Source organism: Nicotiana tabacum, chromosome 14 (assembly GCF_000715075.1).
Source record: "Nicotiana tabacum cultivar K326 chromosome 14, ASM71507v2, whole genome shotgun sequence".
NCBI classification, from domain to species: Eukaryota; Viridiplantae; Streptophyta; class Magnoliopsida; order Solanales; family Solanaceae; genus Nicotiana; species Nicotiana tabacum.
Genome location: NC_134093.1, coordinates 54,195,252 through 54,267,340, shown reverse-complemented (window position 1 = coordinate 54,267,340; position 72,089 = coordinate 54,195,252). Strand labels below are relative to the sequence as shown.

The following is a 72,089-nucleotide window of genomic DNA, read 5'->3' as shown; positions in this document are numbered from 1 at the left end:
ATTTCCGAATATAATTCTGTCAAGTAAATATCTTTCGAATATAATTCTTTCAAGTAAATATCTTTCGAATGTAATTCTTTCAAGTAAATATCTTTCAAATATAATTCTTTCAAGTAAATACCTTTCGAATATAATTATTTCAAGTAAATATCTTTCAAATATACTTCTTTCAAGTAAATATCTTTATAATATAATTATTTCAAGTAAATATCTTTCTAATATAATTCTTTCGAATAAATATCTTTCAAATATACTTCTCTCAAGTAAATATCTTTATAATATAATTCTTTCAAATAAATAACTTTCTAATATAATTCTTTCGAATAAATATCTTTCAAATATACTTCTCTCAAGTAAATATCTTTATAATATAATTCTTTCAAATAAATATCTTTCTAATATAATTCTTTCGAATAAAAGTCACCATGTGATGCCTCATTTAACTTTTCTGGCGTGAGGAATACATTCAACATATCACATCAAATGGCACGGCAATACCTTCGTGCACTTAGCTCATTCTCACCCAATATATATATTTGACTCAAATCAATTGGCACGGCAACACCCTTCGTGCATTTATATCTTCCTCACTGTGAATACATATAATAGTACCAACTAGGTATATATATATATATATATATATTTGATTCAAATCAATTGGCACGGCAACACCCTTCGTGCATTTATATCTTCCTCATTGTGCATACATACAATAGTACCAACTAGGTGGAGAAATGCCAATAACAATAAAAGAAATAAAGTGGAGGCACACATGAAGCAAAAACGACTACAAGTCACACAGAAAACATAGGTGCACAATAACATCTCAAGATAAAGGCATGAATGTATACACAACAAAACGATATCACAATATAATGTATGTCTCTCGTTCTCGCCTGCATGGAAACACCCTACGTGCCATGAATATATGATAACATAAAAATAATTGCACGGCATCACCCTTCGTGATTTTACTCTCATTCTCACCTGATAATATAAATGAAATAGCACGGCATCACCCTTCGTGCTTTACACTCTCAATGGCAAGGCATCACCCTTCGTGCTTTACACTCTCAAATGGCATGGCATCACCCTTCGTGCTTTACACTCTCAAATGGCACGGCATCACCCTTTGTTTTTACACTCTTCCTTACCAAGCACATGTATATCATTAACAAGCAAGGTAGGAAGTATAACTAACATCAAGGAGAGTTTTTAAACCACAACACAATACAACAATTCATATCGCAATTTTCACTGACCACAACCAAATTTCAAATATGTAGCAGAATCAATAAATTTGTCAACAAATAGCCCAAGGCTCCACACAACATATAATAAACCTCAAAACAATCAACAGAGGTGAAAAATACTCAGTATAGGGCAACAACTTCATTAATCCAAATTCTTGATAATTATATTAACTCCTCAATTTAAACTAATTAATAAATATTTGTAGATAAGGGCTCCATCATGGATTTAATTCCAAGAAAATATCAAATCAATAAACACACACTATTCACGTAAAATCCAAGTGACAATAACACTAAATTTATTATATAAAATTCAAATTTGACAAACAAGGAACGAGGCGTGATAATTCAAGAATTTACTAATGCCAACAATTATCTAATTTAATACATAAGAAAGCCTAAAACTTTAAACCACGAAAATCCACACATATAAGCCCGAGTATGTACTCATCACCTCGCTTACTCGGCTTTTCACATATTACAAATGGCACATAAGACTCGATGCCTAAGGGGTAATTCCCCCACTCGAGGTTAAGCAAGACACTTACCTTTTTGAAGTTATGCCGATATTCCAAAATCGTATTCTTTCTTGAATTGACCTCCAGACCGCCCAAATCTATCCAAATTAATTGTATAACTTCATTAAAATTCATTGAAAACAATTCCGGATAATAATACGTCGACATAAAAAATTATTCCAAAAAGTTAACAAAAGTCAACGCGGGACCCGCCTCTTGGAACCCGACATAATTTTTATGAAATCCGAACACCTATTCCGATATGAGTTCAACCATACTAATTTTATCGAATTCCAACAACAAATCAACCTCCAAATCTTAACTTTAAACCAAGAGGTTTTCTAAATTTTTCAACCCAATTCACTAATTTAGTGATAAAAACAACAATAGATTCATGTAATTTAACCAAAATCAAGTTAGGAATTCTTACCCCTAATGTTTTCCTTGAAAAACTCTCAAGAAATCGCCTCACCCGAGCTTCCTTGGTCCAAAAATGGAAGAATGACACGAATTTGGACTTTATTCTGCTGCTCAGGGGTTTGTTCTTCGCGTTCGCGAGACTCCCCTCGCGTTCGCGATAAACAAATTCTTCAAAAGTCATTTTCAAACTCTTCTCAGACAGCCTTTAGTATAATGGTCATAACTATTTGTACAAAACTCCAAATGATGACTGGTTTGACTATCTGAAAAATAGACTCCAAGGACTATAACTTTCATGTATTGTTCATCTCCTAATTCCTTATAGATTACGAGATATAAGCTACTAACATCAGCCCTATGCAACAGAGATTTCCAAACTTTTTCCGGACAGCCTATAGTATATCCACCATAACTTTTTGTACATAACTCCAAATGATGAATGGTTTTCCTTTCTAAAACTAGACACAAAGAGCTACAACTTTCATTTTTGGATCATCTCCAAATTCCTTATAGGTTGCGAGATATGAGCCTCTAAAATCAGACGACGAACAGCAAAATTTCCTTCTTCGCGAACGCGAGAACCTCTTTGCGAACGCGAAGAACAAAGTCCTAACAGCAAAATCCTTCTTCGCGAATGCGAGAGGCTCCTCGCGAACGCGAAGAACAACACCAGAACCAGCAACCAGCAACATCAAAACACCCAAACCCGAGGCCCCCGGGACCCCGTCCAATCGTACCAACCAGTCCCAATACATAACACGAACCTGCTCGAGGCCTCAAATCACATCAAACAACATCAAAGCCACGAATCATACCTCAATTCAAGCCTAATGAACTTTGAAATTTCAAATTCTATATCTTGTGCCGAAACACATCAAATCAATATGGAATGACTTCAAATTTTGCACACAAATCATAATTGACATATCAAAGCTATTCCAATTTCCATAATCATATTTCGGCCCCGATATCAAAAAGTCAATCCCCTGGTCAAACTTTCCAAAAATTCGAATTTCATCATTTCAAGATTAATTCCACTATGGACCTCCAAATAATTTTTTGGACACACTCCTAAGTCCAAAATCACCCAACGGTGCTAACGGAACCGACGGAACTCCATTCCAGAGTCGTCTTACCACATTTCCGACTATGGTCAAAATCCTAAGACTTAAGCTTTCATTTTAGGGACCAAGTGTCCCAAATCACCCCGAATTATCCGGTAACTGAATTCAACCGCGCACGCAAGTCAATACACATAATACGAAGCTGCTCAAGACCTTAAGTCATTGAACGGGGCATTAATTCTTAAAATAACAAGTCGGGTCGTTACAGGTTCCTATGTTATACCGCAGACCAACATAGGTTTCCAAAAGAGAACGTCAGTACCGTCCATTGTTCTTAGTGAGTATTGACAACAGGGGACGAAACTTTAATAAAATATACATTATAAATAAAGATTCTGAATGCATGAAAAACATAAATTTTCTAAGAACAATTCCAAAATAATTGCATAATAGCATTTTATGAGTATTCTAAAAGAAATTCCTTTCTTTTTCTTTCTTATAAAAAAGATACTTCACTTTATACTTCGGGAGTTTCAACTATCCCGACTCATTTCTGCCATAGTCACCGTGTGATCGGCACGGGTTCGATCCCAACTTGATCGAATAGGCCCAATCCACGAGGTGCCACTCACTTCATGATTCTCAACGCTCATGTATCATACCTTAGCCTGGCTAAGTAAACTCTCAACAACGAGACCCTTGTGTGTGTGCTCCTTACTTTGGCACAAGTAGTTTCAGGAAGTCAACGCCCCGGTCAGGACCATCGGCATGGACGATAACCCCTTCTCAAAATAGAGGATACTCCCAAAAATCTTTTCATTCTAAAACTTCTTCTTGTGACTTTTTAATTCTAAATCTTTTCTGGAACATCCTATACATACTCATACTGGTATCCCTACATGTAAAGTATGGCATAAGAATGAAATAAACATTCAAAAGTATTTCTAAAAATTCTTGCTTCTTCTTGAATTTTCAACATGAAAATGGCATATAAGAATAATACAAAAATCTAAAATTTTATACACATATATCATAATAAATCGTCTAAACTTTAGCTAGAACAATTCTAAGATAATAAGTACTCACTCACTCCGATTAAGTACATATTAATTCTTTTAAGCAATTCATCGAACACCTTGGATGCATGCTTTTGTGAGTTAAACCACTTTAGTAAAAGGTTATATCAACTCATCTCAAAACTCCTCGATCCAATACGTAGATCCCAGCCCAATTTATACCCGTCAAATAATCGATTTTACAACAACCAATGCATTTTAATCAATTTTAAAGTTTCACACCTAAATATGGAATTTACTGTTGATACAGAGGGACAAGGGAATTAACTATTCAATTCTTACCTACTACTATTGTAGGATAATTGACAATAGGGAATTTATATACCTAATTTCAAGAATTAGTAATTTGTAAAGAAACCTAGAACTTCCCGTTGCATGCGTGAGTATTGAGCAGCAAAGCTGCCTCTGCTCTATTTTGTAGCGGTCTATTTCTCTTTTTCGTATAAGGCATGCATAAATGAACATAATTTTAAGCCTTCTGTTTTGTTCGTATAAGGCTTTTCAGCCTTCAGGATTTTTAATTCTATTTTGTTTAAGGCTTTAAAGCCTTTTGCCTTCCCACTTTATGGGCTTTAGGCTTGTCCCTTTTTTTAACTTAACTAATAATTAATAATACTCATTCTTAATAATTAGTAATATTAAAAGTAATAATATTCCTCTACTTGTATATCACATTATTTATAAATAGAGAAGTCACTCAAAAGTCAATCATAAGGGTTTAAATCCGTAATAGAAGTAAAAAGTTTATGCACTCAAGGCAAGATAAAAAAAATTAAATTCTATATTAAGTGTGTCTTGAAAATTTTATATATTTGAGGAGTGTTACATATGGGAAGCTGTGGAAGAGGATTATGAAATTCCAGTCCTATCAAATAATCCCACCATGGCTCAGATCAAAGCACACAAGGAAAAGAAGACAAAGAAATCGAAGGCCAAAGCATGTTTATTTGTTGTTGTATCGCCAACAGTTTTTACGCGTATAATGTCTCTGTAAACTGCTAAAGAAGTATGAGATTATCTTAATTAAGAGTATGCTGATGATGAGAGAATAAAAGGTATGCAAGTTTTTAAACTTAATTAGGGAGTTTGAATTGCAAAAGATGAAGGAATCTAAAACAGTTAAGGAGTACTCAGATAGACTTTTGAATATTGCAAATAAGGTGAGGCTACTAGGCTCTACACTCGCAGATTCAAGAATTGTTGAGAAGATTCTCGTAACAATGCCTGAAAGGTATGAAGCAACAATTACGACCTTAGAAAATACTAAGGATTTGTCAAAAATTAGTTTGGCAGAGTTGCTAAATTCCCTGAAAGCTCAAGAGCAAACAAGGCTCATGAGACATGATGTTACAACATAAGGGGCCCTTGCTGCTAAGCACCAGGATGATGGTAAAAACAAAATAAAGAAGAAGAAGAAGAAGAAGAAGAAGAAGAAGAATCAAGCATTGAATGAAGGAGAAACATCAACCAACATTAAAAGTAAGGGGGAAGTATGAAGAAAAACTACCCCCCTGCCACCACTGTGAAAGAAAAGGTCATCCACCATTCAAATGATGGAGGAGACCTTATGCTAAGTGCAAGAAATGCAATCAGCTCGGACATGAAGCCGTGATTTGTAAAAATAAGTCCCCACAGCAGGAAGCAAATGCTCAAGTTATTGACCAAATGCTGACGATGACGAAGGTTACCGACTTTCGATGGTGATCAATAAGAAGAGGATCAACTTTTTGTTGCAACATGTTTCTCAAGTAAGAGCTCAACGGATTCTTGGTTATTCAAGGAGCCTATTCAAGGAGTTGAAGCCCACTGAAATTTTCAAAGTTAGGATAGAAAATGGTCACCATCTTCTTGCCAAAGGAAAAAGAACCATAGCTATCAAGACAAACACGAGCACAAAGAGCATTTTAGAAGTTCTTTATGTACCTTACCTTGATCAAAACTTGCTAAGTGTAGGACAACTACTTGAAAAAGGATTCAGAATTTACTTCTAAGATCGGCACTGTCAAATTAGTGGCGCGATTGGGCATGAAATTTTCAGGGTGAAAATGAGAGTAAGGAGTTTTCCTTTCGATCCAACTGAGAAGGAGCAATTGTCTTATTCCACCGGAGAAAGTATAATTGAAATTTGGCACAAAAGACTTGGTCATTATCATCTACAAGCATTGTTGTTGAAGAAGAAGGATGGTATGACAAGAGGGCTACCAACTCTAGTTGATCATTAACCAAGTTGTCAAGCTTGTAAATTTGGTAAGCAAAACAGGAAGCAATTCCCTGAAGCATCATGGTGGGCTTCTCAACGGCTGCAACTGATTTACACAGATGTTGTAGGACCTCAAAGCACACCCTCCTTAAAAGGAATCATTTACTATATTATTTTCATTGACGATTATACAAGATTCTGCTTGATTTTCTTTATGAAATACAAATCAGAGGTGGCTGAAGTTTTCTAAAAGTTTAAGAAGATGGTGGAAAATCAAAGTTGTTGCAGAATCCAATCCCTAGTCTAACAATGGAAAAGAGTATAATTCTGAAGAATTAATCAAATTTTGGGAGGAAGCTGGTAGTGTTCATCATCTCACTGCTCCATACTCTCCGCAACAAAATGGAGTTAGTGAAAGGAGGAATAGGTATATAATGGAGATGACACAGTGCATGGTGCATGAAAAAGAGCTGCCAAAAAGCTTTTGGGCTGAGGCAACTAATACGATGGTATTTCTCCAAAACCGACTTCCCACTAAAGCATTACAGAATAAAACTCAATTTGAGACTTGGTATGGATTCAAACCTACACTAAACTTCATTAAAGTATTTGGCTGTATTTGTTTCTTTCATGTGCCACTAGTTAAAAAGGGACAAACTCGATAAAAAACATTTTCTGGAATCTTTGTGAGCTATAGCTCATTCTCCAAAGCCTACAAAGTTTATGATCCACAAATAAGAAAGATGATCATCAGCAGAGATGTGCTCTTTAATGAGTAAGAAACGTGGGATTGGGAGAATAATCAAATTCCAGTCAAAGCTTCAGAGAAGCAAGCACCTGATCAATGGGAAAATGAGTTAGTGGGTCATCCTCCAATCAGATTACTTTCTGATATCTAACAACAAAGTAATGTGGCAATTTGTGAACCTATTGGGAACGAGGAAGCACTTCAAGATAAAAATTGGAGAAATGCTATGGAATAAGAGATGTTAATGATCAAGAAGAACAAACCTGGGAGTTAGTTGGCATGCCAAAGGATATGAAGGTCATTGGAGTAAAATGGGTGTTTAGAACCAAGCTTAATTCTGATGGTTCTATCAACAAACACAAGGTTAGGCTTGTTGTCAAGGGATATGCCCAAATTTTTGGTATTGATTACTCAGACACTTTTGCTCCAGTAGCCAGGTTGGATACTATTAGACTGTTGCTAGCAATAACAACACAAAAAGCCTGGAAGGTGTTCCAGCTAGATGTCAAATTTGCCTTTTTAAATGGTATGTTGCAGGAATAAATCTATATAGAGCAGTCAGAGGGTTTCATTGAGCAAGTACAAGAAGAAAAAGTTTGTCTTCTTAAAAAGGCTCTTTATGGCTTAAAAGAAGCTCTAAGAGTCTGGTATAGCAGGTCATGTGATGATCCGATAGGTCATCTTTAAATTTAATAATTATTTATGTACTTTTAAACCTCAAATAGCACCATTCAGCTTTCCTCGACTTGCATGTGCAGTCCATAAATTTTTTGAAAAGTTTTTATGTTAAAAATTAGTAAAATGTGAAATAGTTCTTCAAAACTCATTTGAGTTGAAAATTGGAAGTTTGAAAACTTATAGATTCCAAAGTTTGACCGCAAATTGACTTATATTGATATAAGGGTCGGAATCCAGTTCTAAAAATTTTCATAGGTCGGTTATGTCATTTATGACTTATGTGCAAAGTTTGAGGTCAATCGGAATTGATTTGATAGGTTTCGGCATCGAATGTAGAAGTTCAAAATTCTTAAGTTCCTTAAGCTTAAATTGGGGTATGATTCATGATTTTAGCGTTGTTTGATGTGACTTGAGGTTTCGTCTAAGTTCGTATGATATTTTAGAACTATTTGGTGTATTTGGTTGAGGTCTCGGGGGCCTCGGATGGATTCCAGATGGTTAACGGATCAAAATTTAGACTTAAGAAAAATTTGAAATTTTGGCCTTCTCGTGTAATCGCACCTATGTATTGTTGACCGCAGGTACGAGCTCACAGAAGCGGATAGTCCACAGAGGTGGAAGGCGCGTCGCAGAAGCGACGCAATGGTCACAAATGCGGCCTGGGCTAAGAGGGCCTTGGACCGCAGAAGCGAGTCCGCAGAAGAAGACTATTGTCTGCAGAAGCGGCCAACCACCGAAGCGACCTCCACCCTCACATCTGCGAGATTGCAGATGCGGCCAAGTGCATCACAGATGCGTAAATGCTGATATTGTTAAAAATAGAGTGGTTCCAAGATTTTTTTTTATTTTGGACATTTCCAACACGGGTTGAGGCGATTTTTGAGTGAGAATTCACGGAAAAACTTGAGGTAAGTCACTTGTGATCATTGTTAGTCAATAATATTGAATTATTATCAATTATTCCGACTAGATTACGTGTTTTGTAGGTGAAATTTAAGGATTTGGGCATAGGGATTTGATAATGACATTTGGGAATTTGAAGGTCGAGTTGATGTCGGAATTTGGTAAAATTTGTATGGTTAGACTCGTGGTTGAATGGGCGTTCATATTTTGTAACTTTTGTCGGATTCTGAGACATGGTCACCACGGGCGATGTTTGAGTACAATTTTGGATTTTGTAAAAAAATTAGTATTTTCATATAGAATTGGTTCCTATAATTTGCATTGAGTATATTGAATTGTTTGTGACTAGATTTGAGGCATTCAGACACTAATTCGCGAGGCAAAGTTGTATTGGATTCTTGAGTTGGTTGCAAATTAAGATAAGTGTCGTGGTTAACCTTGACTAGAGGGAGTGGGACTTATTTGTCTATTTGCTATGTGATTTAATGTGCGGGTACAACGTATATGTGAAGTGACAAGAACCTATACGTTGTGGTTGAGTCAAAGCATGTGGGTAGAATTTGTTTATTGTGAATAATTGCCTATTTAATTAAGATATTCCTGCTTAATTTATTATTGTTTATTTGATTATTTTCATGATATTATTGCAAGTTTAATTACAGTTGAATTTTTTGGAAGGTGAAGTCGGTATTTTGGTATTGAATTGATTGTTAAGTATATATCCCCGCATCTAAATACTCTTCCGAATTTATATTATTATTTTTATGGTAAGGAAGAGTGTAAAAGCACAAAGGGTGATGACGTATCATTTATATTATTTATATTATCCTTGCCATAGTGAGAAAGAGTGTAAAAGAACAAAGGGTGATGCCATGTCAAAAGAGAGTTAAAGCACGAAGGGTGATGCCGTGCCAGAAGAGAGTTAAAGCATGAAAGGTGATGCCGTGCCAATTATTATTATTATTATTTATTTATCAATTTATGGGAAGAAAGAGAGCTAAAGCACGAAGAGTGATGCCGTGCCATTTTCATATTATCAACTGCTCATTTTATTATTGATGAATTAATTGGTTGCTACATGACACTTCTCCTGCTGAAATTATTATATCATCCCCTTCGCATGTTCCCTCCCAAATTTATAATTGTTAATTATTGTGTTATTATTGCTTCTTATTTGTATATGCTTGTACAGGTTGTTTACGTACGTGTTTTGTCATAGCCTTGTCACTACTTCATCGAGGTTATGCTCGACACTTACGAAGTACATGGTGTCGGTTGTACTCATACTACACTCTGCACTTCTTGTGCAGATTTTGGAGTTGGTCCCAGTGGCGTACCATAGACTTGCTCGGATTCAGCTACCCAGAGGACACTTGAGGTATAATTTCATAGCGTCCGCAGTTCTAAAGTCCCCTTCTATCTTATCTTAGCTGTGTATTATCTTTCAAACAACTTGAATTTTATTCAGACCTATATTTGTATTATTCTAGTAGCTCGTGCACTTGTGACACCAGATTCGGTGATGTATTTGGATGATTCAGTTGTTATGGTCTTCCGCATTTTATTTTAGTAATTAACTTTCATTTAATTTGATTAGTTTAAAACAAATTATTACGATTATTTTAACGTTGGCTTTCCTAGCGAGTGAAATGTTAGGCACCATCACGGTCCTGAAGGTGGGAATTTCAGGTCATGACAAGTTGGTATCAGAGCACTAGGTTACTTAGGCCTCATAAGTGGCGAGCAAGCTTAGTAGTGTCTGAAGGATTAGTACGGAGATGCTTGTACTTATCTTCTAGAGGCTATGAAGTTTAGGAACAATATCACTTCTTTCTTATTCAGTCGTGTACTTTTATTCTATCATCGATGATTGAACCATTCTATTCGTATTCTCTGGCAGATGGCGAGAACACGTAATACATTTGTCGACGGACAGGGACCAAAGCCCAAGGTGGCATCTACGACAAGGGGCAGAGGCCGAGGCCGAGGTCATGTCAGAGGTAGAGGTAGAGCTCAGTCTAGAGGTCAAGCAGCAGCACCTATTGTAGAACTTCAAGTGGATTTGGAAGCGAAGGTTCCAACTCAAATTGTACCTGTTGGACCAGTTCAGGTCCCAAAAGGATTCATAGCTACTCCAGTGCTTCAGGACGCTCTAGTTTGTTTGGTGAGTCTTATGGAGGGCGTGGCCCAAAATGGTACATGTCCAGTGGCACTAGACGTCTCACAGGCTGGGGGAGGAGCACAGACTCGCACTACTCCCGCTTCGGAGCAGATGGCTCCCTAGTATTAGGCCCCAGCAGCCCCACCAGTTGGGGTAGTTCAACCAGTTATTGCGGCATAGGCCGATGATAGACCCGCCATGACCTTTAAGGCTTTATTGAGGTTGAACAAGTTTACTAAGCTCTTTCCAGTTCACTTCAGTGGTACACCTTATGAGGACCCACAAGATTATCTTGACCGCTTCCATGAGGTGTTGCAGAACATGGGTATAGTCGAGACCAATATGGTTGATTTTATTGTATTTCAGATGACGGGTTCGCCAAGAGGTGGTAGAGAGATTATATGTTGACCAGACCAGCTGGGTTGCCTATATTGACTTGGGAGCAGTTCTCACAGCTATTTCTAGAGAAGTTCCTCCCTATCACATTGAGATAGGATTACCGCAGGCAATTTGATCGTCTCTAGTAGGGCAATATGACTGTTACTCAGTACGAGACCCGTTTTGTGGACCTAGCCCAGCATGCTCTCCTTTTACTTACTACTAAGGGAGAGAGAGAGAGTGAGGAGGTTTATTTATGGACTCACTCACTCTATCAGGCTTCAGATGGCCAAAGAGACCGGAAGTGAGAGTCCCTTCCAGGCGACTGCTAATGTTGCTAGGAGGATCGAGATGGTTCTTGCATAGGAGAGAGGACAGAGGGTGTGATAAGAGGCATCGTCAGTTTGGTGGGTTCAGTGGTGCCTCGTCTAGAGGCAAGGATAATTTTGGTAGAGTCCATCCTCCCAGGACTTTTCATTCAACGCTCCAGGCATCCCATAGTGATTCAGATAATCCCGGCCCTCATATGCCTCATTCCGACCAGCTAGCTTATAGTGCACCACCATCTCCTATTAGTGCACCTCCGATCCGGAGTCATCAAGGTGGTTATCCAGGTTGACACGGCTAGTTCCAGGGTCAGCAGTCACAAAAATCGAGATCCTGTTATACTTGTGGTGATCCGAGGCACATTGCTAGATTTTGCCCCAGGTCTCAGGGCAGCATGCAGTAGCAGGGTTCTCGTGATATGATTCCAGAACCAGCTGTTCCGCTACTCGCCCAGCCAGCTAGGGGCAGGGGTCAGATAGTTAGAGGTGGAGGTCAGGTCGTTAGAGGTGGAGGGCAGCCAATTAGAGGCCATCCCAGGGACGCGGTTCAGAGTGGTAGGGCCCAACCCAGATTTTATGCTTTTCTAAATAGGCTTGAGGCCGAATCATCTGATGTCGTGATCATTGGTATTGTTCCAGATTGCCATAGAGATGCTTCAGTTCTATTTGATCCATGATCTACTTATTCCTATGTGTCCTCCTACTTTGCTTCATATTTGGTTGTGCCTCGTTATTCTCTGAGTGCTTCGGTGTGTGTGTCCACACCTGTGGGAGATTCTGTTATGGTAGATCATGTCTATCGTTCGTGTGTGGTTACTATTAGGAGTCTTGAGACTAGCGTTGATTTTCTACTTCTTGATATGGTAGATTTTTATGTCATCTTGGGTATGGATTGGCTGTCACCTTATCATGCTATATTAGATTTTCACGCCAAAATGGTGACCTTATCCATGCCGGGGTTACCTCTAATAGAGTGTAAAGGGGCTCTTGGACATTCCACCAGCAAGGTTATCTCTTATGTGAAGGCTCAACGTATGGTCGAGAAGGGCTGTCTAGCTTATTTAGCCCATATTCGTGATTCTAATGCGGATGTTCCTTTTATGGATTCAGTTCCAGTCGTCTGTGAGTTTCCAGATGTATTTCCTGCAGACTTACCGGGGATGCCACCCGACAGAGATATTGACTTCTGTATTGATTTGGCTCCGGGCACACAGCAAATTTCTATTCCATCATACCATATGGCCTCGTCGTAGCAGAAGGAATTGAAGGAGCAGTTAAAATACTTGTTTGATCAGGGATTTATTAGACCTAGTATCTCGCCTTGGGGTGCACCAGTGTTATTTGTAAAGAAGAAAAATGTTTCAATGCGGATGTGTATAGATTATCGGCAGTTGAACAAGGTTGCTATCAAGAAAAAGAATCTGTTGCCAGGAATTGATGATTTATTCGATCAACTTTAGGGTGTCGAGGTATTTTCAAAGATTGATTTGTGGTTTGGTTACCATCAGTTGAAGATTAGGGCATCCGATGTCCCTAAGACATCTTTTCGGACTCGATTTGGGCATTACGAATTCCTAGTGATGTCATTTAGGCTAACAAATATCCCAGCAGCATTCATGGATTTAATGAACTGGTATTTAAGCCCTATTTGGATTCTTTTGTGGTTGTATTCATTGATGATATCTTGATTTACTCTAGTAGTCGAGAGGAGCACGAGCAACATCTTCGGATTGTGCTTCAGACTTTGAAGAATAATCAGTTATATACCAAATTTTCAAAATGTGAATTTTGGTTAGACTCGGTTGCCTTTATGGGACATGTTGTATCGGCAGAAGGCATAAAAGTGGATCCTAAGAAGATTGAGGCAGTTCAGAATTGGCCTAGACCTACTTCAGCTACAGAGATCCGTAGTTTCCTGTGTTTGGCAGGTTATTATCGCTGATTTGTGGAGGGGTTTTCATCTACAGCACCCCCACTGACCAAATTGACCCAGAAGGGTGCCCCATTCAGACGGTCAGACGAGTGTGAGTTGAGCTTTCAGAGGCTCAAGACTGCTTTGACTATGGCGCCAGTGTTGGTATTGCCCATAGGTTCAGGATCTTATAAGGTGTATTATGATGCATCTCGCATTGGTCCTGGTGCAGTATTAATGCAAGATGGTAGGGTGATTGCATATGCGTCGCGGTAGTTGAATGTTCATGAGAAGAATTACCATGTTCATGACTTAGAATTGGCAGCCATTGTTCATGCACTGAAAATTTGGAGGCATTACCTGTACGGTGTCTCATGTGAGGTATTTACTGATCATCGTAGCCTACAATATATGTTCAAACAAAAAGATCTCAATTTGAGGCAGAGAAGATGGTTGGAGTTGTTGAAAGACTATGATATCACCATTTTGTATCACCCCGGAAAGGCCAATGTGGTGGCCGATGCCTTGAGTAGAAAGGTTGTGAGTATGGGCAGCCTTGCATATATTCCGGTTGGTGAGAGGCCGTTAGCTGCATATGTTCAGACTTTGGCTAATCCATTCGTGAGGTTAGATGTTTCAGAGCCCAGTCGGGTTCTAGCTTACACAGTCACTCAGTCATCTTTATATGAGCGCATCAGAGAGATGCAGTATGATGGTCCTCATTTGCTTGTCCTTAAGGATACGGTGCGGCATGGTGGTACCAAGTAGGTTTCTGTGGAGGGAGATGGAGTTCTGCGAATGCAGGGTCGTATTTGTGTGCCTAATGTGGATTGGCTTCGTGAATTAATTCTCGAAGAGGCCTACAGTTCCTGATATTTTATTCATCTAGGTACCGCCAAAATATATCAAGATTTGTGGCAACATTATTGGTGGATAAGAATGAATAAGGATATAGTTGCATATGTAGCTCGATGTTTAAATTGTCAGCAAGTCATGTACGAGCATTAGAGACTTGGTGGTTTGCTTCAGAAGTTAGAAATTCCTGAGTGGAAGTGGGAGTGTATCACTATGGATTTTGTTGTTGGGCTCCCACGGACTCAGAGAAAGTTCAACGCAGTATGGGTCATTGTGGACAGATTGACCAAGTCAGCACATTTCATTCCAATAGCAGTTACCTATTCTTCAGAGAGGTTAGTGAAGAATTACATCCGCGAGATTGTACGCTTTCACGGTGTGCCCGTGTCTATCATTTATGATCGAGGTACACAGTTTACCTCGCACTTCTAGAGGATTATACAGCGTTAGTTAGGCACGCGGGTTGAGGTGAGTACAATATTTCATCCACAGACAGACGGACAGTCCGAGCGCACTATTTAGATATTGGAAGATATGCTTCGCGCTTGTGTTGTAGACTTTGGAAATTCTTGGGAATAATTTTTTCCACTTGCAGAGTTTGCCTATAATAACAGCTACCAGTTGAGCATTCAGATGGCTCCATATAAAGCATTATACGGGAGGCGATGTTGTTCGCCTGTTGGCTGGTTTGAACTGGAAGAGGCTCGGTTATTGGGTACCGATTTGGTACAGGATGCCTTGGATAAGGTCAAGGTTATTCAAGATCGACTTCGCACAGCCCAATCTAGGAAAAAGAGTTACGCCGACCGTCAAGTTCGTGATGTTGCATTCATGGTTGGAGAAAGAGTATTGCTCCTGGTTTCACCTATGAAAGGTATAATGAGGTTCAGTAAGAAGGGCAAGTTGAGTCCTAGGTATATCGGACCCTTTGAAATTCTTGAAAGGGTGGGAGAAGTAGCCAAGGCTTGCACTACACCCTAGTTTATCAGTAGTTTATCCGGTTTTCCATGTGTCTATGCTCTGAAAATATTATGGTGATCTGTCACATATGTTAGATTTCAGCTTAGTCCGTTGTTTCAGCCTATAGATTTCAAAGTTTGACCACAAATTGACTTCTATTGATATTGGGGTCGGAATCCAGTTTTAAAAATTTTCTTAGGTCTGTTATGTCATTTATGACTTGTGTGCAAAATTTGAGGTGAACCGGACTTGATTTGATAGGTTTCGGCATCGAATGTAGAAGTTAAAAATTCCTAAGTTTCTTAAGCTTGAATTGGGATATAATTCGTGATTTTAGCTTTGTTTGATGTGACTTGAGGTTTTGACTAAGTTCGTATGATGTTTTAGGACTTGTTGGTGTATTTGGTTGAGGTCCCGGGGGCCTCGGGTGGATTCTGGATGGTTAACAGATCAAAATTTGGACTTAAGGAAAATCTGAAATTTTGGCCTTCTGGTGTAATCGCACCTGTGGATTTTTGACCGTAGGTGCTAGCTTGCAGAAGCGAGCCAGGCCTCATAGAAGCGGATGGTCCGCAGAAGCGAAAGGCACGTCGCAGAAGCACGACCGCAGAAGCGACGTAATGGTCGCAAATGCGGCCTGGGCTAAGGTGGCCTTGGACCGCAAAAGCGAACAGTTCTTCGCAGAAGCGAGTCCGCAAAAGCGTACTATTGTCCGCAGAAGCGACCTTCACGCGGCCAAGTGCATCGCAGATGCAGAAAACATTGATAGTGCTAAAAATATAGGGGTTCCGAAATTTTTGTCATTTTGGACATTTCAAACACGGGTTGAGGCGGTTTTTGAGCGAGAATTCACGGAAAAAATTGAGGTAAGTCATTTGTGATCATTGTTAGTATCGATTATTCCGAATAGATTACGTATGTTTGAGGTGAAATTTGAGGATTTGGGCCTAGGGATTTGAAAATAAGATTTGGGGATTTGAAGGTCGAGTTGAAGTCAGAATTTAGTAAAATTTGTATGGCTGGACTAGTGGTTGAATGGTCGTTCATATTTTGTAACTTTTGTGGGGTTTCGAGACGTTGTACCCACGGCGATTTTTGTGTACAATTTTAGATTTTGTTGGAAAATTAGTATTTTCATATAGAATTGGTTCCTATAATTTGTATTGAGTATATTGAATTGTTTGTGACTAGATTAGAGATATTTGGACACTAATTCGTGAGGCAAATGTGTATTGAAATCTTGAGTTGGTTAAAAATCGAGGTAAGTATCATGGTTAACCTTGACTTGAGGGAGTAGGACTTATTTGTCTATTTGCTACATGATTTAATGTGCGGGTACAGTGTATATGTGAGGTGACGAGTACTTATACATTGTGATTGAGTCAAAGCATGTGGGTGAAATTTGTTTATTGTGAATAATTGCCTATTTAATTAAGATATTCGTGCTTAAGTTATTCTTGTTTATTTGATCATTTTCATGAAATTATTGCTAGTTTAATTATTGTTGAATATTTTGGAAGGTGAAGTCGATATTTTGGTAATAAATTGATTGATAAGTATATATCCCTGCATTTAAATACTCTCCCAAATTTATATTATTATTTTCATGGTAAGGAAGAGTGTAAAAGCATGAAGGGTGATACCGTGCCATTTATATTATTTATATTATCCTTGCCATGCTGAGAAAGAGTGTAAAAGCACGAAGAGTAATGTCGTTCCATTTTAAAGAGAGTTAAAGCACGAAGGGTGATGCCGTGCTAAAAGAGAGTTAAAGCACGAAGGGTGATGGCGTACCAGAAGAGAGTTAAAGCACGATGGGTGATGACGTGTCAATTATTATTATTTATTTATCAATTTATGGGAAGAAAGAGAGCTAAAGCGCGAAGGGTGATGTCGTGCCATTTTCATATTATGAGCTACTTATTTTATTGTTGATGAATTAATTAGCCGCTACGTGACACTTCTCCTGCTGAAATTATTATATCATCCACTTCGCATATTCCCTCCCAAATTTATAATTGTTAATTATTGTGTTATTGTTGCTTCGTATTTGTATATACTTGTACAGGTTGATTACGTACGTATCTTGTCATAGCTCCGTCAATACTTCGTCAAGGTTAGGCTCGACACTTACGCAGTACAGGGGTCAGTTGTACTTATACTACACTGTGCACTTCTTGTGCAGACTTAGGAGTTGGTCTCAGCGGCATACCATAGATTTGCTCGGATTCAGCTACCCAGAGGAGACTTGAGGTATAACTGCACAGCGTCCGCAGTTTTGAAGTCCCCTTCTATCTTATCTTAGCTGTGTATTATCTTTCAAACAACTTGAATTTTATTCAGACCTATATTTGTATTATTCTAGTAGCTCGTGCACTCGTGACACCAGATTCGGAGATGTATTTGGATGATTCGGTTATTATGGTCTTCCGCACTTTATTTCAATAATTAACTTTCGTTTAATTTGATTTGTTTAAAAAAAAAGACTTGGGCTAATGGCATACTTTATGGAAATGGAAATCAAGCAAGGTTCTGATTAAATTTTTATCTGCCAGAAGAAGTGGGAGATACTTAAAAAATTCGGCATGGAGAACTGCAAGGCAACAAGTACACCTATGAATCCAAAGGAAAAGTTAAGCAAAGAGGATAAAACTGATAAAGTTGATGAAGGAAATTTCAGAAGCTTGATTGGGTGCTTGATGTATCTCACTGCTACAAGGCCGGATATTCTATTTGATGTAAGTCTTTCATCTAGATTTATGCATTGTGCTACTGAAATGCATCTCAGAGCAACAAAAAGAATTATAAGATACATTAAAGGTACTGTCGACTATGGTGTCAAATTCAAGAAGTGGCAGAATCTCAAGTTGTATGGATTCTCAGACAGTGATTGGGTTGGATCCTTTGACGATATGAAGAGTACATTTGGATATTGCTTCAGCCTAGGATCAGGGATTTTTTCTTGGTGTTCCAAGAAGCAAGAAACTGTGGCACAATCCACTGCAGAGGCTGAATTCATTGCAGCAACAACGGCAGTAACTCAAGCCTTATGGCTGAGAAAAATACGGTGTGATTTGCATATGAATCAAAGAGATAATACAGAGATTCATGTTGATAATCAAGCTGCAATAGCTATTTCACATAATCCAGTGTTCCATGGGAAGACTAAACACTTCAACATTAAGCTTTTTTTCTTGAGGGGTGTGCAGAAGAATGGAGAAGTGATTCTTGTTTACTGCAAATCTGAAGATCAGCTAGCAGATGTGTGTACGAAATCTCTTCCTGTCAGCAAGTTCGAGCTCCTGAGGCAACGACTTGGAATTTGCAGCTCCTAATGCAAGGAGGGTGTTAATTAGTTGCTTTAGGACTGCAATATTTATATTATTTTTCTACAGTTTGTTTTCAGTTTTATTAGGAGTTAGTTATCATGGTTAGTTCCACGACTTAAAAGTAGTGTCGTGATCTATTTCAGTTTTCTTTTTAGGATATGTTTTAAAAACCCGTCTTTCTACAGAATTAACTAAACTCTTTGTATATTAGTTTCTCTAAGTCATCTTCTCAGTTTTAGTTCTTCATATTCCCCCTGCTTCTTGTTGTGTTTAAAAGTAGACATTGTCTTCATCGTGTTTTTGCTGTCATTTGTGCTTTAAATCTAACATGCAAAACCACAGTTAATTCTGTTATCATTGAAGTCTAGAATAATTCTATCATCTCTGTATGAGATAATATAGGAATCTTTAATTTAGCAGTTTACCAATTCGCCCGGTGTAATTTCTAAATGCCTCCAACCAATGAAGCACATCATCTTTTTCTGGTTCTTCGAGATCAAGATAATGAAATGTTAAATTAGAAAGAGAACCAAGGTGAGACTTCTGAATCATATCCCTAGATTGGTTGATTTCAGCAGGGTTAAGAGGTCCAAAGGATGTGATTGGCTACCAGCAAGAAAGAACAAGAAGACAATAGCAAGAATTGTAACAGGAAGAGACATGGATACTACTTTTTCAGTTCCACTTAGAACAATGGCGAACACAGAAACTGTTTGCACGCACACACACATTTACAGCATACTTATATATTGCTTTTGCAGAGTTTATCCTTTTCCATTTCCTTTTCCTTAGATAGATTCCCCCCTTTTTTGTTTTTTATTGGTTGAATAAACTCCCAAGAATCATGATAGTAACAACCTAGTACATTTAGTATTAAGTATCTAAGTCATCTTACAAAGCTTGACATCTTCTCTTGCACTGAGAACTAAGAATACTAGATTACAGCAATATTTTTTCCACTTTATTTGTCACAAAAAAAGGATATTTCATAGTTGTGGATAATGATATTCTCCAATGTAAGAGTCACTTGCCTTGAGAAAACTGAGTGGTGTGTGATAACCCTTCTAAATCATTGATTAACCATACAAAATAGGCTTCTTTATTGCTTCAAGCCCGCATGACATACTTGTTAAATTATCTTTCAGTAGTTCACTATCATTCTTCGCTATTAAACAAATCATTACAACGTTATATATTAATTCTTCAAACATTCTACTCTGGCTATGGCCACTCTTCAAATCTAAGCTTAAGAAATGAATAATTGTCGGAACTAAACATTAGTTAAACAAAGATTTCCAACCCTGAATACATAGGTTACTTTTTGAAACATTCAACTCTGGCTACTTTGTTTTTTTCATTTTTCGTTAATCCTACTTACATTGAAATCATTGCAAAGAACTAAGTTTTTTCGGTAAAATATAAATCTTTAATATACATTGTATAGCCGCTCTCAAAATAATAGCAAAAAAATGTATATTTTTTGTATATATATACATTCTGCATTATACAAATTTTATACACTTTTTCGGCTAGCGAAAGTAAATAATTTCTGATACGAGCTAAAAGTGATAATACCTCTAAAACAGCTATCACCAATAATTCAGATGAAATTTTGTAGTAAAATGTACATAACTAAAAAGAAAAGGCATTCTTGCTAATTAATTTAGGTTATTAAGTTCCACAGATATGCAGCAGTAGGATCGACATAAGTTTTTTTTTTAAAAAGACATTCTTGCTATTGTTTAGATTTTTAAGTTCCATTCATATACATCATTTTTATTTGTTTTTCTTTTAGAACAAAATATATCTATAGAGTTAATTATGTTAAACTTATATTGATGTAAGTAAAAAAAGATCAAAAGTGATTATTTGTTTAAAAATTTGACGGGATTGATAATTACTAAAAACATAAGTAGAAGAGAATAAAAATTACTAGTAAAAAACAATGGGAAGATAAAAATGGAGGGAGAGAGAGACAGAAAGGATAGGGATGAAGTATTCAGGAATAAAACGAGAGAAAACAATAATCAATAATCATCAAAGCCTTGTTTATTAAACTCAGTTTCTTCCATAACAACATAAAAATCTTGGCTTTTGCATTTCTTCAAACTGATCAAGTACTTGTACAAGAAAAAATCATTGTTCCAGCAATGGATTTTTTTCAAAGAAATTTGTTGGCCGGAGCTCGAAAGCATCATAAATTGTTGGCATTATTGGATAATCTTCTTGACAAGGTATATGATGGAATCCAAGTGTGTACCAAAGCACAATATCCTTGTTTTCAATTGATCTATTCCTGCAAACAACACAAGATCAATCCATATATATAAACTGATCAAGCACAAGTACTAAAAGGATTCATCAAATCTGAAACAAATACTTAATTGGATTCAAGAAATGTATGATCTAAAAACATCTAATATAAGAAAGACATATACTTGAGACCTTTGCTTAATATAGAGTATAATATGTAGAGAGATTTAACTTATTTGCATGTTGTTTGCCTTATTTTCTAGATAACTAGTTACACTTATTATATATAGGTGATAATCGGCTTAATGTATGCATATTTTGATATATACCGCCTCACATTTTGCTCATGTCTCGATGATTTGAGATGTTTAATATGATTATTTGTGCTAAATTTTGGTATTTCTATGTGTAGGGATCATTCAGATGCAATTTGGGACGAAAGGGCGCGAATTGGAGCGAAATCGGGACAAAAAGGCAAAAAGTGAAATTTGAGGGCCACAGCTGTGGCGCAATTTACAGCAGCTAAAATATTTGAGCGCCAGGGCTAGCGCCCCACGCTGCCCTGGACGCTCAAGACGGGAAAGTAACCTTTTTTGACTAGGACTCGGTTATTTCGACCCCTAGACGCTCCCAACTCATATAAAAGCCAACCTAAACCTATTTTAAAAGGAAGAGGATGTTTTGAGAGAAAAACCACAAGCACAAAGCCGCCGTGGAGGCCGAAATTCATCAAGTTCCATCTTTCTCTCACCAAACTTAGTAATTTTTATGTTTCTTTGTATGATTTGTTATTTGGCTACCATGTCTATGTGGAGCTAAACTTCACGTTCTAGGGTTGTGGTTCTTTCATGACTATTATTATTCGGATATTGATTTTGCCTTCTTGATTTATCATATTGGTTTATTTATTCAATCTTGCGCTTAATTATTTAATTGCTTGATCACCAATTGAATACTATCTACGAATCTAGAATTGAACTCGAAAGTGGGAATTCTAGATTGCATATAGGATTGAGTAGAGCAAGTTCTTGAACTCGGGCATTGGGGAACGGATTCGTGGTTAGGATAGACATATACCTAATTGCCTTACTTGGTTGATTTACAGCAATTATAAATGCGTTCTTATTGATTCTAACTCCATAGACATATAGGCGTTAGGTTAGCTTGAATAGGCGAGTAAGAACTCGACATATTCTTATGAGCAATATTAACCCCGTCAACCAATAAGCTAGATAAATTAGTCGGTCAATTCAATTGAAGAATACAATAGGATTGATAGATAGCCCATAACCCTAGATCGTTTTCATTACATTGATATCATAAAAATCTGCTCTTTCTCTATTCAAAGTTCATTATTTATATTTTTTTATTTAATTAGTTTAGAATCAAATATTTTTAGGTTTAATTCTTGTTTAGATAATTAGGATAGTCTAATTTAGTTAATAGTTAATCACAAGTCCTCGTGGGTTTGGCATCCAACTTTTAGTCACTTTATTACTTGACGACCGCGTATACTTGCGTGTGCGTTTGGCTGCAACAAGTTTTTGGCGCCGTTGCCAGGGACTTAAAAATTAACTATTTTTCTACATTAGGCTTTTACTTTTATCTTTACTAGTTTTTTTTTTCCTTCTCTTTTTGTAAATATTTTATTTTTATAACTATTTGATTTTTCTCTTAGTGTGTTTCTAGTTCTTTCACCATGACATCTAGGGATGAAATATATGAAGGTAAGGTTATTGATGAAGATTCTTGGTTGACGGAAGACTTATATGGCTCGTCATTTTGGGCTTGTCATGACCTGAACTCTTGAAAATCTGAATTTGAATATGGGAGTAATGGTTGGTATTGGGACAAATATTCTCGATTAAGGGAATATGCGGAACGACGTTGTCTTCTGACAACGTTGGTGAATGATTGGTCTAAGGAGAGAGATGATCTTGCACATAAAATTGATAATTTTAGCTTGGTTGTGCATAACTTGGATGCAAATTTGAATGAAAAGGTTGATACGTGTAATGGCCAACAATTTAATGATGAGTTGTGTGAAGCTGAAAAAAATCTTCTAGACCAAATTGAGGAGCTAAAACGAGAATACCAATCATTAGACCATATTTTTCTTGAGGATGCCAATGTTGAGAAGAATGCTCTAGAGTCATATGAGGGAATAGATAACATTACTTTGGGAGACTTGAGTGTGTGTATATATGGGGATGTAAATAGTAGTACAATTCATGAGTTAAGGCGCATTAAACCTCATTCCAATCATTTTTTCACATTGTGTTTAGATAGTAAGATAGTAATCGAGCCATCTGAGCCAATGAGGGGGTCAAAGGGTGAGGATGAGAGTGCCTATATTCTTGAATTTGTTGTGCCAAAAAGCAAAAATTACATTCCTCATCTAAAGGCCGAGAAGTGTAGAGTGAAAAATTTATTACTTGGCCAGGTTATCGTTGTAGCCCCACCACTGGAGCATAGCCGCAGACTGGATGCCATGTTAGGGGCTCAATTCATAAGTTCGAGGTGGAGGCAAAAAGTGATTCATGTCGTGCTGCTACATTAAATTAGGCATTTGTTGGGAGGCAACCCAGCTTTACTGCTTTATTTATTTTTGTTTATTTTATTATTTTTGTAGTGTTGTTTTGTTTTGTAGGATTATGAGCATAGGAAGAAAAGTCACTGGAAGCGTGCAAAAGCGAGCCAGATTGTTGGAACTAGTGTGAGGTACCCGCACAAAGGACCATCCATGGGAAAAGTCTGAGTACCCCGTGAGCTGCTATTGCTTCGGCCTTTGGTCTTTCTGGGAGTTTCTTGTCCACCCTTGTTATTTTTACTTTATTTGTGCATTGAGGACACTGCACTCTTTTAAGTGTGGGGTGGAAGATTCTCTATTCTTTCTATAGTATTATATTAGTATATTGTTAGTTTCTTATCTTTTTATTGTTAGCTAGCTTCTTATTTTTAATAGCATAGTTAGTAGAATTAATGGTGTAGTATAGTAGTAGTAGTAGTAATTAAAAAAAGATTTTTAAAAAAAATAGAAAAAAATTGAGAAAAAATTGAAATTTTGTTTTTGGACTTTTCCCGACGATGAATCTGTTGGACAATTTTCTTGAGGGATTAAAGTCCGATTAAAAATACTAAAAAGATTTTTTTTTATTTTATATTTGATAGTTAGGTAGTATCCCTTGGTTTTTCTTTGGACGCTGGTTCTTTTCCAAGGGTGTAGCTCGAACCGGGTGTTTTGTTTTATTTTTTGTTTGAGTAGGATAAGGGAGAAAACTGAGGTGCTCGAAGATACCTTTTGATATGTTTGGTGTTGGCAAGTTAAGTTAGAGCATGCGCTCTGTCTTCCTGCATATATAATTTGAATTGTAATGCCCAAGTAAATTAAGTAGCCTACTCTTTGATGCCTTTTTCTCAGTTGATTGACTTGTATGCCACCTAGTGCAATGTTCCTTAAATAATTCTCAACTTGATATGCTTGCTTGACTTGAGAGTCACACAGAACCGTCTTGAGTGAGTCAAGTGCCATGTGTGTGTAAGGATTGTTGATATTTTGTGCTATCTTGTGTAGTCTAGAACTTGCCTTGTGTGTTAATCAACGCGAAATCATTAAGTTGTGCTAGTCTAGGAGATGACATAGGCGTTTCTTGCTTGACCATAAAGGTGTTTGTCACTGACCAATAGAATTTTCCCATTGCTATCCCCTTTGAGCCTATAGACCATTTTCTTGGCACCCACATTACAAGTTGTACTCCTACTTTGTTCTTAATGTGAGATTGTTGAACCTTTACCTCCTAAGGCACTTAGTCGCTAGAAGAAGTAAGGTGAGATATTGGGAAGTGGCTTTCGAGTGGAACCATGGAAGGGCCCTTAAGGTGCAATAAAATTATGAATAAAGGTCACTAGCTTATGAATTTCAATGTATGGAGTGTGTAAAAAAAAGAGGAAAGTTTTTGCAAGAAAGAGCAAACAATAGTTCAAATAATGTAGAAAGACACACCTCCTAATCCTTGTCACTCGTGCTAGTGAAACCATAGAAGTGCTTGATGGAAAAGAGGGCTATGTTAGTTATGGTGTATGACAAGTGAATGGGTTGCGAAGCAATTGCGCTTGAATTGTGAGTGTAGTGTATTAAAGTGCTTAGGAGGGTTAGTCACTATTCCTAAATGTATCCTACCCGTCCCTTAGCCTACATTACAACCTTAAAGTCCTAATTGATCCTAGATTTAGCTAGCTTAGATTAGTAGAGATGTACACTACGGGCAAGCTTATGGTACGACCACGGGATGCACATGAATTCTTTGTGAGAGTGAGTGAATGTTGTTCAATTGTATGATGTCCTTAATTTATGTTCAATGACATATTTAAATTTGTGGACTACTTTGATATTCACTCTTTTGCTTGTGGTGAGGGCACTTGATCTCATGACGGATTGGTGATATTGTACACTTTCTTGTGTTGGGTGAGTGCTTGAGTTGAGGATACTTAGTGGTAACGAGTCGTCTCTTGAGGTAAGGTGGTTGTGGAGAGGTTGCTTGAGTTGATTGAAAAACATTGAGTATACTTGGGATATTTAAAAACGGGAAGAATGTGAAATTTGTGTGTTCATGCTTAATTGTCGACATCGATCATAGTCAAAAGGTAGGGTGTTTGATTGAGTTAATTGTGAGGTCCTCTTTTATAGTACTAAGTACGTTTTGGGGGTGCTAATATGGTTCCATTGCTCGAGGACGAGCAAGAGTCTAAGTGTGGGGTGTTGATAATCGGCTTAATGTATGCATATTTTGATATATACCGCCTCATATTTTGCTCATGTCTCGATGATTTGAGATGTTTAATATGATTATTTGTGCTAAATTTTGGTATTTCTATGTGTAGGGATCATTCAGATGCAATTTGGGACGAAAGGGCGCGAATTGGAGCGAAATCGGGACAAAAAGGCAAAAAGTAAAATTTGAGGGCCACAGCCAGCGTGAGGCACTGGCTGTGGCGCAATTTACAGCAGCTAAAATATTTGAGCACCAGGGCTAGCGCCCCACGCTGCCCTGGACGCTCAAAACGGGAAAGTAGCCTTTTTCGACTAGGACTCGGTTATTTCGACCCCTAGACGCCCCCAACTCATATAAAAACTAACCTAAACCTATTTTAAAAGGAAGAGGATATTTTGAGAGAAAAAACACAAGCACAAAGCCGCCGTGGAGGCCGAAATTCATCAAGTTCCATCTTTCTCTCACCAAACTTAGTAATTTTTATGTTTCTTTGTATGATTTGTTATTTGGCTACCATGTCTATGTGGAGCTAAACTTTACGTTCTACGGTTGTGGTTCTTTCATGACTATTATTATTCGGATATTGATTTTGCCTTCTTGATGTATCATATTGGTTTATTTATTCAATTTTGCGCCTAATTATTAATTGCTTGATCACCAATTGAATACTATCTACGAATCTAGAATTGAACTCGAAAGTGGGAATTCTAGATTGCATATAGGATTGAGTAGAGCAAGTTCTTGAACTCGGGCATCGGGGAACGGATTCGTGGTTAGGATAGACATATACCTAATTGCCTTAGCAATTATAAATGCGTTCTTGTTGATTCTAACTCCATAGACATATAGGCGTTAGGTTAGCTTGAATAGGCGAGTAAGAACTCGACAGATTCTTATGAGCAATATTAACCCCGTCAACCAATAAGCTAGATATATTAGTCGGTCAATTCAATTGAAGAATACAATAGGATTGTTAGATAGCCCATAACCCTAGATCGTTTTCATTACATTGATATCATAAAAATCTGCTCTTTCTCTATTCAAAGTTCATTATTTATATTTTTTTATTTAATTAGTTTAGAATCAAATATTTTTAGGTTTAATTCTTGTTTAGATAATTAGGATAGTCTAATTTAGTTAATAGTTAATCACAAGTCCTTGTGGGTTCGACATCAGACTTTTAGTCACTTTATTACTTGACGACCGCGTATACTTGCGTGTGTGTTGGCTGCAACAATAGGCAGCTATTTGTAGTTAGTTTTTAATTAAGTACTAGTTCTTTTGCACTGTTAGTTAGTGTATAGAAGTTCGACTCTATCTGGATACAAAATATTACCTGCGACTCCAGATTACGAGGCCATCATCACCATGGCTTCCATCAGCGTAGAATCCTGCAGCCCATCTTTCTGATTTGTTGTATGGAGTTACCCACAGTTGATACTTGGTATAGGCTGCTCTCATTTGAGGGTAATCATCATTTGATAGCAAAGACATGGATGGTCTACCTGGTATTAGCTTATAACCTACATCATTTCCAACCTTAGTCTTTTTATTAGCATTGACAAACCAAAGTTCAGCTGGCTTTAATCCCAGTTGAGTCTTCGCGTCAACTTCTGTTTTCATAATTTTTTTGACAACAGTCCAATAACTCTTCCTTGGTGACATTCTCTGGTCCTTCACTCTTGCAGTTTTCAGATTAGCTTTCAAGAATGAATTTTTACTACCATCCACATCAAGATCAATGTGGTACGTAAGGAAATGATCATGGTTGACCGCAATTGCATTTTCTGCCACAAGTGTCCCGTAAACATCCTGATTTATTTGATTGTGATTCGTGTATCTCACAGCCTTCATCTCCATAACTCCTGTTAGACTTACCTTCACCAACGAACAAAGGAAAAGGTAAGATAAAAATTAAAAGATTAAGGTGAAAATGATTGACTAGTATCTTAATTCTTACTCCAACTTTAATGGATCCACTTTGTTTGAACTCCCAATCAAGTATGTAATCATAATTTCCAACTGTTGCTACCATTCTGACCACCAAATTAACTTCTTGCTGTCCCTTGGTGTTCTACGAAGCCACAGAGTTAACTACGTCAATAGGGTGACCACAATTTAATTAGTAGGGAAATCATTAATTTAGAGGCTTAGTAAATTGCCAGGGACTCCAATTTCTGTATGTCTCCATGCAGCATCGCCAGCATATCGTTCAAAAATGCAAATAGCTTGTGGGACTTGCACTACTTGACCTTCTGAATCGGCCATGTAACCATCCATATACACTGCATTGTTTGGACAGTCCAACGACGGGACAAGAGTGCTAGCAGATCTCCCAAAACCAAATTCGCCAACATCCAAGAATGTCCTATAGTACCATTCAGACGTAGGATCCATATAAGGCACAAATGTCTCTGACACGTGACCTCTATAGAGCACACGTCGATATTCATTTCTTGTAGAATCAAATATAGAAGCTGTAGATATGATCATCCCTGCTCTAGTGTTGAACCCAACATGAAACTTCCAATTAGCCCATCTGACTTCATGCCCTTGGATGTTTAGCCTGGAGGGTACTGTGTCATTGTGTGACTGATCCCTGGCTCGGCGAGTTGAAATTAGAATCTTTTGCTTCAGGTAAAGGGGCTCTGAATCTATCCACATACTTAATGATCTTCATTGATTCAACATCTACTAGTGTAGTTATTCCTTCAATAGGCCTCACCCAAAAGTTAGTAGTCCCTCCGCGGTAAAAACATGGAACACTAAGAAGTCTTCTGGTTTTTAGCTGACCAAACCATCCAACTGAGAGTGGTATGCAGCTGACTTCAGATATATTCAAGCCCCTTGTCAATATTGAATCTTGAAATTTAGGACTAGTCAATGTCAGAATGCTGGACTGTATAAGTTCATTAAGAGTAAAAGGAGGAAATCCATGGCCAGAGTACAATTTTTTTGAAATGATAGAGCTAGTAGCCAAGTCTAATGTGACTTCATGTGTCTCCCCACTAGCGCGAACTACTACCCTGGCTCGACGATTAGGAAAAGAGGCATTGTTTGGTTTATGCAAGGACAACCAATGAAGGACATCCTTCTTTTCTGGTTCTTCAAGGTCTACAAAATGAAATGTTAAATTGGAGATCGAACCAAGATGGGAATTTTGGATAATGACTCTAATTTGGTTGATTTCTGCAGGGTTAAGAGGGTCTAAAGGATGACATTGGCTGTTAACAGAAAAGAACAAGAAGAGAAGAAGAATTGGGAGAGTAAAAGACATGGGCACTACTTTTGGTATTTTCATGAAGAAGTGGTGCTCTCAATTCAACTACTGTTTCCACCTATACGGATTAGTATTTGACATCTAATTTCTTTTTCTTTTTCTTCCCTTTTCAAGTCTAGTGGTTATAAAAAGTATGCACGATCCGAGAGATGCGTTTATCAAAATAATTTTTGCACTTTTGTGACAATATCTTAATGAGAAGTCAACACTTGTATTACACTTGGGTGTGTTTGAAGATATTTTCCGAAAAATATTTTTCATTTTTCTTATTTTTGGTTGAGTTAAATGTTTTAGAAAATATTTTCCTCGTGAACTCATTTTACTCAAATTGGAGGAAAATATTTTTCTCTATCAAGAGAAGAGAAAACATTTTCTAAAACTCTTTTTTATTTTTTTCCGTCCTATTTCTAGGGGCGAAGTTACATATCCATAAGGGTGGTCAACTGACCACCTATCGTCAAAAGATTACATTGTATATATAGTTAAAATATTAGATTTTAATGGTATATAACATATATCGAACACCATTTATCGGAGACATTTTTTTACTTATTTCAAATTTGAATACCTTAAATGAAATTTCTGGCTTCGCCACTGCCTATTTCCATCCCTACCAACCCTCACCTCTCATTTTTCATAAAAACATTTTCCTTCGTGCGAAACACACCCTTAGTGAGAAGTCAAGTGCTGGATCAGTGCTTCACCTGTTGCTTGCATTGAGAGCTAAGGGTGATTGATTACTTTGCTTCTTTTTAATGGTCCCGTAAAGAGAAAGTCATAATATGATTCTTTTAGCTTCTGTCAATCTAAACCAAGCCCTTCTTCTTTATTCTGACTTAAGATCCGCTATTCAAAGTTCATATAGACCGAGTAGAATTAAAAGATTTATATAATTAACCCAACTAGTTTGGAATTAAGGTGTAACTAGTTAACTGATTGGTCGCATAAGAAAGAACACCCTTCTAAATCAAGATCATAAGTTCCATTATTGGGTAATAAATTCTCTTCACTCGCTTTAATATCCACATATAACAAATAATATTGCTACAAGCATTCAACTACATCTGACAAGATCTGACTTTCTTTAACTTAATAAGCTTGAGAAAAAGATTCTCCGTAACCACCTATAATAATAATAGTAATAGAAATTCCATAAATGATGGCATTACCCACTTGGCACAAAATTTGGCCAGTTGACATCTTTAAGATACATAATAAAGAAATTGTAATTTCTTTAATTAACTTGATCTATTTAACAAAAAGAATGACTACTGCACTTAAGAAAAGGAGGGGTTGACTCTGCTGCCGAGTTCCGGACTTTGAGGAATGGGAGCAGCTTTGGAATCAGCCTAAGTAGAAGTAGGGTATCAACTTGAGCCTAAACCCATCAAACCGCCCAGAGTTTAATGGGTCGGGTTACAACATTTTAGCTCATAAGTCTATTTGGGCTGAGTCCAAGTTAACCCATTATTTTTTATAGCTCATTCTAACCTATTAAGTAGCTCAAATACAACTCATGAAACTCACCCCAAAACAAAGGAATTTCAACCTAACTTATCTAGAAATTTACTACTTAGTTGCCACATCATCAGTTTTTGTATCTAAGTTTAAAAATGAGAATCAAGGTATTTAAGTTTTAGGGTGTGTTTGGTATGACGAAAATGTTTTCCCATTTTTCACTGTTTGTTGCAAAAAATAGTTTGGAAAATTTTTTCTGCACCACCCCCGTGCAAATTTTTTTTAATTTTTTTTTTGTATTTTCAATTTTTTGTTTTTTCGTTTTTCTGCACCACCCACCCAACCCGCAAAATATTTTTCAACTTACACATTTTAAATACTAATTTTTTATTTAAGAAAATATATTTTGATTCTCAAAATACTAATAGTATTTATTTACCTTTTATACATAGGTGTATAAAAGGTAAAAATCTTTGTTTATGCAAGATGAGCGGGTTGAGCTATGACCCATTGTTTAGCCCATCTTGACACAATCCATCTTAGCCCAAGTACACTTTGGGCTGGATTGAGCAATGACCCATTTATTGACCTAACCCATTTTGACCCGCCCAAATTCAGTCCAACCCGTCCATTTGTCACCCATGTAGAAGTGGGTCACCCGTATAAGTAATATGGGCAGGTACGTCAGATGTAACCAATATATTTAGATTTCTCAACGAAGTCCTTTTTTCAGCAAAATGAAGCTCCTTAGTACAATCGATTTCAGTATGCCGGTTTAATTTGAAGAGAAAGAGGGCAGAAATCCTTACAATTTCATCTATTGTATTGCCTGAGGCTTCACATGTCTAATGTTTGAAGCTTTTGACACAATTTATCTCTTATATTTTGGGTCAGACTTATAAACTTAAACTTCATGCATATCAGGATCTTAAACATGATAATCTTATACATAATTACTATAGAAAACATATTTGAAGTGAAAGTTCATTATCGTAAAGCGGACGCATTGATTGAAATTGGTTTCTCGTCCTTTTTCCTAGCTTTCGTTACGACATCCGTCAGTGATGGAAGTGTGTGTAGAAAATACAGTAATCCTAATGAGTGGGGATATGACCAATTTATAGAATTTCTCATTTAATCTGGTACGCCCATCAAGTAACCGATCGGACAGACGAGATTTGTTATTAATTAAGGGCCTTAAGTTTATTGTGCCACATACATAATTGGAAACAAATCTAACATTCTCCCACTTGGCCCAATAATCTCATAACATTAATAGTTAATAATATAAACATTAGTTGCGCACAAACAAATCTCTTTGTGGCCATCATACATATCATAATACGACAAACTACTAAATTTGAGTTATGACAGTTATATATAATTTTGTCTACATATTCTCTTCCATATACTACAATATTAGCAACTCGTCGTACCAGGTCCATAAGGTATAAAATATTATGATCCACAATAATATCTCATTTAAACTTATCCTGTAATATCTCAAAATAATAATGCGTACACCATATGAGAAACAAAAAATTATTAATGTATATTAGAAACACATAAATGAACTTAGAGTATCAAAACATCATAATATATATCAATCATAAATACAACCAAGTCCATTCTATGTACGTACTCTTTAAATATTTTTGGTTGTAAATTTTTCGTTAACGAATCTGCGATCATGAGATCAGCCCTAATATGCTCAAGTGACACTCTTTGTTTTTGAACTTCCTCCTTGATGGTAAAGTACTTTAATTTCGTATGCTTAACACCTTTGGAGTACTTATTGTTCTTGGAGAAAAATACTGGTGCAGAATTATCACAGTAAATTTTCAGCGGCTTGGTAATGGTGTCGACAACCCCAAATCCTGAAATAAAGTTTCGCAACCATAATGCATGAATTGTGGCTTCAAAACATGCCACGAATTCTGCTTCCATCGTGGATGTAGCAATAACAGACTGTTTGACACTTTTTCATGATATTGCTACTTCAGCTAATTGGAACAAATAACCAAACGTGGACCTTCTAGTGTCAATACATCTAGCGAAATCTGAATCCGAGTATCCACCAACTTCCAAATGCTTGGATCTACTATACATGAGCACGTAATCCTTCGTTCCTTTCAGGTATCTCAAGACTTTCTTTCCAGCTTTCCACATACCAATTCCTGGATTACTCTGATATCTTCCTAACATTCCAACTGCAAAATTAATATCCGATCTTGTGCAAGTCTGAGCATATATCAGACTACCAATAAAAGAAGAGTAAGAAATTGAATCTATTTTTTTCATTCTACATCATTCTTAGGGCATTGCATGAGACTAAATTTGTCCCTTTTTAGAATTGGAACAATTCCCGCTGAACAATTATTCATGTTAAAACTCTCTACAACTCTTTCGATATAGCCTTTTTGAGACAAACGAAATATTTCTATTCTGATGCCTCACCAAGCTCCCAGCTGCCCTGTCTCAACACTACGCGACTGTGGTTCTTCCTTCGCGAATGTGGTGCTCAAGTTCCCTTGACTATGCGAACGCGGTATATACCTCGCGAACGCGAAACAGAAAATTCCCAGCTCCTGACTTTACCTTACACGATTGCATCTTCATCTTCGCGATCACAAAGAACAATTGAGGCATTAGACACCAACAGAAACCAAAAATGAAAACATCAAGAAACAACAACAACAACAACAACAACAACAACAACCCAGTATAATCCCACTAGTAGGGTCTGGGGAGGGTAGTGTGTATGCAGACCTTACCCCTACCCTGGGGTAGAGAGGCTGTTTCCAAATGACCATCGGCATCCTTCCCTCCAAGAACTCCCCACCTTGCTCTTGGGGTGACTCGAACTCACAACCTCTTGGTTGGAAGTGGAGGGTGCTTACCATCAAGAAAAATTGTATGAAATCAATCTGAAATATACACAAGTCCCAAAACATAATATGGACCTACTCGAGGCCTCAAATCACCCGTAACAATATCAAAATCACGAATCGTACCTCAAATCAAACTTAATAAACTTATGAACTTTTAACTTCCAAACCTTGTGCCGAACCATATCAAATCAACGCTGAATGAACTCAAATTTGCACACAAGTCCCAAATAACATAACAAAGCTATTCAAATTCCCGAAACCGCAATCCAAACCTGGTATAATTACAGTCAACTCCTGGTCAAACTTATGAACATTCCAAACCTTTAAATTGCCAACTTTCGTCAAGTAGTGCAAAAACCTTCTAGAAACCTCCAAATACAAAATCAGGCATACGTCCAAGTCCAAAATTACCATACAGACCTAATGGAACCATCAAAACTCCGATCAGAGGTCAAATACTCACAAGTGAAAATTTGTCAATTATTCCAACTTAAAGCTTTCTAGTTGAGAATCATTCTTCCAAATCGATTCTGAATCACCTGAAAACCAAAATCGGCGATTCACACAAGTCATAATACATCATACAAAGCTACTCAAGACTTCAAATAACTGAATGGAATAAAAATTCTCAAAACGACCGGCCGGGTCGCTAAAAGATTAATACTGCTGGAAGCATCAATATAAATACAGGCAAAGCAGGGATTAGAGGGGTGGAAAGAGATTCGAATGGCGATCTTATTATATCCTTCTCTATTCCTATCTAGTGTACCTCTAATAATGATACAGAGATCATAGCAGCTAAATATGGAGGGGAGTGATGCATCTGGCAAGGTCATAACAGATTTTGTTTGGAGCTGGACTCTCTCATTATGGTCAACATGCTCATAGAAAAGTATACTAACAACTTGAAGATGAAGCATACACTTAGGGATACTACTCAGATTCTCGACCAAGCCGAAGTCCAAATTACCCATTTTTATATAGGGAAGCAAATGTAGTTGCAGACTCGCTTGCCAAAAGAGCAGCAGTCAACGGCATCAGTTCATACTACTACTCTTTCCAGCATCTACCAAAAGAGTCTAAAGGCCCTTTTCTTCTTGATAAATGGCAATTACCAAGCATAAAAAGTAGATATGACAAAGCCAATTTCTTTGTAAGTTGATGTAATTTCTATTCCTTCATCGGAGAGAAGATGTAGATGATTAGGTCTTCCATGAATTTTTGAACACTGTCTTATATTACAGTCTTGTGTATATGGAAGGTCAGGTCTATGCCCCCTTCTTTTGTCATATTTAACTTCTATATACATGGTAGGGGTCAAGCCAAACCCCCCAATATCCAGGACACTCCAACCTGAGTGATGGCTTAAGATTTTAAAAAAAAAAGGTTTTACTAGCTTTCGGTTATAGCAACATCTTATATACCTAAAAAATTTTGCCATATTGATTTTGTTAAAAGGTTATGAAGATAGACTTGGCAACTCTTGAATCGATAACAAGCGATTAATACATTTGGAATAAACATCCGTAATAAATGTCATTGCAAATAACCATTGTAAGTGTCTGTTATTCCTACTTAAAAGGACTTACTGGTGGGAAATCCTTGTAGACAAGCTTATTTTAGACCATCCAATAATTATTTTGCTAGTGAACCTTTGCATCACCTAAAAATTGGTTGATACTATAGTGTAGTTTAGTATTCATAATTATTTGTTACTATGTTTGGCCAGTTGACTTCTTTAAGAGACTTAATAAACAAGTGGATTATGCTGAAAGAAATTAGCAGGCCTGAGCTCAAAACCCGAACTCAAAATACGATGTCCTTGTTCTCAATTTCCCTATCCCTACATCATAAAAGAAAATTGCAACTTCTTCAATCAATCAGATCCATTTACCTAAAAAAATGATGCTGCACTTCAGAAGTATAATCTATTACATTACCTCAGGCTCCACATGGCTAGTGAATCATCCTCTTGGCTTTGATCAGTATATGATCCTCCAGCGCATTTCTCAGACTTGTCATAAGGTGTCACCCACACATTGTACTTCGTAAGACCTCCACGGATTTATGGGTAATCATCATCACTTAACAAGGGACCTGTTGCAGATCCTGGGATTAGACAGTAGCCTATTTTATTCCCAAGCTTAGTTTTCTTGTTTGGGTTCACCACTACCATTTCAAAGGCTCCTGACCCTAGCTGAATCCTTGCATCAGATTTTGTTTTAGTTGTTTCACTAACAACTGTCCAATAACTCTTTCTTGGTGAACTTCTGTTGATCATGCGGTTAGTTTTTAAGTTATTTTTGACAAAGGAATTTTCATGACCGTCCACGCCCAGACCAAGGTGAAAAGGTAAAGAAATGATCATGATATGCGCCTAATGAGTTTTCTGCTATCAATGTACCATAGACTCCTTCCTTTATCTGGTTGTTGTGAGTATATATTGTTAATAATGTGTATTCAAACCAGAAAATCAGAAGACGTTAGTTTCAGAAAACAAAAACAGAAATTACGAGCCCACAAACTTCTCTTAAGGAATTTAATCCCCTCACAGTAGCTCAATATTTCGGATTAATTCCCTCCAGGATAGAACGAAATAACTATTCTGTGGTAGCGGCACTTCAAATCACAGAACTTCGGTAAACTCAAATAGCGGAGCAAATCACACAAAAATGCTTACATTTTTGCTTTGTAGAAACAATGCATAATGCAGATGTTAGAGGGGAGAGATTTTCAGATTCCGGTGGTGAAAAATGAGGCTGAGCCTCTCTATTTATAGCTAACAGCGTTGAGTCCCAACAGGTGCATGTTCGTTTGAAGAGGTATCTATTCGACAGAACTTCTGTTAAACAGAATGGCTAGCCGCGAATTTGACCGTTGGAAAATAATGCCGTGAATTTAATATTTTTTTCATGCAAAAAAGATTAGGAAAGGAAATATTAAATGACAAAAATGGAAAATAAATTTAATTCAAAAAATTATTAATCAATCATATCAATTGACCGAAGCCGAACAAGCGAGCGAGCGATGACGTCGGTGTGAGGCTTGCTCTCTTCTCAACTCTTTAAGAGCTAGAAGAAGTACCTCTATATATAAGCACAAGAATTTTCCTCTTCCTATCCAATGAGGGACAAAGTTCCTTTGTAAAAGGGACTAATTCAAAATTTTATTTCCCACCATTTTCCATTCACACTTCTTTTTGTTTAATTAAAAACCCTCAACAATCCCACAAATGAATGGGGAATGGCTATCCGGAAAAGCATGCATGAAAAAACGGTGTGATTCGCAAGTAAGGATTAATCGCATCTGGATAAGTAGGTTTCCCTTCGAACTTTCCGTAGTGAACATAGATATACTCGATCAATCGGTAGATTTGATATCTGTGAACACGTCAAACTTTGTCACACAACCATATGTCACACAATCAACCCTTAACCGTCTTTGGTTCTCATTGTTGTGTTCGTTTCAGCCATGAACACCGCCTGATTTTATAAGTGTGTAGAGAACTGGCCTTACAACATTCTCCTTGAAGCGGCTTACACTTCACACTTATATAGGTGATTCCTAAACGTGTTATCCCGTAGATACACTATTTGATATACCCCGTATCAAACTTAGAAATTATTAAAAAGCCTTAACGCTTTATCCTCGATACCGAACATTGTCTTCATCATGAGAATGGACCAAAGTTTTATTTGACAATGTTGAACCGTCACTAATAACTTTGTTTGATCTCCTTGAACCTAGATCTTGGGATCTCCAATCTTCTGGGTAGATTTGCGGCCACAGTGGCTTGTCCTGGGTCATAGTCCCATTCCCTTCGATGATTTATCATCCGCCTTTCTATTTAGGCCTTTTGTAAGTGGATCTGACACATTATCTTTTGACTTTACGTAGTCAATATGATAATTCCACTAGAGAGTAGTTGTCTAACGGCATTATGTCTTTGTCGTATGTGATGGGATTTTTCGTTATACATAACGCTTCCAGCCCTTCTTATTGCCTCTTGACTATCGCAATGTATATATATAGGAGCCACTGGTTTGGGCCAAAATGGAATATCTTCCAAGAAATTCCGGAGCCATTAAGTTTTTTCTCTAACCTTATCTAAAACTATAAACTCAGACTCTATTGTAGAGCGAGCGATGCATGTCTGTTTGGTTGATTTCCAATACATTTCTCCTCCACCAATATTAAACACGTATCCACTTGTGGACTTTTTTTTTGATGACTCTGTGATCTAATTTGTATCACTATATCCTTCAATTACCGCAGGATACTTATTATAGTGCAAAGCATAATCTTGTGTATGTTTTAGATACCCCAAAACTCGTTTCATTGCCATCCAATGAGTTTGGTCGGGATTACTTGTGTAACGACTCGGTTTACTTCTTGCACAATCTATATCAGCACGTGTCCAATTCATGATGTATATTAAACTTCCCAACATACGAGCATAATCCAGTTGAGATCTGATTTGACCTAGATTTTTTGTAAGAGCCACATTTACATCAATCGGGGTCTTTGCGACTTTGAAATCTAAATACTTGAATTTTTCAAGTACCATTTTAACGTAATGAGATTGAGACAATGCCAGTCATTGAGGAGTCCTATGGATTTTAATTCCTAGAATTAAATCAGCAACTACTATGTCTTTCATATCAAACTTGCTAGCAAGCATACGCTAAGTAGAATTTATATATGCAATGTCTTTGCTCATTATTAATATATCATCAACATATAAACATACAATGACTATATGATTTGGAGTGTTTTTAATGTAAACACATTTATCACACTCATTAATCTTAAATCCATTTGCCAACATTGATTGGTCAAATTTTGCATGCTATTGCTTAGGTGCTTGTTTCAATCCGTAAAGTGACTTAACAAGTCGGCACACTTTCTTTACTTTTTCGGGAACCACGAACCCTTCAGGTTATTCCATATAAATTTTTTCCTCCAAATCTCCATTTAAGAAGGCTGTCTTCACATCCATCAGATGGATTTCAAGACCATACACGGCAGCTAACGCTATTAGCACCCGAATAATAATCAAGACCTTCTCGTTGTCTAAACCCTTTTGACAACTAATCTTGCCTTATATTTGTCAATAGTACCATCAGCTTTCATTTTTCTTTTGAAAATCCACTTAGAACCCAAAGGTTTATTTCCTGGAGGAAGATCAATCAATTTCCAAGTGTGATCACTTAATATGGATTATATCTCACTATTGACTACCTCTTTCCAATATTGTGCTTTCGAGGAAGACATTGCTTCTTTAAACGATTGAGGCTCATTTTTCAACAAAAATGTCAGAAAGTCTGTTCCAAAGGAAGTAGTTTTCCGCTAACGTTTACTACATCTTGGATTTTCCTCATTAAACATATATTCCTTTGCTTCTTCTCGAGGTCGCTTAGAATTTTCACTAGACGACTCACAATCATTGTTATATGGATAAATATTCTCAAAGAATTCAGTATTACTGGATTTGATTACCATATTATTATGAATGTTGGAATTTTCTGATTTATGAATCAGAAAATGATATGCCTTACTATTTCTTGCATATCCTATGAAAACACAATCAACCATTTTCAGTCCAATCTTCACCTTTTTGGACTTAGTAACTTGCACTTTAGCCAAACACCCTCACACTTTAAAATATTTTAAGTTGGATTTCCTACCTTTCCTTTTTTTCATATGGAATGGATTATATTTTGCTATGGGGAACTCGATTGAGTATTTGGTTAGCTATAAGAATAGCTTCCCCCCACAAGTTCTGGGATAAACTCGAACTTATCAACAAGGCATTCATCATCTCTTTTAACATTTTATTCTTTCTTTCCGCAATTCCATTAGATTTCGGTGAGTAAGGGGCAGTTGTTTGGTGAATAATGCCATATTCCAAACACATTTCTTCAAAAGGAGATTCATATTCACCACCCCTATCACTTCTTATCATCTTGATATTTTTATTTAGTTGCGTTTCAACTTCATTTTTGTATTGGTTGAATGCCTCAATTGCTTCATCTTTACTATTAAGTAAGTAAATATAGCAATATCCAGTACTGTCGTCAATAAAAATTATGAAATACTTCTTTCCACCGCAAGATGGTATTGACTTCATATCGCAAATATCTGTGTGAATTAAGTCTAAAGGATTTGAATTCCTTTCAACCGACTTATAAGGATGTTTAACATATTTAGATTCCACACATACTTGACATTTCAAATTATCGCATTCAAATTTAAGCAATACTTCCTAGTTAACCATTTTTCGTATAGTTTTGAAGTTGACGAGACTCTAAATGTGCATGCCATAAATTATTTGACTCAAGTAAGTAAGAAGAAGCTTGAACTTAATTGATATCAATAGTTGTTGCATTCAACTTGAAAAGGACCTCAGTTAGGTAACGTTTTCCTACATACACATCATTCTTACTTATTACAATTTTTTCAAATCCAAACACACACTTAAATCTATTCTAGATAAAAATTCTAGTAGAGACCAAATTCTTGCGAATTTCAGGAACATGGAGAACATTATATAGAGTCACAACTTTGCCTGAAGTCATCTTCAAAGATATCTTCCCAACTCCTTCAATTTTTGCTGTTACGGAGTTTCCCATAAAGATAGTCTCGCCGTGCCCTACGATAACATAAGAGGCAAATAACTCTTTGTTAGCACAAACATTGCGAGTGGCTACAGAATCAATCCACCACTCCTTGGGATTTCCTACCAAGCTGCATTCAGATAGCATGGCACATAAGTCCTCCATTTCATTATTCTTTTCAACTATGTTTGCTTGACTCTTCTTCTTGTCCTTCTTCTGTGTACGACAGTCTATAGCCTTATGTCCAGCCTTTCCATAGTTGTGAAAATTACCTTTTAACTTATTCTTGCTCGGGTAATTCTTTGCTCCAAACGACTTCTTTCTATTTTTGCTTGTTGAAGCTTCCTCAATAATATTTGCACCCATTATTGTTGAATTTCCACGAGACTTCTTTTCTGCAGTCTTGTTGTCCTCTTCAATCCTTAGGCGAGCAATAAGCTCTTCCAACTCTATCTCTTTGCGCTTATGTTTCAAGTAGTTTTTAAAGTCCTTCTACATTGGAGGCGACTTTTCAATAAATGCCGCAACTTGAAACGCTTCATTTATGACCATACCTACAATCATAAATTTAGAATTAATTATATAATCAGTATCTTTAATACAAATATTGATTCGATTTATACCTTCGGCAATGAGGTCATGAACGACGACTTGCAGTTCTTGAACTTGAGTTACGACAAACTTATTGTCAACCATTTTAAAGTCCAAGAACTTTACGGCAACAAACTTCTTAAGTCCAGGATCTTCCGTCTTGTACATCTTTTCAAAAGCGTTCCACAACTCTTTCGAAGTTTCCATGACACTGTAAACGTTGTACAAGCCATCTTCAAAATAACTCAATATATAATTTTTGCACAAGAAGTCAGAATATTTTCATGCCTCCGTGACCACAAACCGCTCATTTTCCGGAGTCTCTTCTCCCAAGACTGGAACGTCCTCGCTGATAAAGCATTGCAGACTGAGTGTGGTCAAGTAGAAGAACACTTTTTGCTGCTAGCGTTTGAAGTCCATGCCGGAAAATATTCCGACCTTTCCTGTCAGTGCCATCGCCGGTGCAGGCGTTGTGCGACTTGAAGATGCAGTATCCATTGCAGTAGTGGTCATCCCAACAGAACAATTTTATTGTTTCGTACTTGTTGTCATTTTTCTGTAAAAGAAATTGACACAAACAGAATTAGTATCTCGGTGAAGTTTTTATATCTTCAAACCGAATATAAAAAATCGAGTAGAAAATATCAAGGACTTTAATCTCGGATTGAGTAGAAAGTCATAAAGATTTTAATCTCAAACTGAAGTAGAAAATCCGAAGATTTGAATCTCCAAAACAGGAGCAGAAAATCACTATGATTTTAGTCTCCCAAACGAGAAAGTAAGATGAACACAAAAATAAATAATAAATTTCTTAAGCTTGTTAATAATCTGTATTCAAACCAGAAAATCAGAAGACGTGAGTTTCAGAAAACAAAAATAGAAAATTCCGAGCCCACAAGTTTCTTGTGTGTCTTTAAGAAATTTAATCCCCTCATAGTTGCCTAAGGTTTCAGATTAATTCCTCTCAGAATAGAACGAAATAACTACTATGTGATAGCGGCACTTCAAATCACAGAACTTCGACGAACTCAAATGGCGGAGCAAATCACACAAAATGCTTACGTTTTTGCTTTGTAAAAACAATGTAGAATGGAGAAGATATAGGGGAGAGATTTTCGGATTCGATGGTGAAAAATGAGGCTGAGCCTCTCTATTTATAGCCAACAGAGTTGAGTCTCAACAGGTGCAAAGGATCCTGTTTGAAGAGGTATCTATTCGACATAATTTTTGTTAAATAAAATGGTTGGTCGCGAATTTGACCATTGGAAAATAATGCCGCGAATTTAATATTTTTTCCGCGCAAAAATATTAGGAAAGGAAATATTAAATGACGGAAATGAAAAATAAATTTGGTCCAAAAAATTATTATCCAAAGCCAAGCGAGCAACAATAATGGTGCAAGACTTACTCTCTTCTCAACTCTTTAAGAGCTAGATGAAGTGCTTCTATATATAAGCACAAGAATTTTCCTCTTCCTATCCAATGAGGGACAAAGTTCCTTTATAAAAGAGACTAATTCAAAATTTCATTTCCCTCCATTTCTTTTCCCACCATTTTTTCATTCACACCTCCTTTTGTTTTAATTAAAAAAAACCCAACATATATCGACCCCCTTGCTTCAAGTAGACCAGGTAAGCCAACCTATGATGATGATTTTGGATGTACTTTAACATTATTTCAAAATATTTACTGTAAGCTACTCAAACATTTTTGTTCAAAAATCACAAATACGTAACTTACAGTGACTTTGATGCTTCCACTTTGCCTGAATTCATAATCATTAATGTAGTCATAATTCCCTACAGTTGACACCATTCTCACCACCAGGCTCACCTCTGGTCTAACTTGTGTTATCTGCAGTTGAAAATTTTCAAATGAAGGAATAAGAGTGACCCCAAAATTATTTTAAGGAAGAACCTTATATATACTTTTCCTGGAATCCCAAGTTCTGTATGGCGCCACGTGATATCTCCAACTAACATAAAGTTCAAATATACAAATTACGTTAGGCATTTTCCCTGGAGTACCATCAATAAACTTTGCATTTTCTGGGCAGTCCTTTGATGCTTAGCTTGAAGCTCCACAGCACAAAGACCCAATCCATATTCGCCTTCATCGAAATAGGTCCTATAGTGCCAATCTTCAGTCAGGTCCATGTATGGTACAAAGACTTCTGACACAAATCCTCTGTACAAAACACTCCTAAATTCTTCCTTTTCAGCATTAAAGATTGATGCTACTGATATGCAGGGGCGGAGCCACATTGTTGGCTGCGGGTTCGACCGAACCCAGTAACTTTTGTTCAAACCCTGTATTTGTATTTAGAAATCTAATAAATAAGTACAAACTCAGTAACTTAAAAGGATTATAATCTCAAACTCATAAGGTTAAAATCGTAGTTTCCCCTCTGCTGATATGGTTATTCATGCTCTCATATCATAAGCTACAAGAAATTATCAACCAGCGAACCTAAATTCAGGAAAAAACATGTCATTCTTCAGCAATGCTTTGGTTTATCATTAAAAGCTATTCAGCATTTTCTTTTCTTTAAAAGCATAATATATCAAGGCGTTTCTTCTAATGAATCTAATCTTTACCTCACTATGTTTCCATCTAGAGTAAAACTTGGTCCATTTGGCTGCACTATTTTTATTCCATCTCATTGCAAGTTGGAGTGAGGCCTTTGTTTTGGTTCCATGTAATCGGTCCCATTAGCTTTGGGGACCGGGAGCATCAAACGATCAAGGTACCTCACAATTTTCATCTGATCAAGAACAACAGTTATTGTAATTCCCTCAATATATAGATTAATTGTGCCATCTAAGTAATAGCACATGACTTTAACCATTATGTTACTGCGTTCCTTTTCTCTCCATACCATCCAACAGCGGAACATTGGCACACCACCTCTTTTAGCTTTAGCTCTCTCTTTTTAATGGAGGATATAAATGGTGGATATGTGAATGGTAACTTGTTAGCAGCTTCCTGTCTTGAAAGGTAAGCATGGGGTAACCATGTCCATCAAATATTTTAGCTGATAAAACTGAAACACTCGATAAGTCTACGATGATTTCATGTGTTTTTTTTATCAATTCTAGCGATAACAATAGCTTGGCGAGGTAGGTTCTTGGTGGGATGATTGGCTGATATCCATGAAAGGACTAATGATTTCTCTGGTTCATTTAGGCCTACATAATGAAAGGTTACATTAAGGGGAAAAGTGGACTTTTTGACTATGGTTTTTAACTTATTGAGTTCAGATTGATTGAGAGGGTCCAGTGGGTGGTGGTAATCAAGGGATGATGTTGCTGTATTAACAAAGAAGAAAAAGAAGAAGATGAGGGAAATCTTGAAGAATAAAAGCATTATTCTTGCTATTAGAAAGTTGTAACTTGAGAATCTCAGGAAAGACATGAATCCTACAGTTGATATGGTTGATGAGTATTCTGATGATTTTTTGATGTTAAAATAAAAAAAGGAAAATCAAATGAAAATTCAGCAGCCACATATACTAAATGATATTGTAGACAGAATCCTGCAGCACCTTGACTTGTCTTTGAGGCCTCTGTCAAGTCAAGATTCCTACAAATAGTTGTGATTTTGGGACCTCAACGCATAAAGCAACAAGTGAGAAACAAAAGAGCTATGTCTAGCAATTTTGCTCGGACTCTCCGAAAATGTTGCCGGTGCATGTCGGATCCTTCAAAAATAGTGTAATTTTGGAGGATCCGACACGGGTGCGGCATCATTTTAGAGAGTCCGTGCAACATAGATGTATAGATAGCTGTAAGCTTAAGTATTTATTTTAAGTTAGTAAATTTGAGAGTGGTGTGTGAAAAATGTGCAATATACTGCCAAGTACTTCTTGTAACAATTTGAACTAAAGCATACTAGATCTGCCTCACTTCTTAGATTTCTTGGGATATTTCTTGAAATATATTTCGCACATTTGAGTCTTTATGTAAGTGCCAAATCATTCAAGTAAATTCACTATTATTTGTCTCAATATTTGTTAGACAGGTTTAAATTGAACGATAGGAACGGTGAGAATTCATATAACTTAATCGAATTTACTTGAAGTTGAGGCATAGTTGTTACTACGTGTGTGCATAGTTTGGAAATTTTAACTCTTCTGATTTTTGGTTCGGTTTTTCTCGAATTTAATTAATAAAATTTCGGATATCTATATGATAAGATTTCAGATGGGGTGATTTGTATTGGAACAATAGTCCTTGTTACTAGTAGTTATCAATTTGTTTTCGGAAAAGGGCCAACAATACCACTGTCACGACCCAAAATCTCACCTGTCGTGATGGCGCCTATCTCGATAGGCAAGTCGACAACATCAATAACCCCCGATTTCCTTTAAATACCGAAAACATAATAATTAAGTTTAAGAGTAAATCCCACAAACATTAGAAATAAACACACTCTCAAAACCTGGTGTCACTGAGTACATGAGCATCTATACATTACAAGTCTGGGAAACACGGTGTATAATAATCTGAGACCAAATACAATAGACAAAAAAAAAATAGGGAAGGAAAGACAAGGTCTGCGAAACATGGCAGCTACCTCTGAATCTCCGAAAAATCAACTGTGTGAAAGAATCAACACTCACTGTATCCGGGATCACCTGGATCTACACACGAAGTGCAGGGTGTAGTATGAGTACAACCAACTCAGTAAGTAACAATAATAAATAAACAACTGGAAGTAGTGACGAGTTTCTCATCTAAGTCCAAATACATTACTTTTCAATATAAAAGAGTAGGCATGCTCGCAAGTTCAACATTTAAGATTTCACTAAAATTTCATATCAAGTTTGACCGAAATAGAAATAATATTTTCCAAAAATCTTCAAAATAGTGATATATAACAGCTGAAATGCAGCAATTAATGAAATCAATGCATCCTCTTAGAGTGCCAGTTACTCAGTCCTCTCATTCACTCCAACCTCATAATCACTCTTTCCTCCTAGTCACTCTTTCCTCACAGTCACTCATTACTCGGCACTCGCAATCGGCACTCGTACTCGGCACTCGCACTAGGCGCTCGCACTCAGTAGGTACATGCGCTCACTAGAGGTGTGTACAGACTCCGGGGGGGTTCCTTCAGCCCAAGCGTTATACCAAGCCAATCATGGCATAAATCAATAAACATGTTGCGGCGTGCAACCCGATTCATAAATATCCTCACAATTAGGCCCTCGGCCTCACTCAGTCATCAACCTCTCCAGTCTCTCGGGCTCTCAGAAATCATGATAAGCAGCCCAACAATAGTGATATGATGCATCAATAATAAATAAGAGAGACTGAGGTATGATATAAAATAAATAAACATGACTGAGTGAAAAATTACAATTTTAACATATTATTCAACCACAGAAATGACCCCAGTGGGTACCAATAATAACAAAATATGTCAAAACATGAATTTTAATACTCAATATTTCCCTATCACGTAGAGAATGTACGGATATCAACAGATAATTCAACTACACAGTTCCAAGGAATTTGACCAAGTCACAATTGCTACGGTGCACGCTCACACGCCTGTCACCTAGCATGTGCGTCACCTCAAAACCACTCACATAACATATAATCTGGGGTTTCATACCCTCAGAACCAAATTTAAAACTGTTACTTACCTCAAACTATGAAATTCTTATTCTACTAAGCCTATGCCTCGTGAATTGACCTCCAAACGCCTCGAATCTAGTCACAAATAATTTGTTTCAGTCAATAAAATTTATTGGAATTAATTTCATAAAAAATTACTAATTTTCTATAAAAAAATCCAAAATTTAGCTCAAAAATCGCCTGTGGGGCCCACGCCTCGGAACCCGACAAAAGTTATAAAATCCGAAAGCGTATTCAACCACGAGTTTAATCATATAAATTTTACCAAAATCCGACTTCAACTTGATCTCCAAATCTTCAAATCTTATTTTCAAATCCCTAAGTTCAAACCCCCGATTTACACCTCAAAAATATGTAATCTAGTCGGATTATTCGATGATAATTCAATATTATGGAGTAGAAATAATCACAAGGGACTTACCTTGCTCAAAACTCGCCCAACCCGAGCTTGGTATGCCCAAAAAAGGGCAAAAGCTCGGGACTGCTCCAATTTTATTCTGTCTAGGCTCTGTCGCACCTGCGACCAGATTAGCCGTATCTGCGGTCTCGCAGGTGCGACTAAATGTTCGCATATTTCGATCCCCTAAAAGGTTCCCTCCGTTTCTGCGCGTTCCTTTTCGAACCTGCGACCTCGCATGTGCAGAAATTTCTTCGCACTTGTAACTACTGCTCCTCTTCACATCTAGTCGCTTCTGCGATGGCTGGTGCGCACATGCAACTTCGCACCTGCGATCAGACCTTGATGGATCCACCCCAGCCCCCATTCCGAGCACCACTTTTAGAACCAACAAAACCCCTAATCCTGCTTACACACTTTGGTTCTGTCAGGATCAACTTATTTAAAATGCCCTTATGACTTCCGTTGACCCTACCATAGCCTCCACAGTTACCGTTGCTAACACATCGAAACAGGCTTGGGACTCTTTGCCACTGCCTGTGCAAACAAGTCTTAAACCCGAATCTTCGGTCTTCGTGATCAACTTGCCGGAATCACCAAAGACACCACTGCTATCATTGAGTACCTTCAACGTATTCGGTCCCTTTCAGATGAACTTGCTACTGCAGGTGCCTCTGTCACTAATTCCGAACTCAATGTCAAAATCCTCAGTGGACTTGGCCCTGAGTTTCGTGGGATCTCAGGTGCCATATGGGCACGTGACACTACAGTTACCTATGAAGAACTATATGAAAAGTTTCTTGACCATGAGCTCTTTCTTCGACATGAGGAAGCTAAGAAAACCCCTGGTCCTATCACAACAGCGGTTGCCACTCACAACAAGTCAAACTACAACTCCAACAGTAGCAACAATCGCTGCCAATACTACTACTACAACAACAACAACAACAACAACAACAACTCTCAACCATGGAGCAAGAATACTCGCCCCAATACTGCCAGCCAATATCATCCCCCAAACAATAACACCACTGTTGTTATTCCTTGTCAGTTATGCAACAAGATCGGACATATTGCAAGTGTTTGCCGATCCAAGTCATACAATCACTTTGAGGCTAAAGCCAATTACATCACAGGCTTCAACACTACTGCTAACCCGTGGATAGTTGATTCTGGTGCAACACATCACATCACAAAGGAGCCGCATAACCTACAACCATACCACAGTAATGAGGATGTCTCCATGGGCGATGGTAACAAAATTCTCATCTCACATACTGGTTTTACTCAGTTATAAGCATCAAATAATGTTTTTAAGCTAAATGATACTCTATGTGCTCCAGCCATTAAACGCAATCTTATATCTGTATCCAAGCTATGTCATGATAATCTAACATCTGTTTAATTTTTTTCCTTCTCTTTTGTTCTGAAGGATTTGAAAACGCGAACCCCATTGGTGTATGGCCTGAAGAAAAATGGACTATATGAGTGGGCCAATTCACATCCACAAGCTCACATGTCTACCACTACAACCTCTCTAACCACTTGGCATCAAAGACTAGGTCATCCGCATTCTAGAGTTCTTAATTATATCTTGAATAAATTCTCGCTACCATTTGTTGAATGAGTTAAGTTTCATTATTGTAATTCCTGTTTGTCTAATAAATTCCATCAGCATCCGTTTCACACATTAACTTTGGAAAGCTCTAAACCGCTTCAAATTATTTTTAGCGATTTGTGGGGGCCCTCTCATGTTTTGTCCATTGATAAAAAAATTATATTATTGAATCTTTGTTGACCAATACACAAGATACATGTGGCTCTACACACTAAAAAATAAAAGCAAAGTCAAAGAGCTTTTTCAAAAATTCCACCCTTTAACAGAAAAATATTTTGATACCAAAATTCAATCGCTTTACACTGATGGTGGAGGAGAGTATAAAAGTATTGACTCTTATCTCTCGCTTCATGGTATCGAACATCTTTTCACCCCATTCTATACGCCTCAAAGAGTTGCTCTTGCTGAGCATAGACATCGTCATATTATTGAAACTGCAAGAACAATTTTACATGAGGTGTCTCTTCCACCAGTTTTTGGTCATTCGCATGTCACCATGCTGTGTATTTAATTAATCGTCTACCCACATCACTCTTGTATAACTCTTCTCCGTTTTAAAAATTATTTGGCAAGTCAGCTGACTATGCCTCTCTAAGGACTTTTGGACACTTATGTTATCCCTGGCTTAAACCGTACTCTAAAAATAAACTTGAACCCAAGTCTAAACCATGTGTATATCTCGGTTATCTTTGTCCCATCATTGTCATTAGTGCTTTGATCCTACTTCTTCAAAAATTTAATTATCACGAGATGTACCATTTCTTGAAAATAATTTTCCATTAAAAAGTTTATTCTCTAATACTACTATTAGACCCACTAAAGTTAGATTGGACAAATATCACTACTGTTGATTTACCCAGTTCCACCCCTAATTTTTTCCCTATTTTTGATTTTCCCCCTCTCATTAAAACACACATCCCCTACGTAATAGATGATTCCCATCCCCCCAACAATACCTCATCCCCTCTCTCCATTGAACAGGCCTCAGTCCACCATATCCGGCGTACCACCAGCGGCAGATGCGGATTCCCCTCCTTCACAGAGTTCTACTCCAGGTATGTGTACTACTCCTCCTCCAACTCTAATTCCCCAAGACCCCTGCTGCCCAAACCCATCCCTTATGCCTACTGTGAGACCCCAAGCCTTTAATCCCTCTATAAAATCACCTACTCCATCAACCAATCCGCCTCACAGCCCCACTTCATCTCTGCTAGTATACCATCGTCGTTCCCCACACCCCAAATCAACCACTTCAATGGCACCTCCCCCTGCTCCGCCACACGTACCCACCCTTCCAACTCGTATAATCACCCGCTCACAGAATAACATCAAGAAACCAAAACACATTTTTGATTGCCTAGCCTACTCAGAACCATATCTTGTACCACACACCTTTAAACAAGCCTAAAAGCACCCTGAGTGGAGGAAAGCCATGAATTCAGAATTTAATGCGTTACTGAAAAACCATACTTGGGAACTAGTTCCATATGACCCCTCTAAGAATGTTGTTTCATGTAAGTGGATTTTCAGGATTAAAAGGAAAGCAGATGAGTCAGTTGATCGTTACAAGGCGAGATTAGTTGCAAAATTCACTAAGAGGTCAGGCGTTGACTTTCACTTGACTTTCAGTCCGGTGGTTAAACCCACTATTGTACGAATCATGCTTGATGTTCCCTTTCGGTTTCACTGGCCACTTCGTCAATTCGACGTCAACAATGCTTTTCTTCAAGGTACATGACGCAACCCGGGGGCTTTGCTTGTGTTGATAATTCAACTCATATTTATAAGTTGCACAAGGCAATCTATGGCCTGAAGAAAGCGCCTCGGGCTGGGTATAATGCGCTCAAAGGCCACCTTGCCCATATGGGATTTTCTAAGGCTGAATCTGACAACTCCTTATTCATCAGAATTAGTCATGCTGGTTTCATATTTATTTTGGTACATGTTGACGACATAATAGTGATCGGCAGCAACCCCATCAATGTCAATAAAGTTATAGCCTCTGTTGCCTATCGCTTGTCCATTAAAGATTTGGGAAATCTCAATTATTTTCTTGGTGTTAATGTGGTTCGAAACACTAATGACATTATTCTCTCTCAAGCCACTTATATCAATGAAATCCTGAATAATAAGTTGATGGCCGATTGTAAGAGCGCAAACACACTGATGAGTGTTTCTGAGTTGCTCAAACTCAATGATGGGGCTCTATTAACTGATGTGACTCGCTGCCGTCGAGTCCTGGGAAGACTTCAATATTTGTCTTTTACAAGGCCAGACATTTCTTATGCAGTTAATAAATTATCCCAATTTATGCAATCGCCATCTGATCTTCATTGGAAAGCTGTGAAGCGAGTTCTTAGGTACCTTCATGGTACGATCAAGTTTGGCCTACGTGTGTCCCCAAATTTTGATTTCAATCTGTGCATATACTCTAATGCGGACTGGGCTAAAGATCTCACTGATAGATCCTCCATATCTAGTTATATTCTCTTTCTTGATAGAAATCATATCAGTTGGTCCTCTAAAAAGCAGAAGAATATAGCTCGCTCATCAACTGAAGCTGAATATAGAGTTGTGGCCAATGCACTTGCCGAACTACTGTGGGTCAGAAACCTATTGCTTGAGATGCAAATTCATGTCAGACATACCCCTACAATCTACTGTGATAACATTGGTGTCACTTATCTAAGTGAGAATCCGGGCCTTCACAGTCGCATGAAACATATTGAGGTGGACTTTCATTTTGTGTGCAACCATGTTGAATAAAAGGTGGTTCAAGTTGTTCATGTTCATTCTGCTAACCAACTAGCTGATATGCTCACCAAAGCACTAGCCAAACCATCCTTTGAACGCAATTTGTTCAAGTTAGGCTTAGTGACACATAGCCTAACTTGAGTGGGGCGTATTGGATCAACAGTCCTTGTTACTAGTAGTTATAAGTTTATTTTTAGTATTTATCTCTTTAGATTAGATTGCATTTATCTTCTAGATTAGATGATATTATAGTTAGGTATTCAGAGTAGGATTCGTCAGTTATTTGGTTTACATAAAACTCTAGAAAGATGGTTATTGTAACTTGTATTTAAACTCATTGAGGCATTCAATAACAGACACAGTATTTCCATCATCTATTCAAGTGTTCATAATTTGCACAAATAGGATCATAAAGTGTGAACTCTAAGATTCCAACAAATATTGGTGACTTTGGGACTTCAAGGCATCGGGCAACAAGTGAGAACATAAGAGCTATGTGTAGACAGCTCTAAGATTGAGTGTTTATTTAACTTTAATTAGTAAATTTGAGTGTAGTGTGTGAGAAGTCTGCAATATCGCTACAACATGTTTCTTGTGACAGTTTGAGCAGAAGCACTCTAAATCTACCTCATTTCTTAGATACATCGGCTTATTTGTTGATATAATATTGTACATTTGAGTCTTAATATAAAGATGACGACATGAACAATGAGAATTCATATAGCTAACTCTAACTTCCTGTATATGAGGCTTTGTTGTTATTGTTGAGTCTTCATGTAAGTGCTCAATCTTTGGAGGGAGTTCACTACTCATCACCCCTGGTCCTATACTCAAAAGTGAAAGTCGTTCTCCTCCTGAAATTATGAATACCTTTTATTGTGAAGTTTTAACTATTTTAATGATTCATATCCAGCTAGACATATAAGGACAGTAGCAACATGTAAGGACAAATTCATTAAAATGATTCTCCCATCCTATTTTATTTGTTACTTTGTGTTCGTTGATGCTATATAAAATGTTTTTAACTATAATTTTCACTTTGAAATTTCTACCAGCATGGTACTAAAATATATCAGTACACGTCTAATCGTTTATATATCTGAAAATTTGACATAGAACTGAAAAAATCAGTATACATAGGAGTATAATAAATACACTAAACTTAAAAACAGCCTAAAAATTGGACACAAACCAACTTTCTTGTCTTTTGAATTTCAGAGACTTTTTTCCTTCATTTCCTGATTTTAGCTGTTGTGAACATGCATTGCGCGAATTCATATAGTAAGTAGCGGAACACAACTTACTTGAAATTGAGATATAATTATTATTATTTCTTGATTTTAAACTTAATATAAAGGTAAGACTGTGATATGATCGGATCAAAAGAAACAAAATATTCAAATGTAAGTGCCATACCAGCTCTCCTCTATTCCAATTTATACAATAACAAATTAATTGAAGAGTCAATCAGAACACTTTTTCTTTGACTAAAATTTTTCTCACATTGTTTAAACTTTTCCAATATAAGCTCTTGCTAACGAATTTAGAGATTAAAAGGAAGCAGAAAAATAGGACTTTTATGACCAACCATGGATTGGGTTTGGGGGGGGGGGGGGGAATTGACTAATGATAAAATTTAAGAGTTGGAGGAGAAGTTAATGGATATGGTGGCTTGGGAGATTAGTGGGGTCGAAGATAGTATATGGACTAGGAAAACTAATTGTATTAGGAAAACCGCTAGAGATGTATTAGGGATCTCGAAAGATAACTTTGGTGGACATAGAGGGGATTGGTGGTAGAATGGAGAGGTCCAAGGGAGAGTGGAAGCCAAAAAAACTGCTTACATGAAGTTAGTGAAGAGTAACAACAAGGAGAAAAAGAGGACGAATAGGGAGAAGTATAAGATTGCGGAGAAGAAAGCAAGGATAGCGGCTATGGCGGTTAAAACGACAACTGATAGGTTACAACTACCTTGCTTTATGTTTTGATGATCTAACAAACTTACTGCCAAGAACCAGATAAGGAACCAGTTACATATCCTCAAGACCTTAAGATCGAAAGGCTCCAGCTTGGAATATGCTTCAACTCTTCAGAGTCATAGGAACAACAGAGAGAACAGATAACTATCGTTTCCCGAGGAAACAGTACAAGTCAACTACCTCACCTATAAAGTTGCTGCCTGCACACGCTACAGTGCAGAAACAGTGCTGCAGTCAACTTTATGGGGAGTATCTTTTACCTGCCTTGCTTACATCATTCTAGTGATGTCACAAATATATTATTAAACATCAAGGAAGGTAAAATAAATTACTTGTTCACTTAGAGAAATCATTGAAGCTCTCATACGGTGATTGATGATCAAGCAATCAACTTTCAAGTGATCAAGAACAAAGAACAACACTACTACGGACAAGTTTCCCACAGCAAGTCATTGTATGTCCTTAGTTGAGTTGTAACTTTGTAATAGTTCTTAAATTGTATTTACTACTTAGCTTGTTCAGAAGTACTCTGTAAGAAACTCTTTGTAAACCTTAAACCTTTGTGTTTGAGTCTTGGCTAGAGTTAGTCGAGTTGTAAAGTCTTTGTAATAGAGTTATTACAAAGTGGCTTGTAATAGAGTATTACATGTTAGTGAGGGATTAAGAGGTTAATTCCTAGGTTGTATAGGTTATAATCTAAAAGTTGCTCAGTAGTGAAGTTGAAATCCTACAAGGGTAGGTCGTGATTTTTAATCCCGTTGAGCTGGGAATTTTTCCACGTAAAATTCCTCTTGTCATCTACTTACTGTTGTGTGCGTGTGTTCTAAGTGGAACTGATAGAGAACCTAGTTCTCTATAGAGTTTGGTGGACCCTTATATTCTATCAATTGGTATCAGAGCAGGTTCTTTCTATCAGGTTAACACCTAGAAAGGATCATCATGGCTACTCCTCCAAACTTCGAAGAAGGCCAGTCTGCTTACAGATCACCTAGGTTCAATGGATAGTATTATGGATGGTGGAAAACTATGATGCACCACTTCATCATGGCTGAAGATTCTGAGCTATGGGATGTCATATGTGATGGACCCTTTATTCCCACCAAGAATCTTGGCGACCCAGCTGTAGCTATTCCCAATATGAGGAAGGAATTCAATGATGTTGATCGAAAGGCCATAGAAAAGAACTTTCGTACAAAGAAATTTCTTGTTTGTGGCATTGGTCCTGATGAATATAACAGGATATCGGCATGCCAATCAGCAAAAGAAATCTGGGAGGCTCTTCAGACATCTCACGAAGGAACAACACAGGTTAAGCAATCCAAGATTGACATGCTCACAACTGAATACAAGCTCTTCAGGATAAAAGATAATGAATCCATCCAAGATATGCACACTCGTTTCACCTCCATCATTAATGAGCTTCACTCTCTTTGTGAAACTATTCCAAGAAACAAGCTTGTTATGAAAATCCTTAGTGTTCTGCCCAGTTCTTGGGAAAGCAAAGTGAACGCCATTACAGAGGTGAAGGACTTGCGGACACTGACCATAGATAAACTTGTTGGCAATCTGAAAACATATGAAATGAAAAAGAAGAAGGACAATGAAAGAAGAGAACCCAAAAGGGAGAAGAACCTGGTCCTTAAGATAGACAGCAATGGTTCAAGTGGTGAAGATGGTGATATGGCTTACTTGACAAGAAGATTCCAGAAGATGGTTCGCAGGAATAGAGGTATTCCAAAAAGGGAAAACTCTAGCAAGTCAAAAATTTATGACCTTTGTCATAAATGTGGAAAGCCAGGACACTTTATCAAGGAGTGCCCTCTCTTAAAGCAAGATCATTACAAAAACAACTTTGACAAAGCAACCAAGAGGAACCCGGTTCCTGATAAACACTTCAAGAGAAAGAATATCGCTGACAATGTTGTAAAGCAAGCTCTTGCTGCATGGGGAGACTCCTCCAGCGAATCTGAAGAAGAAAATGATCATGGTGATAGTTCAATGATGGCAGTGAAAAGTGAAGTAACTGAGTATGACTCAATCTTTGCCTTGATGGCTCAGTCTAATGATGATGACGATGATGAGGTAAATTTTCTAGATGTTCAGAGAAATCTGAAATCTTATTCTCCTAAAAAGCTCATGTCTTTGGCAAATGTGTTAATTGATGCTTATCACAGTCTTATAAATGATAAAGATGCTTTAACTATGGAGTTAGGAGAAGCAGAACAAACCAGGGATGATTTAGTAATCGTTGTTGTTGATTTAAAGGAAATAATTGAGAACCTGAAGAAAGAGAAGGATGAACATGAAAGAGATGATCTAATGGTCGTTGTGGTAGACCTAAAAGAGAACTTTGAGTGTGTAAGAAAGGAAAAAGAAGTCTTAGCTGAGAGAGTTGCTAATATTGAGCATGAAAGAGATGATCTATTAGTAGTGGTAGTGGACTTGAAGGAAACAATTGGAAAACCTAAAATAGAGAGTAGGCCTGAAAATTCTCAAAAGGGAAAGAAAATTGCAAGCGAGGCACACATTAAGCTTGAAAGTGAGTTAAATTCAGTGAAGTCTAGTCTGTGTGCTGAGCTTGAGAAAAACAAACAACTTCATGCAGAACTAGGAAAAGAGAAGAGTGATCTTGAAAAATCACTCAAGTGGACCTGGTCCTCTGATGTTATCACTGCCATGTACACCAACAATGGGGGAAACAAGCAGGGGATTGGGTTCCAGAGGGAAAAGATTCCCTACAACCCTCATAGAAAGTATGTTACTGTACCTGATAATTGTCTTTGCACTCACTGTGGCAACACTGGGCACTTTAAAGAAAACTGTAAGGCCAGATTTCAGTCACAATAGAAAAACAAAGTGTTTGCTGAAAAAGTAACTCCTGGTAGAGAACCTGGTCCCTCATATAAAAAACACATGATGCCTGCTTGGACCAGAAGATCTCTTATTCACCCCTTTCCTCAGTACAAGGGACCCAAACTCGTTTGGGTTCCTAAGTCTAACTCCTGATTTTCTTGTGTAGGGAACAGTGAAAGGAAGTAGCCTACAATGGTACATGGATAGTGGCTACTCAAAGCATATGACTGGAAGTACAAATGATTTTCTTTCACTTAAAGTCGTGCAAGGAGGGAGTGTATCCTTTGGAAATGGCAAGAAAGGATACATTCTGGGAGTTGGAAGGATTGGAAAGTCTCTCTCACACTCAATCAAAAATGTGTACTACGTGAACGGGTTGAAGTACAGCTTGCTAAGTGTTTCCCAGATCTGTGAAAAGGGAAACAAGGTGGAATTTGTGTCAAAAATATATACAGTCACAAACATAGAGACTGGTGAGGTGATGCTAGTAGCAAAAAGATACAAATATATCTATGTTACTGATTTTGAGTCTTTGCAGAATGGTGATCTCAACTGTCTAAGTGCTATTGATGATGATGCTGAATTATGGCATATGAGGCTGGGTCATGCAAGTTTCATGTTGCTGAAAAATTTGTACATGAAGGACTTGGTTCGTGGTCCGGCCAAGTCGAGTTTCAAGGATCACAAAGTGTGTGATGCATGTGTAAAAGACAAGCAAGTCAGATCCTCATTCAAGCCCAAAAAGGAAGTCAGTACCTCAAAGTCACTTGATCTTCTTCACATGGATCTATGTGGACCCATGAGGGTGGAAAGCAGGGGAGGAAACAAATATATCTTCGTTATAGTTGACGATTACTCCAGATTCACCTGGACTCTGTTTCTCATAACCAAGGATGAAACCTTTGAAGTGTTTTTTGCTTTTGTCAAAAGGATTCAAGTGAAGATGGGTAATAATGTAGCTTGCATCAGGTCTGATCATAGGACGGAGTTCGACAATGCCAAATTTGATGAGTTATGTACTGAAAATGGTATCACTCACAATTTTTCGGCTCCAAGAACACCTCAACAAAATAGTGTTGTGGAGAGAAAAAATAGAACTCTTGAAGACATGGCAAGGACAATGTTGATTGACAGTGGGACCGCAAAGAATTTCTGGGCAGAAGCTGTCAATACTGCTTGCTACTTGGTGAACAGGTGCTTGATCAGGTCCCTTCTGAACAAGACTCCATATGAGCTGCTGAATGGAAGGAAGCCCAAGCTGACACATCTAAGGACTTTTGGGTATAAATGTTTTGTCCTCAACAATGGAAAGGAAGCTCTTGGAAAATTAGATGCCAAAAGTGATGAAGGCATCTTTCTAGGATACTCATCCCAAAGCAAAGCTTACAAAGTATACAACAAAAGGACTCAATGTGTTGAAGAGAGTATACATGTGATCTTTGATGAATCTCACCTCTCCTGTGAGAAGGACATACGTGTTGACCAAGATGGAGAACCTTTATCTGTCCCATGTGAAGTTATTGACATGACAAATGGAAAGGCAGACATGATGAGTCATGCCAAGGAATCCAGTAAAGATGATGCAAATACATCTCCATCCATTGGAGAGGAACCTGGTCCCATGATCACAACAATTGAAGCTGAAAATAGAGTTGCTGATGCAGTCCAAGGTACTCCACTTGCTGAAATAACAAGCGGCCAAGAACCTCAGTCAGATATTCCTGGGTCCTCTACAAATGAGATTCAGGTACCAAACTGGAAGCACAAAAGCTCACATCCTCTTGACAACATAATCACCCCTCTTGACTCAGGTGTTCAAACCAGATCAAAAGCCAGAAATTCACTTACCTTCTCAGCCTTTCTTTCTCAAATAGAGCCCCAAAACATTAAGGAAGCATTGAAAGATGCATACTGGATCACAACCATGCAAGAGGAGCTGCATCAATTTGAAAGAAACAAGGTATGGCACCTGGTCCCTTGACCTGTAGATCGAACCATCATAGGAACCAGATGGGTATTCAGGAACAAACTTGATGAATTTGTAAATACAACAAGAAAAGCAAGGCTTGTAGTTCAAGGCTATAATCAGGAAGAAGGGATTGATTATCATGAAATATTTGCTCCAGTTGCTCGAATGGAAGCCATTAGAATTCTTATCACCTTTGCATCTCATATGGAGTTCACACTGTTCCAAATAGATGTCAAAAGTGCATTTCTAAATGGTTATCTGAAAGAAGAAGTCTATGTCAAGCAGCCTCTTGGTTTTGAAAGTCACGAGCATCCTGAGCATGTGTTCAAATTGGACAAGGCATTGTACGGGCTAAAGCAGGCTCACCGGGCTTGGTATGAAAGGTTATCAAAATTCCTTCTAGAAAATGGATTTACAAGAGAAAAAATTGATAACACTCTTTTTCTGAAGAAACTAGGGAGGAACCTGCTCATTGTTCAGGTATATATTAACGATATCATTTTTGGAGCCACAACTGACTCTCTTTGTGAAGAATTTGCAAAACTCATGGGGAGTGAGTTCGAGATGAGTATGATGGGTGAATTAAATTTCTTTATAGGACTTCAAGTAAAGCAATCTCAGAAGGGAACATTGATAAGTCAGCAGAAATACATCAAGGAATTGCTAAGAAGGTTTGACATGGAAGCATCAAAAGTCATCGACACATCTATTGCCACAGCTACCCGTCTAGACATGGATGAACCTAGTTCCCTTGTAAATCAAACCATGTATAGAGGGATCATAGGGTCACTCTTGTATCTTTCTGCAAGCAGACCAGACATTGTGTTCAGCGTGGTCCTTTGTGCAAGGTTTCAATCCAATCCAAAGGAATCTCATATGACGGATGCCAAGAGAATATTGAGATATCTCAAAGGAACGCAGGACCTGGTTCTCTACTATACCTCAGGTGACAGCTTTGATCTTATTGGGTATACTGATGCTGATTATGCAGGATATCTAGTGGACAGGAAAAGCACATCTGAAATGGCACATTTCCTGGGTTCTTGCCTAATCTCGTAGGGTACAAGGAAGCAAAACTCAGTGGCACTCTCAACTGCAAAAGCGGAATATGTAGCAGCTGCTTCTTGCTGTGCTCAATTGTTGTGGATCAAGCAACAGCTGGAAGACTTTGGAGTGTTCTCAGATTGTGTGCCTCTCCTATGCGACAATATAAGTGCACTCAATATGGCCAAAAATCCAGTCCAACATAAGAGATCCAAGCATATTGACGTGCGTCATCACTTCCTCAGAGACAATGTTGAAAAGGGGCTCATTTGCATGAAATTCTGCAGCACAGAAGATCAGATTGCAGACATATTTACCAAGGCCCTGAGTAGAGAACATTTTGAAAGAAATCGTCTGGCTCTGGTATTGATAAAGCCCAACTGAGAACCTGGTCCCTCGATGATTGGCTATGAAAGACATATTCAGGTAAAATTAGCTAAAAAGTATTTTCTGGAAAAGTCTAACTCATCTCTATACCGTTACAAGAAGACACACATGATGATTACATAAAAAATAGGTAGTTGATGCAGTACGCGCTGGTAAAAAGGGTAAAACTTACAGATGTAATATTAGTCAGGGAACCTGGTTCTCCTGACACAGGTTAGTAGTTTCTTTGTCCTCTCATGCACAATTTTGAACGGTTAAAACAAGTGCCACGTCATCAGTGTGTCAGTTTCTTTTCCTTGCGTCTTGTGAACCCAAACATCTCACCTGTTAATAATAATCAACCCGACTCCCAAAACTGCCGCCCTTTCTTAACCGGTCCCTGATCCATCATAAATTCATCTATCACTGTCACAACTCCTCCCATCAAATTTCAAAAACCCCATTCTTCTGTCTCTTTTTAAACTGCCAAACCCCTTCTCTTCTTCTCACCATGGCTAAAAATCAAACAAACTCGAGTACTCCAAGTGATATCCCCATTGAGTCCTCACTTGTTGATACACCCATATTAGACTTCTCACCCCACACCACTGCAAACCAAAACCCTAGGGCAGAATCACCCCCACATTCTGTCTCCTCTCCTACCCACTCAAGTTTTGGTTCTCATAGGAGTCGCAAAATCTCAACTCCCTAAAGATTTGTAGCCTAGAGCCCTTCTCCTACTTCGCCGAAAAAAGGGGATGAACAGAGTACTGCTGACAAAGAAGAAAATTAGGCATTTTCAAGCTCGCCTGTGAAAAAAGAGTTAAAAGTAGATCCAACTGATAGTTCCGAGAAGCTTTACTCAACAAAGACTTCTCCTGATCTTATGTCCACAGGTAACACTCCTTTTTCTATTAAGTTTTCCATAGATGTACAAGAAAAGGAGACAATAGAGAACATGATGTCCATAGCTCATGAAGGTGTTGTTATAGAAGGAGATAATGATGGTTTTGGGACTCAGGGAGAAGAGTCTAAGACTATGAAAGAGGATAGAGAGCTTGTGCCTTTTGAACAATCGGCACAGGACAATACTACTGGGGTACCAAATAAGGAACCTGATTCCTCCCAGGAGGATTTAACTCAGGGGTCCTCTCAAGAGCCCCAGGTCAGTATTGACCCTACTTCCTCTCCTTATTTTGATGCTGAGCCTTTGTGTGTGGTGATACCTGAGGAAAGATGTTTGTCCAGAGAAAAAAAATGTGTTAGTAAAGAGGATTCTGATAATATGCAGATTGCTAGCTTGACTAGGCGTAGACCAATGGTTGCTCAAGAGTCCACTCCTAAGCGACCTACTACAAGATTGCAAAGGAAGGAGGCTCTTGAGTCTGTGCTTAAGAATAGCCAAGCTAAGTCAAGGAGAAGAAAATTAGTAAAAGATGGAAAGGTTGTGAGGGAGAAGTCAGTACTAGTTGTGAACGTGGATGATGAAGTAGAAGAGGAGCCTAGTTCCTTAACTAGGAAGCGCTCACAGAAGCATGGTCTCCCTAAGCCTAAAAGGGGATCTTCTGTGTCTGTTGAAGGTTTGAACAAGTCTGATGATGTTGTTGTTGCTAGTAAAAGTATGGTGAAAGAATCTGATGATAAGTTGGTAGAAGAGTCTGCTGCCAGGGTGATGGAAGAATTTGGTGAAAAGTCTGTGAAGTCTGATGAAAAGGGAAAGAGTGTTTGCAAATATGCTAAGAGAAGAGCTGATACGGATAAGGAACCCAGTTCCTCAAAGAAGGCCAGAATGAGTGATCCAAGGAATACTGGGAAAGAGAGGTTAAGATGTCAAAAAGTGCTATGGGGCCGCACATTTGCCTCTGATATCTTGGAGGAGGCTGGTATGAGACAGCTGGTTGAGATCTGTGAGTTCCAACAGTGGACACATTTGTTCACGAATGATGCCCCAATGGTTTATGAAGAGGAAGTACACTGACCTTTTTAAAGTTGAAGATGATCACATCTGTGTGTTAGTGAATGGAGTTGATATGGTGATGGATTCTGCCTTGTTGGGATCCATTCCATGGATCCTATTATCAAAATTTCACAAATGCCATGTTAAAGGACAGAGCAGTTCAACAAGGGGAACGAGTTCAGAAGAAGGCATTTCTTCCTGTATATCAACTGTTGTTTGAGATGGTGAATAAGGTACTGCTGCCTCGAGCTGAGAGAAGATCTATCACCTCTTGTGCAGACCTGTTCCTCATGGAAGCACTAGACAACTTCACTACCATCAATCTGCCTGGGATTATGATATAACACATGAACAAAGTGACAGACTTTAAAGATAGTAATCATGGGTTATCATATGGATTCCTTCTCACCAAGGTCTTTAATCACTTCAAGGTTCCTCTGGGACAAGCTAAAGTGGGCACAAAGAAGCAAACCTTCTCCAAAGCTACGCTTGAAGAATGTGAGTGTATCGAGAAAATTGGAGGGGTTGGAAGCACTTCTACCATATCTCAGCTGATCAATGCTCAGAACAGTGCTACCTCGGAGATATGGAAATTAAAAGCAAGGAATGCTATCCTTGAGACTCAGTTAAGTCAGCTGCATGAGGCACCTGGTTCCAGTTGTTCTCAAGGAGAAGAGGTTGCTCGTCTAACCAAAGAGAATGTTGAGCTCAGGAAACGAGTGGAGGACCTGAACGAGAGACTGCTCAACGAGCAAATGTCAGCAAATGCTCGAATGGATTTAGTCCTCCAAGCCCTTTCTAAGCCATCTCCTTCTAATGCTCCCTAAATAGCGTCTCTTCAGTGTCTAGTCTTTAGTGATCAGTCTATTCCCTCAGTGTTAGTTCTTTGTTTTTATGATGTTTGTGGTGTTTTTTTTGTTGTTCAAAACTGTGGATGGTGGTAGTAATATTGACTCTGATCCTGTTGAAAAATCCAAATTAATGATAATGCAAGCTTTTCCCTTTTTGCTAACTATGCCTTGTCTTTATGTCTATTTTTAGTATGTTGTGTGCACACAAGTGGCATGAGTTAACTCGAGCTAGACTTCTTTTTGCTATATACTTGTTCCTCCTCTTTTTATGATGCCAAAAGGGGAAAGATTAATGAGCACTGATTAAAGGGGAATACAGACTTAGGGGAAACTTAAGGCTTTTCTAGTTCACGTTCTGGTTTTGTGCGTTTTCTTTGGGATCTAAAATTATAAGTTTGTCATCATCAAAAAAGGGGGAATTAATAGGTTACAACTACCTTGCTTTATGTTTTGATGATCTAACAAACTTACTGCCAAGAACCAGATAAGGAACCAGTTACATATCCCCAAGACCTTAAGATCGAAAGGCTCCAGCTTGGAATATGCTTCAACTTTTCAGAGTCAGAGGAACAACAGAGGGAACAGATAACTATCGTTTCCTGAGAAAACAGTACAAGTCAACTACCTCACCTATAAAGTTGCTGCCTGCACATGCTACAGTGCAGAAACAGTGCTGCAGTCAACTTTATGGGGAGTGTCTTTTACCTACCTTGCTTACATCATTCTAGTGATGTTACAAATGTATTATTAAACATCAAGGAAGGTAAAACAAATCACTTGGTGACTTAGAGAAATCATTGAAGCTCTCATACGATGATTGATGATCAAGCAATCAACTCTCAAGTGATCAAGAACAAAGAACAACACTACTACGGACCAGTTCCCCACAGCAAGTCATTGTATGTCCTTAGTTGAGTTGTAACTTTATAATAGTTCTTAAATTGTATTTCCTACTTAGCTTGTTCAGAAGTACTCTGTAGGAAACTCTTTGTAAACCTTAAACCTTTATGTTTGAGTCTTGGCTAGAGTTAGTCGAGTTGTAAAGTCTTTGTAATAGAGTTATTACAAAGTGGCTTGTAATAGAGTATTACAAGTTAGTGAGGGATTAAGAGGTTAATTCCTAGGTTGCATAGGTTGTAATCTAAAAGTTGCTCAGTAGTGTAGTTAAAATTCTATAAAGGTAGGTTGTGATTTTTAATCCCGTTGAGTTGGGAATTTCCACGTAAAATTCCTCTTGTCATCTACTTACTGTTGTGTGCGTGTGTTCTAAGTGGAACTGATAGAGAACCTGGTTCTCTATGGAGTTTGGTAGACCCTTATATTCTATCAACAACATTTAAACGCTTCTATGAGGAACTAGAGGACAAAGGTAGGGAAAAACATTATAGGCTTGCCAAGGCGAGAGAGAAGATGACTCGTGACCTAGACCAAATGAGGTGCATTAAAGACGAGGATGGCAAAGTACTGGTAGAAGATGCACATATTAAACGAAGATGGCATCCATATTTTCATAAACACTTAAATATAGAAGGGGATAGGAATATGTGTGCTGGGTGATGTAGAGCACTCCGAAAGCCGTCGAGAATTTGGATATTGTAGGTGTATGAAGTTTGAGGAGTTTAAGAGGGCAATTCGTAAAATGAGAAGGGGAAGAGCGATCGGGCCAAACGAGAATCCCGTAGAATTTTGAAAAGTTGTAGGAAAAGTGGGGTTGGAGTGACTAACTGAGTTGTTAATATCATTTTTATGACGACAAGATGCCCGATGAATAGATGTGGAGTACAATGATGCCCTTATACAAGAACAAAGGTAATATTCAATAGCTATAGGAATATCAAACTACTAAGTCACACTATGAAAGTTTGGAACATGGTGGTAGAGATGAAGATGATGAGGAATATGTCTATTTTCGAGAACTAATTCGGATTTATGTCAGGGCAATTAAATACGTAAGCTATTCATATTTTAAGGAGATTGTCGGAGCAGTATAGGGATAAAAATATAGACTTACATACGATGTTCATCTACTTAAAAAAGGCATATGACAAATTTTCAGGAAAGTTTTATGGAGATGCTTGGAGTCTAGAGGTGTACTTATGACATATATTAGAGCGATTAATTATTTATTAGAGTTTGTTAAATTTATAGTTGTTTTGATAAATTATTGATTGGAGTTTATTCTTTATGATTTTGGAACATTATGTTTTAAATTTGAGCTCAATTGGAATAGATTTAAGAATTGAATCATCTGTTGGATTGTTAAAATTTGAAGAATAAACTTATGTTTCTGAGTAACGAACTTCAAATAAAAATATCTTAAGTGCATGCAAAATATTGGCTATACTCCAGACTAAAACGTCATAAGTGCAATTTTTACACTTAAGACGTTTTAGTCGTAAGTGCAAGCAAATAATTGGCTACACTTCAAACTAAAATGTCCTAATTGCATTTCTTTTCTTCTTCTACTACTACTCTTTCTCCTACTCCTCCTCCTTTTTCTTTTTCTCCTTCTCCTCCTCCTCCTCCTTAAGTTTTGTTTGGACTTTGGTGTTAGTTAACATAGATCTCGTAGCTTATTATATTATAAATCTCGAGTGATTTTATTTATTTTGGGATAAATTTCAGAAGGAATAAATTAAATTGAGGTATCATAAGTAAAATGAATCAAGGTAATATAGTGAAACAAGTTCAACTTCAGATAAAATTATTTGAAGTTTACTTTTTTCAAGTTAAAACTTCAGATAAAAATAATAATACCAAATTTTAGATATTTTGTTTGAAGTTAGACTTACTTCAGACCTGTTTTTATGTTTTAAGTTTGCAACTTCGCACGCAATTTTTTTTTTTGCTTCAGACATGCTAGTCTGAAGTTGATCCTTAAGCAGGTAAGCTTATTTTTATGTAATACGGGTATGGCTAAAACGATGACCCCAAAATCGGGTATATATGCACTTACCCTCTCACACATGGCTTAAGTTTTTTATTTTATGTTTGAGAAACGGGTTTCTCATTACGGCCCAATACACGCCAAACATCTAAGTAATTATTTTTCACCCAACTATCCACTATTTACCCGCTTTGACCTAAATTTAACACTTTAGCCAAATACTTTTTAAAATCTAAGTCCTGCTCCCTCTTTTTCATCTTACTTTCTCTCTTCTCTGAAATTCATTAACCGTCGTCCTAACACTAAATCTCCACCATATCACATCTTATTCATTCTACCAAATCTTCACAATACAACATTTTCTCCATACTTCATCTCAATCACTATCGTCCAAAAACCTTAGCAGAACCTTCTCCATCTCCCTCTATTTTTTTATTAAAAAAATCATTCTTTCTAATATCAAATTATAATACTATACGATCACATATAACTATCAAAATGGGCCAGCCCAACCCTACTCAACCCAAGCCTTGCGGGCCTTTGAATATAATGGGTTAGGACGTGATGGCCTGTCATTTGAATGGGTCATAAAATGGCTAACACAACCCAGCCCTAAGAAGCCCGCGGGCTAGGATGGGCCAGCCTTTTATTTTTTAAAATTATTTTTTTCAGATCTATAAGAATATCTTTGTGACATAATCGCCTAATCATGTGAACAACTTCTGTTTTCTTAGATCGGTATGAAAAGCATGATATTTGACAATGAATTTCGTAATTAGAAATTTTAGCTAATAGCTTAGTTTTTAGTTTTTACTTTTTCTAAAATATTAAATATTTAAATTCAAATTTAATTAAACTTTTGGCTCATGGGCCGATTAAGGCCTAGCATCAGTCAAGCCTTAAGGGTATGGGACTAACTTGGGTCGGGCTTTTAAATTGACTCAAAAAATCCTAACCTTTTCCTATCCAAGTAGCGTGTGTTAGGCTGGCCCCACATACCAGGCCCATTTTGGTGACTCTACACAACCACATGATTTCTATCTTGGGGTAGTTTCAAAATTGTCCAGGCTTTCAAAACTAAATACAAATTCCTAGCAGGATAATGATATTTATATCCAATGGCAGCAATATATTTTTATTTAAATCATAAACGAATGTATCACAAACAAAATATTTCTAAATTCACGTATAACGGCATAAGCTTTTATTTCTCACACAATCGTTTCTTAATTTCTCGCAAGAATGACTTTCACAAGAAATAATTATTGGTATAATATATATTCAATTAGCAACATTAATTATATAAAAGGTATAATACTCAAACGATGCCATTATATATTTATAGAATAATTTTGGTATATTTCATACTCAATTATATAAGTGGTATAATAATGGTATAATGTATATGCGTTCTATGTATATTTGGGTCTTCTATTTAGAATAAATTGGTATATTTTTCATACTCAATTATATAAGTGGAATAATAATGGTATAATGTATATACGTTCTATGTATATTTGAGTCTTCTATTTAGAATAATCTTGGTATATTTACATAATATTTATGGTATATTGAATGTTTAAATATATAAATGGCATAACATGGTAATTTTTATCAAATATACATCCAATATACATTAGATATACTATAAAGTATACATATTATTCTTTTTCTTTTTTCTTTTTTATTTTCTTTGCTCTTTTTTCTTCCAAAGTGAGAAGAGATAAAAACAGATAAGAAGGGGTTCCTTTTTCAGATATGAAGGTGATGGATTCACCATTTTCTTTTGTTGGTCGTTGACAGATTCAGAGGTTAAAAATGGAGAGGCTATGGTGGTTAGGTTGAAAAGGGTGAAGGTGGAAGATGAGAGAGAGAGAGAGAGGGATAATAGATATGGGGTAGGGGATACAACAAATTTGAGGGGAGAGAGGATAATAGGTTAATAGGGTATAAAATCTATTAATTAGTGGGTCAAATATTCTTTTTAACTAATCCCTTATTTTGTGGACCTGTTAATGTTTTAATCAATCTCATAATATTTCAATACTGCTAAAAATGTAAAAGAAGTTGCTATTTTTGGAATAAACAAAAAGTAGTTTTATTTTAAGAGAATAATTTTGAAGAAAGGACCAACCGTGTAAAAAAACTCTTCATCTTTCTTTTTTATTTTTAAATATACAAAAAGAATTTCTTCTACGTTAAAAGATACATATAAAATCTCTTTGCATTAATGTGTTCTATCATACTCTTAAAATATTTCATCTGTTAATGTAGACTTGTAAGTATTTTGACGCAGACAAACAAATACAGGGCGTGATAGTATGTGTGATTTTTTATTTTTCTGCATTAAGGCCCTTAATTATATCATTGTAAGCTTGTTAATGATCATACTGCAAATATAAGTCTCATGTAGGGAGGAGACAATTCAGAGGTCAGATTGTAATTTAATGACAGTAATTGATTGTTAAACAATTCTCTAGTGTTTGGTTGTGAGATATTTCGGAATTTTACCTTGAATTTACGTTGCAAGGGATATCATCTGTCCAAAGAATAATTTTTGTTGATGGTTAGACTGATTTTTTGAAACTAGATTTTATTTCGAGTAAGCATTGCTAGATTAAATTGGGTACATCATTGTGAGTTTATTTCATGCGTAGAATATTATTTGGGTGCTTGAAAAGTGAATAAGATGAACTAAAACTTTTTTGAGAGCCATTGAAACTTGCTTAAGCTTGAGTTTGAATATTTTTGAAATTTTAATTTATTGTGTGTGGTATTGTAATAGATTGTGTACATCTTAAAGAGTTTGATTGTCAGTTTTGGAACGATTTAATGGAGATTTAAGGTTGTTTGCATTGAAATTTAAGCTATGATTCGAAAGATGAAGTTTCCTGTGTATCTTTTTTAATTTGATTTTAACTAGATTTTTAACTCCAGACCAGTGTAAATCACCTCAAATTTGTATGTTACCTCTTTTTTACGAATTACAATCCTACCCATCTGAAAAAATCTTTTTATTTTCCTAGGTTTTTAAATTTTTGTGTATTATTAGTAAAAATTTAAATTGGCCAAAAATAATTAAATGGCATGAAGTCAAAAGTGCTGTAAAGACTATAAGTGGGCGTTTGGACATAAGAATTGTAAAATTACAAAATAGGGGGAAATTGTTTTTCAAGTGAAAATGGTATTTGAAATTTAAAGTTGTGTTTGGACATGAATATAATTTTGGGTTGTTTTTGAAGTTTTGTGGATGATTTGAGTGAAAATTTTGAAAAACAGCTTTTTGAAGTTTTTTAAATTTTTGAAAATTTTATAAACAAATATTAATTTAAAAAAAAAGTGAAAATTTTTTGAAAAAAAAGAAAAAAATTTCTAATGTCCAAACGAGCTTTAAAGAACCACAACATGATAATTCCCCTAGTTCACAATTAACGGGTTAAGCAGAACCGACCTGACCCGACCCTGGAAGTCTCTCATGACCCTTCTCTGTCTCTCTAGAACATGTTCGGCGCTTCATTCAGTCTTCTTTCTAGGAGTATTAGATATTAGAAGTTTCTGGCGCTCTCTTTCATTTGCTCAGCACTTTCTGTATTATCTTCTCTTTTTCTCCACTTACTCTGCTCCCCCATAGTACCAAATTACCAATATTCTGCTCACTCTATAAGTAAGTCTCCACTCTCTCTCTGCTTAAACAGTGAGTTCTTCTACCTTGTGTGGTAATAATATTATTATATTCTGCATTTTCTTGAGCTTTCTTTGATTTTAATAGATACCCTTTACTTTAAAACTTATCACAAGTGAAGAAAGAGCTGTTCTTTCACAATGAATATGTAGTTCTCTACTTCTCTTTGTTTGGTTGCTTAATTCATTACTGTTGGTACGTCTATTGCAAGTTTCAATTTTTACTTATGTGGGGTTGATAATACTATCATATTTATTCCATTTCAATCTCTGCTTTATACTCTTTAGTTTAAAGCTTACTGGTATACAAGAAAGCATGTTGCTTTGTGAATGAACATGTGTATCTTCTTTGTTTGATTTTGTCACTAATCAAGCTGCAGTTTTTACTCATGTGGGGTTGATAATACTGTCTTTATTATTCCATCTCTTTGTCATATCCATTAGTTTCAAACTTATCACAAGAAAGAATGATTCTTTCTGAATGAATATGGATATTTTATTTTGTTTGATTATTTCATTCATCAATGTTGGCTTGTCTAGTGCAAAAGTTCAGCTTTAACTCATGTGGGTTTGGTAAAAGTATTTTTGTTATTCCATATCCTTAATCTACTTAATCACAAATGAAGTCGTGTTGCTTCGCTTTGGTACTAATTAATTCTGGAATGTTGCTTGAGTTTCTGTATTTTGATTCAATTTCCTTTCCCCCTTTTCCTTTTTCCAGAATTTGGAATGAAAACAGTCACATTTGGTAATTGAATACACAAGTGCAGAAAAAAAAAAATCATGTTATACATATTTCCTTATTTATTTTGGTGTGTGTGTGTGTGTGTGAGGGACAAGAGAGATGGGCCTTGAACATGATAGATATTACCGATTATTCTTGTACGAAGTATCAACTGGATTACTTTTCAATTTTTTTAATCAGCGGATATGTATGTATTTTCATTGCAGGTGTTCTTTAGTCTGTGTAGTGTGTTCATGGCTGAACAAGCATACACTGTGGCATCCGACAGTGAAACAACCGGGGAGGAAAAGACTTCACCTGCTTTCCCTGAGATAGCGATTGGACTTGACATTGGTACATCTCAATGCAGTGTGGCAGTTTGGAATGGATCTCAGGTTGAGCTCCTTAGAAACACGAGAAATCGGAAATTGATGAGATCATATGTTACCTTCAAAGATGAGGTCCCAGCTGGTGGTGTTAGCGATGAATTGGCTCACGAATATGATATGTTGTCTGGAGCTGCAATCTTCAACATGAAACGTCTCATTGGCAGAGTTGATACAGATCCTGTGGTTCACGCCAGCAAGAATCTCCCCTTTTTGGTTCAAACTTTAGATATTGGTGTTAGGCCATTTATTGCTGCCCTAGTGAACAATATGTGGAGGTCCACTACTCCTGAAGAAGTTCTTGCTATTTTTCTAGTTGAACTAAGAGCCATGGCTGAAATTAAACTGAGACGCCCTGTAAGGAATGTGGTTTTAACAATTCCGGTTTCATTTAGCCGATTCCAGTTGACCCGAATTGAACGAGCCTGCGCCATGGCAGGGCTTCATGTTCTAAGATTGATGCCTGAACCAACTGCAGTTGCTCTGTTGTATGCTCAGCAGCAACAACAGTCTGCAGATGAAAATATGGGTAGCGGAAGTGAGAAGATAGCTCTTATATTCAATATGGGCGCAGGGTATTGTGATGTAGCTCTAACAGCTACAGCCGGAGGTGTTTCTCAGATCAAGGCCTTGGCCGGCAGCACTGTTGGTGGTGAGGATCTACTTCAAAATCTTATGCGTCACCTCTTACCCAACATGGATGATTTATTCTCGAGCCACGGGATTGAAGAAATAAAGAGAATGGGGTTGCTTCGAGTTGCCACCCAGGATGCTATCCACAAACTCTCATCCGAAATGAGTGTCCGAATCGATGTTGACTTGGGAAACGGATCAAAAATATCTAAGTTTGTTGAGAGGGCAGAATTTGAAGAGGTAAATAAAGAGGTGTTCGAGAAATGTGGGACTTTGATAAAACGTTGCTTGCGTGATGCTAAACTAGAAGCAGAAGATGTACATGATGTAATAATTGTTGGTGGCTGTTCCTACATTCCAAAGGTTCGGAATATTGTGATGAGTATATGCAAAAGAGAAGAGTTTTATTCAGGAATGAACCCGCTGGAGGCAGCTGTACGCGGTGCAGCACTGGAAGGAGCAGTGGCTTCCGGAATTAGTGATCCTTTTGGGAGTTTGGACCTGTTAACCATTCAAGCAACTCCTTTAAGCATTGGCATTCAAGCTGATGGAAGCAACTTTGTACCAATTATTCATCAGAACACCACAACCCCGGTAAGGAAAGAACAGAATTTCACTACCGTCCACGACAACCAAGCTGAAGCATTGATCTTCGTTTATGAAGGTGACAAGAAAACTGTGGAAGATAACCATCTCTTAGGGTATTTTAAGATCACAGGAATACCTCCCGTACCTAAAGGTGTACCGGAGATTAATGTGTGCATGGACATTGATGCTTCTAATGTGCTGAGAGTCTTTGCTGGTGTAATCATTCCAGGGGCGAAATGCCCTCCTCCTTTCATGGAAGTTAGGATGCCTACAGTTGATGATGGACATGCCTGGTCTGCTCAAACTCTGCATAAAGCATATGGCTCTACTTTAGATTTGGTCACAGTGAAGAAGAAAGGGCAGCATTGAGATTGCTGAATAGATGATAAAGAGACATAGGTAGTTGAAGCTGTTGTTAGTAGTGAAGGAGAAACTGTGGTAACTTGTTTCTTGTAAATATGTGTCGAGTTCACATCTGCTGGAAAATAATCTTGGTTGTGGCTTGAGAATAATAATAATAATAATAGTTATAATAGTAACTGTTATCCATGTTGCTTCATTGTGCATGTGATTACTGTTTATTTTTTCTGATATTTCTGGAATGCTTGATGAGATGTACCTTCTGGTCAGTCCAATCTGGCAAGGCTCGTTTCCAGTTGATTGTTCTGTTTCAGATTTGATATCTTGTAATCCATTCCTTATAAATCCGGCATTCATATAATGCTTTGGTTTATCTAGAATTGGTTGTCATGTCTGCGTTTGTTTCTCATTCGAAATTAATTCATATAATGAAATTGTAGATCTGTACTGGTTGTAGACAGTTATTTGTTCGATTTGATCCTGTAAAATTACATTTTCCCTATAAGTAGATGATAATGCCCAACTATGCCTTATAAAAAGGACTAAGCGATCGTTGTAAATATATTCTGGCTAATAAGTCCGGAGTCGAATCCCACAGGGAATTAACCTATCAAACACAGCTACTAGACTCGCATGAATTCACGCAATCAATCTTCAGAAATATTTAAGTGACAATTTTGATGTTTACTAACTAAATATTACGTAATGAAAGTGCAATAATTAATAACTAACTACTACGGATTGTAGACAAGAATTG

General features: G+C 37.3%; 4 protein-coding genes and 1 pseudogene across 7 annotated transcripts; 3 read left to right on the top strand and 2 right to left on the bottom strand.

Moving 5' to 3' along the window:
• The first annotated feature begins 18,037 nt into the window (after nucleotides 1-18,037).
• Nucleotides 18,038-18,787, top strand: LOC142168955 (secreted RxLR effector protein 161-like). Its single transcript, XM_075230132.1, has one exon. It carries the CDS (start codon nucleotides 18,038-18,040, stop codon nucleotides 18,785-18,787), a length of 750 nt encoding a protein of 249 aa, XP_075086233.1.
• Nucleotides 18,788-20,838: 2,051 nt separating this feature from the next.
• Nucleotides 20,839-29,083, bottom strand: LOC107769997 (primary amine oxidase 1-like; annotated as a pseudogene).
• Nucleotides 29,084-39,814: 10,731 nt separating this feature from the next.
• Nucleotides 39,815-44,046, bottom strand: LOC107769996 (uncharacterized). 2 transcript variants are annotated; one of them, XM_075229582.1, is made up of 5 exons: nucleotides 43,241-44,046; nucleotides 42,384-42,497; nucleotides 40,948-41,199; nucleotides 40,676-40,854; nucleotides 39,815-40,606 (listed from the first exon to the last, which is right to left on the bottom strand). In XM_075229582.1, exons 1-3 carry the CDS (start codon nucleotides 43,304-43,306, stop codon nucleotides 40,951-40,953), a joined length of 429 nt encoding a protein of 142 aa, XP_075085683.1. In that variant the 5' UTR covers nucleotides 43,307-44,046; the 3' UTR covers nucleotides 39,815-40,606; nucleotides 40,676-40,854; nucleotides 40,948-40,950. The 2 variants fall into 2 exon arrangements, with proteins under 2 accessions (XP_075085683.1, XP_075085682.1); XM_075229581.1 differs by having other exon boundaries at nucleotides 40,676-41,199.
• Nucleotides 44,047-54,077: 10,031 nt separating this feature from the next.
• Nucleotides 54,078-61,243, top strand: LOC142168954 (uncharacterized). The gene is made up of 12 exons (XM_075230131.1): nucleotides 54,078-54,594; nucleotides 55,042-55,115; nucleotides 55,167-55,572; nucleotides 55,639-55,786; nucleotides 56,274-56,855; nucleotides 57,081-57,276; nucleotides 57,355-57,846; nucleotides 58,141-58,335; nucleotides 58,468-58,689; nucleotides 58,915-59,262; nucleotides 59,430-59,499; nucleotides 60,162-61,243. The coding sequence occupies exons 1-12, from the start codon at nucleotides 54,078-54,080 to the stop codon at nucleotides 61,241-61,243; spliced, it is 4,332 nt and encodes a 1,443-aa protein (XP_075086232.1).
• Nucleotides 61,244-68,379: 7,136 nt separating this feature from the next.
• On the top strand, nucleotides 68,380-71,511 carry LOC107769992 (heat shock 70 kDa protein 8-like). 3 transcript variants are annotated; one of them, XM_016589246.2, is made up of 2 exons: nucleotides 68,380-68,624; nucleotides 69,593-71,511. In XM_016589246.2, the coding sequence occupies exon 2, from the start codon at nucleotides 69,620-69,622 to the stop codon at nucleotides 71,339-71,341; it is 1,722 nt and encodes a 573-aa protein (XP_016444732.1). In that variant the 5' UTR covers nucleotides 68,380-68,624; nucleotides 69,593-69,619; the 3' UTR covers nucleotides 71,342-71,511. The 3 variants fall into 3 exon arrangements, with proteins under 3 accessions (XP_016444732.1, XP_016444734.1, XP_016444733.1); XM_016589248.2 differs by having other exon boundaries at nucleotides 68,436-68,654; XM_016589247.2 differs by lacking the exon at nucleotides 68,380-68,624 and adding an exon at nucleotides 68,650-68,837.
• The last annotated feature ends 578 nt before the right edge of the window (nucleotides 71,512-72,089 follow it).

Excerpts from the sequence above, each read along its gene's own strand:
- LOC142168955 (XM_075230132.1), top strand. The coding sequence starts at position 18,038 with ATGGAGAACTGCAAGGCAACAAGTACACCTATGAATCCAAAGGAAAAG.
- LOC107769996 (XM_075229581.1), bottom strand. The coding sequence starts at position 43,306 with ATGAGATGGAATAAAAATAGTGCAGCCAAATGGACCAAGTTTTACTCT. Across the intron at positions 42,498-43,240 it reads CTAGATGGAAACATAGTGAG|ATAACACAAGTTAGACCAGA; the intron begins GTAAAGATTAGA and ends TTTCAACTGCAG. Across the intron at positions 41,200-42,383 it reads GTGGAAGCATCAAAGTCACT|AAAAATGACAACAAGTACGA; the intron begins GTAAGTTACGTA and ends TTTCTTTTACAG.
- LOC142168954 (XM_075230131.1), top strand. The coding sequence starts at position 54,078 with ATGGCTGAAGATTCTGAGCTATGGGATGTCATATGTGATGGACCCTTT. Across the intron at positions 57,847-58,140 it reads ATCAATTTGAAAGAAACAAG|CCTCTTGGTTTTGAAAGTCA; the intron begins GTATGGCACCTG and ends TATGTCAAGCAG. Across the intron at positions 59,263-59,429 it reads AAAGAAATCGTCTGGCTCTG|TACGCGCTGGTAAAAAGGGT; the intron begins GTATTGATAAAG and ends TAGTTGATGCAG.
- LOC107769992 (XM_016589246.2), top strand. The coding sequence starts at position 69,620 with ATGGCTGAACAAGCATACACTGTGGCATCCGACAGTGAAACAACCGGG.